Below are 60,948 nucleotides of genomic sequence, written 5' to 3' on the forward strand. Positions count from 1 at the left end.
TGAGAGAATAATAGAGCTGGTAACTACATTGACTCCAATAGAGGTATTCCAATAGGATCTGCTTGATAAGAAAAAAGGATTTGACATTGACAGTCTCCTCAAAGATGGCAGAAATTACAAAGCCATTGCTGCAAGCAGGCAATGTATACAAGCGCTCGGAGAAACAACAACGACAAGTGAGGTAGCCAAAACATCTCAACAGGGCAAGGCATGCAGCAAGTGCAGTCTAATGTATCAAACGCATAACTGTCCTGCATTCGGAGATACTTGCAAGGTGTGTGGTCTAAAGGGATACTGAGCAAGACTGTGCAGAAAATCTAGCAACGAAGAAGTGGTCAGAAACCACAGCATGCTGCAGCTAAATAAAAAACAGACATTGTCTAGTGGCAAGAATAAAAAGAGTTCACCAAGCACCATGTCAAGCATAGGCATGTCCACAAGATAGGCAAAGACCTGGGCAGCAATGGAAACACTGAAAGTGAACAGGCTTTCCATATACTATTATGGACAGGTATTAAGGGGGATGGGTGGTTCCCACTGTTCACCTCCCAACTGATTGCTATCGTGTTTTGTTTAAAATTATGAGTTAGCCCCTGAGTGTTTTACTTTCCAAATAAACAGACCATGACAGGTTTTATTCTATGTTTAAAACACAAGATTAACTATTTATTGAACAATGTTCATTCCCCAAAATGTTCGCAACACCACTCACACATGCATTTACTTGCACATGCACTCTCAAGAGAAGATAGATAGAAAGTAAAGGGTGTGAGTTCAAGGTGTGGTAGGTGTTTGTCGTTTACAGTCAACATGTTGAATCTTCAAAGTAGAACAGTCTCTTTTAAAGATGCAGCCCTGAGTTGTTTGTTGTCTTGAACATGTTAGGGTGCTGTAGATTTCTGTTGGTTAAAATTTCAGATCAGAGGTGGCAGTCACTCTCAGTTCTCTGCTACATCAAGTTGAAGTGTAGAATTAACAGCAGGGATTCTTCTTGTTTTGGCTGGATCTTTCCACAGCAGCTGGACTGCTTTTTTTTGATGTTGCTGTGATCTTTCTCCCTCTCTCTCTCAGTCTTGCTGGAATTCAAGATAGCTTTAGATGTTTACCCTGTGGCTGAGGAGACACCAGGCTGATCTTGATGTCTGAAGTTCTGTACTGGCAAAACCTTCCTTTGTTCCTCAAAAGACTTACATTTTAAGGTGAACATACAAGTGTCAGTTTCACCTATGTGAATCTAGGTTTCAGTTCCTGCTGGGCTACACAATGGCCTTTTGATTACCCCATTTTGAGGAGATGAGGGCTGTTCACACTCCATTGTAATGAAGGCTAGATGGAGATGGAAAGTCTGAGGAAAGTCTTTGTCTTAGTTCGTTTGAGTATAGTTCACATCCATGTGTGATTATCTGGCTTATTTCCATGATGGGTTTGGTTGGTTTTTCAGTCTTAGTAGACTATGGGTATGGAGTACCAGGCAAGAGGTGGTATGAGTCATGAATTGTCCTCCATCTTGTTGACAGGCAATGTCCCAATCTTTTAAAATTGTTCTAAGTTTTATAACTTTTAATTTATTTCTGTGTTTCTATCACTACACTTCTCGTGAGAGTGACAACGGTTTCCATACACAGCAGATGGATGCAATCACACAACTGGAAGCTTTCACCACAGTCAAAATTATATGTCCTAACAAAAGTGGCAAGCACAAGCTACAACGAAAGATAGATGCTGGGGTAAGCGCCAACATTTTACCACTGCGAATACTCAAAGACATGTACCTAGCGAAGTGGGAGTTCATGCTACAGCCAACAAGAGCTAGTTTCACTGCATATATTGGTTCACCAATCTACTGTGTGGGAGAATTAATGTTGAAGTGCAGTTATATAAGTTCTGCATGGTCACCACAAGTCTTCTACATTGTTGACACCAGTAGTCCCGCAGTAGCAGGACTACCAGCATGCAGTAAACTCCGGATCATGACTTAGATGAAGGGACCGAAGGTAGGGTTGCTAAATTTGCTGATGACACAAAGATAGGTAGGAAAGTAACTTGTGAAGAGGGCATAAGGAGGCTATAAAGGGATATACATAGGTTAAGTGAGTGGGCAAAGACCTGGCAAATTGAGTATAATGTGGAAAAATGTGAAATTGTCCATTTTGGCAGGAAGAAAAAAAAAGAAGCATACTATCTAATGGTGAGAGATTGCAGAGCTCTGAGTTGCAGAGGGATCTGGGTGCCCTAGTGCATGAATCATAAAAGGTTAGTATGCAGGTACAGCATGTAATTAGGAAAGCTCATAGAATGTTATCATTTATCGCGAGGGGAATTGAATACAAAAGTAGGGAGGTTATGCTTCAGCTAAACAGGGCATTGGTGAGACCACATCTGGAGTACTGTGTACAGTATTGGTCTCCTAATTTAAGGAAGGATGTAAATGCATTGGAGGCAGTATGGAGAAGGATTACTAGACTAATACCTGGAATGGGTGGGCTGTCTTACGAGGAAAGATTGGATAGGCTAGGCTTGTATCTGCTGGAATTTGGAAGAGTAAGAGGCGACTTGATTGAAACATATAAGATCCTGAGGGGTCTTGACAGGGTGGATGTGGAAAGGATGTTTCCCCTTGTGGGAGAATCTAGAATTAGGGGTCACTGTTTAAAAATAAGGGGTTGCTCATTTAAGACAGAGATGAGGGGAAATTTTTTCTCTCAGAAGGTCGTGAGTCTATGGAATTCTCTTCCTCAAAAGGTGGTGGAAGCAGAGTCTTTGAATATTTTTAAGGCAGAGGTAGATAGATTCTTGATAAGCAAGCAGGGATGAAAGGTTATTGGGGGTAGGTGGAAACGTGGAGTAATCAGTTCAGCTACAAACTTATTGAATGGCGGAGCAGGCTCGAGGGTCCGAGCATCCTACTCCCGCTCCTGATTCGTATGTTCATATATTCAAATGACGATTCACGAGATCAGTAAAGCACCAATGCTAGATAATCAAGGCAAGGGTGACCCCACTGAGTCTATTCAAGATCGGCAACAGAAGTACTCTGATAGATTTGGGCAGTTTTATAGGAGAGACTTCTTCATTTGAGAGACGACACAGTTCCCACTATCGATCCACCATGGAAGTGCACTGCCCACATAAAGGATAAGCTAAAGGCTGAGCATGACATGATGGAATGACAAGGGATTATTCGTCTTGTTTAGCAACACACAGATTGGTGTAGCTCTATGACCACTGCAATTAAGAAAGATGGTACTATTAAAGTATGCCTGGATTGAATCAAGCACTTAAAAGATGTCCTCATAAGATTCCTACTTCAGAAGAGCTCAATCCAAGGTTTGTTGGAGCCAAGTTCTTCTCAAAATTTGATGCAAAATCTGGATACTGGTCAGTGCACCTCTCCGAAGATTCACAGGGACTAACAATGTTTAGAACACCATTTGGGAGGTATTGCTTTCTAAAGTTACCATTCAGTGTGTCAGTGAGTCAAGATCTGTTCTAACAACATATGGATTGCATTACTGAGAGTGTTCCTGGCTGTGCTTGCATTGCGGATGACATAGTGGTCATGGGAGGTACCAAGGAAGAGCATGACGAGAATCTTCGCATTCTAATGGAGATGGCTAGAAGAGAAGGTCTCATGTTTTACAGCAAAACATGTGTTATCAATGTGAGTTCTATTAATTTTTGCAGTTCAATCTATTCTGATACTGGATATGACCAGATCACAGTGAAGTTCAGGATGTACAATCAATGCCTACCCCTCAAGATAAAGAAGATTTACAGAGGCATTTGGACCTGTTTAACTTTTTAGCACCATATATCTCAGAAGATCATCAGTATGTGTTTAATTCGTTAAAAGTCACTTTCTGCTGAAGTATGTTTACAATACTACAACACAAGGAAAGAAACTACACTCGAAGTAGATGCTTCACAAAAGGGTCTCAGAGCATGACTGTTACAGGAAGGTACACCAATTGTGTTCGGTTCTAAAAACTCAGGTGAACTATTCGAATGTAGAATGAGAAACATTGGCATTAGTGTTCGGTATTACTAGATTCCACAGGTACCTTTTTGGCAAACGCAATGTTGTCAAGACTGATCACAAGCCATTGGCAATTATTTGGCAAAAACCATTCACCAGTGTGCCACCTTGACTCCACCTTGACTTCACCTTGACTTCAAAATACAGGGGTACAATTGTGAGGTCTGATACAAATTCGGAAACCTTATGGTTACGTCTGACGCATTGAGCAGGCTACCCAACCCCAAGATCACAGATATACCATTAGATATCCAAGTGGGCGAAGTAAATGTGGAACTAGAAGATGTGTTTAACATTGACCTAATGAGATTGGACAGAAAATATGCAAAGAGCTCCAAAGAGAGACTTCCAGAGATCCTATCCTCGCAGCAATATGGCAGCTCATCAGTGGATGGCCAGATACAATACAAGAGTTTCCCACAGACCTCAGAACCTTTTGGCCATATCGTGATAGATTAGGGATATCATGTGGAGTCATTTTCAAGGGCAGACAGGTACTTATACCAGAACTGTTTTGTCAAGATATCCTTACCCAATTACATCAAGGTCACATCGATATTGAAAGGTCAAGATGAATTCCATGTGAGACAGTTTATTGGCCGGGGATCAATAATGACCTAGAGACAAGCAATGAGGATTTGCAATGCATGTCAAGAGCATCAGCTGAGCCAGTGCAAAGAGCGACTCCATCCTCATGATGTTCCATCACATCTATGGTCAAGAATAAATACTGGCCTATTTACTGTCAGAGGTGATGACTCCATTTCTTATCAACTACTTCTCCAAATTTGCTATCATTCACCAACTGAGGCATACTTCATCAGTACCAAATATAATGAGTGCAATTTTCAGTCTCTTTGGTTCCCCGGAGGAGATAGTGTTGGATAACGATCCACAGTACGTCAGGAAGCCATTTCAAGACTTGTGCGCAAAGTGGGCTGTAAATCACATTATGTCATCTCCACACTATCCAACGTCAAATGGACTAGCAGAAAGGATGCTACGGATGGTAAAGTCACTAATCTTGAAATGTAAGCAGACTATTCAAGATGTTCAAGTAGCAATGTTGCACCTATGAGTAACACCACTAGATATGGTGCAGTGGTTAGCACCGCAGCCTCACAGCTCCAGCGACCTGGGTTCAATTCTGGGTACTGCCTGTGTGGAGTTTGCAAGTTCTCCCTGTGTCTGCGTGGGTTTCCTCCAGGTGCTCCGGTTTCCTCCCACAGCCAAAAGACTTGCAGGTTGATAGGTAAATTGGCCATTATAAATTGCCCCTAGTATAGGTAGGTGGTAGGGGAATATAAAGACAGGTGAGGATGTGGTAGGAATAGGGGATTAGTGTAGGATTAGTATAAATGGGTGGTTAATGGTTGGCACAGACCCGGTGGGCCGAAGAGCCTGTTTCAGTGCTGTATCTCTAAAACTAAAATATGGGATTACCATCCCCAGCACAGATCATGTTCAAAAGGCAAGTCAGAAAACGCTTCAGAGTGATCATCTGATCACAACCTCGTCAGCCCAAGATGAACTATTGGCAAGACAAGAGAAAATGAAAATCACATACGACAAACGTGCAGGCATGGAGTTACCGCCTTTACATATCAAACAGAAGGTCAGAGTGATCCACCCACAAGAGAAGACATGGATCCCTGCAGAAGTGTCAAAGATATGTAATGAACCACAGTCATATGAGGTAACCACCCCAAATGGAGAGATGTTGAGAAGGAATAGATGTCAGCTGGGAGAGTCATCCAACAGCATTGTCCCTAAGACTCCCCTGTTAGGTCAAGAAGACATTCACATTCCAGTCCTGAGAATGGAGTTAAGGAAGATGATGTGTACAACACTCAAGTACAAGATAATTGTCAGTCTAGACCTACAAGTCAATAGAAACCAATTGACAATTCCAGATCTCAGCAATATTTCACTGTTACCAGATCAGGTCGAGTCAACAGACCACCTGTGAATTTCAGAGACACTTGAACAATTAATGTGAGAGTCCATACATGTGTAGATATTGTTCACAATTATCCTATTTCGTTATTTATATAGCTTATGTAACATTTTTATTTAAGGAAAGGAGATATTGTGATATTGCTTTAATTGCTTTAATACTGATTAATATCCCACTGAATATGTAAATTGTTTAGTATACATCATCATAGGGAGTGATGTAAGCTAGCATGTATCACAGTAGTTGGAGCAGTGTTCATCAGCAGGTAGCACACGTATTGAAGAGCTCTCCTGCAATTCTGTAATAAAGAACTTTTCTTTTAGCTTGCCAATCATTGTCAGTGTTTGGTATGTTTGTATTAAAAACCAATAACACAACAGTACATACTGCTGTCCCTGTACACTACTGATGGAGGGAGTGAATGGTTAAGGTGGTAAATGGGGTGCCAATCCAGCAAGCTACTTGTCTTGGATGGTGTTGAGCTTCTTGTTGGAGTAGCACTCATCCAGGCAAATGGAGAGTATTCGATCACACTCCTGATTTGTGCCTTGTAGATGGTGTACAGGCTTTGGGGAGTCAGGTGGTGAGGTTCTTGGCACAGAATTTCCAGCCTCTGACCTGCTCTGTAGCCACAGTATTTATATAGCTGCTCCAGTTCAGTTTCTGGTCAATGGTAACCCCGCAGGATGTTGATGGCGGGGGTCTCAGTGGTGGTAATGCCATTGAATGCCAAGGGGAGATGGTTATATTCTCTCTAGTTGGGGATGGTCATTGTCTGGCACTTGTGTGGTGAGAATGTGACTTGCCATTTATCAGCCCAAGCCTGAATGTCGTCCAGGTCCTGCTGCATGCAGGCAGAGACTGCTTCAGTATCTGAGAAGTTGTGAATGGTACTGAATACTGTGCAATCATCAGCAAACATCTCACTTCTGACCTTATGTTGGAGGGAAGGTTGTTGTTGAAGCAGTTGAAGCTGGTCGGATCTAAGACACTACCCTGAGGAACTCCCGCAGTGATGTCCTGGGGTTAAGGTGCTTGGCCTCCAACAACTATAACCATCTTCCTTTGTGCGAGGTATGACTCCGACTACTGGAGAGTTTTTCCCCAATTCCCATTGACTTCAAATTTGCTAGGGCTCCTTGAAGCCACATTCGGTCAAATGCTGTCTGATGTTGAGGGTAATCAGTCTCACCTCACCTGTGGAATTCAGCTGTTTAGCCCACATTTGGATCAGGGCTGTAATAAGATCTGGAGCCTTAAGGTACGTTAGCAGAACCCAACATGAGCTTTGGTGAGCAGATAGATGCTGAGTAAGTCTCTCTATCTGTCTCTTAGGCAGTCCCTCAGGAACAAGGATGACTTTCTTCCGCTTCAGGGTTGTGGGTCCTTAGGTGACTGAATAGTCCAATTCTGGATCCACACACTCTACCACAAGTGGGACAGGTGGTGTTTGATGAGGCGATTGGATGGGATGCTCGTATTTCTGAATGCTCCTTCTGCTGTTTGCACTTGGTCGCTGCCTGGACATGTCGTCGTTGTTCGAACTGGCTGGCACCATCGCAGATGCTTCTTCTCTATTTTGGGCAGTCTCGGGCAAGAGGCTCCCATGAATCAGTGGAGATGTCACATTTTTTCAGGTAAGTTTTAAGGACAACCTTGTAGCGTTTCCTCTGCCCTCCTGGTTGCCTCTTGCTGTGACGGAGCTCGGAGTAGAAAGCTTGCTTTTGGGAGTCTTGTGTCAGGCCTGTGGACGATGTGGCCTGCCCAACCTAACTGACTAGCCATGACCAGTGTCTCTATACAGGAAATGTTGGCCTGAGAGAGGACACTGATATTGGAGTACCTGTCCTGTCACTGAAGTTGCAGGATCTTCGCAGGCACTGCTGGTGATATCTCTCCAGGGCTTTGAGATTTCTGCTGTACAGTGTCCATGTTTCCAACACATATAGGAGGGCAGGTAACACTGCGGTCCTGTAGGCCAAGAACTTGGTGCCAGGTTTGAGGTCTTTGTTGTCAAACACTCTTTTCCTCAGAGGACCGTAGGCTGTGCTGGCACAGTGGAGGCGATGCTGAGTTTCATGGTTGATATCTGCCCTTGCTGAGAGGAGGTTCCCAAGGCTCAGTACCACTTGATAGCACTGTCAACGACACCTTCCATCACTTTGCTGATGACTGAAAATAGGTTTACCAGCAACATCCTGCCCTTGAGCCATTTTTGGGAAGGTTAAATTGGACTTGGAATGGCTACCCACCCGCAAGTGGCAGGTAACTTAAGTTAATTAAAAGACCAATTAAGGCCATTGATCAAAGACAGACTGGAAACATTCCAGTCAGCCTGGAGGCCCCCCCACGGCATTGAGAGCATGACAGCTACCTGGCTGCCCCACCACAATGGTAGTCCAGCAGAGGTATCCATTTTTTTATTTCAAATGTTTCAAAAGTGCTGAAAGAGCCCCCTCACGATGGAGGCACCCTCTTTCTCCCTTACCTGTAACAGGCCACAGCTCCTTCAGTTCTGGAGGGCTTCCTATTGGCTCTCCACCTTTGAGAGCCCACCTGCTGTCCTGAATTGGACTGCGAGTGAGGCTGCTGGCTATTAATTGGCCAATTCAGCAAAAATCAATGTTGGGTTGCTGCCGCTAATATGGTGTGGGGTTGGGATGTCAGGCTCCCAACTCAAAACAGCAAATCCTGTTCAGTGTCAATGCAGCAGTATAACTGGTTCACAAATCTATTTCTGAAGGTACTGAAAACCTATTGATATTGGCATCATCATCATTGTTGTCATTTGTTTAGGTAGCCAATTTACATTGCGAGGTACAATGTTTCTTTGAACTGATTTCATGCTTAGGCAACTGAACAAATGAGAGCTATTATTATCAGTTGTACATTTTGCTGTGACATCTGTAAGAATGTATGAAGATAGTATGTACTCCACCCCCAAAACAGTATTTTTGCCTTACAGGAACATAATGATTTTGCACTCTTATGCATCTCGTATTTGAAGAGTTTTCATTGTTGATCCACTGTTTGCTGAAACAAATGCTGTCTGCATATCTGTCCAATTAATTTGGATGCACTTCCTTTTTTATTTATTCATGGAATATGGGCTCTGCCGACAAGGCCAGCATTTATTGCCCAACCCTAACTGCCTCAAGCCACCACCTTGAACTGCTTCAGTTCATGTGGTGAAGGTACGCCCACAGTACCTTGCCAAATGTTGCCTTTATCTAGGTAAGAATTCTATTATTTGATTCTTTATTATCCTTTGCTATTCATACATTGAACCATTCAATACTGTGCTCATTTTCTCAACTGACTCACCTATTAATGTCCACATTTTGGCTGGGATTTTGTGTGGCCCCCTGAAGCAGGGTCGGAGGCAGGGGATACAGTGTCTTGAAGGGTGGCAGGAGGTCAGAGGGCCAATCCCCAAGCAACCTTCCCAGAGGCCAATTGAGGCCCTTAAATGGCCTATTTAACAGCCAATTAAGGGCTTCTTCCTGAGGAGATCACACCACCAGCAGGGGGTGCCTCCGCTGCATGGGGAGGATTCATTGCAACACTCCCTGCAGGCATGAGGCGGGGTGGTAGTGGTGGCGGAGGTCTCTCTGTGTGCAATTTGTGGCCCATGGACCCCCACCGGGAACAACTTTAACCCCACCCCCAGGATCTCCCTCCCCCAGATTGTACAACCCACCCCACCCACCTCGCTGGGGCATTCCGGACTGGCCCCGGTGACTCCTCTGGTCCGGGGTTCCAACGCTGGACCTGGGTCTAAGCTCTCTGCAGAACTGGCAGTGGCCACTGCTCCCAGTGGTACTGCTGAGCTGTCGGCCCTCTGATTATCTTCAAAGGGAGAGGAATCCCGGCGCCTGAAACATTGATTTAAAATGATTGTAAGATTTGGTGGTGGGGCGGGGGGGGGGGGGGGGTAAGAGAGAGAGGCACAAAAGGTGGAGGCGGGGTTCCCCCGCCTTTTCAACTCTGTGTCAGGAGCCCCACCTCCAGCACAAAATCCAGACCCTTGGTATAGAATAGATGGCAGGAATGAGAAACAATAGTTATGCAGGGAGATTTGAAATACTGGCACAAATTCCACAGAAGCAGAGAAAGCTAAAAGGAAGTTGGATAGAAATTTTAATATCTGGAAATTTGTGATAGGGAATAGGGGAAGACTATTTCCTCCGGTTAAAGATTCAGTGGTGCTCAATTTAAAATTGTCATTAAGATAGTGAGAGGTTAGTCGAAATTTCTTTGCTCAGTGGAAGCAATGCTTAGCCACAGAGAATAGTTGGAGTGGAGAGCATTGCAACTTTTATTCAAATACTAGCAGAGACCTGTAAAACATTTATAGTCAAATTAGTATCTTCATTGCAACTGTACTTCTTTAAATACAAGATTTTTAGTTATTCTTTCACCAAAGACTACAGACTACAGAAAGGTATCCATGTGTAAAAACTGGCCCAGGAATATAAATGCAAATTTTGTAAAGAGTCTGGGCTTGTGACCTGTTTATAGCCATAGAATATGACAGTCTAATTGGGAACTGTTTTCTGAGTTGAAAAGGCAGGTTTATATCTGATGGACTCAATATTATTCGAGGAATAAACAATCTATTTCCTTGAAATCTGCCGGTTGTAATTTCAGCATTTATCACTGAAGTAAACAACTACCTAACTACCAACCTTGTTCCATGACAAAGTCCTTGTTTAGGGTTTAGGTTTTGTAGCAACACTATAACTGTTCCTTCCTTGAGTCTAGGTTTGTGTGGTGGCATGCCCATTGGAGTTAGAAAGTGTCGAAACATTGGAGTGTACAGACTGTTATCATCTTCTTCGACTATAGAATCAACATTGGTGTATTCTTTTAATTCACCTGACAGCTTTTCATAAAACCCTTTTCGTTCAAAGCTAGTTAATCTTCATTTTTGAGAATAGCTTTTGAATAATAAATTGTATCAAATAATTATCCCGCCATTTTGCCACACTTAACCAATTCCATCATTTCAGCCACCTCTCCCATGCTTCCCCTCCTATGCCATCCACATTCCATCCCTTCTATCCCTCTCATTCCTCAAGGAAACAATCTCCCAGCCAGGACAACTTTGTTGTTGGGCTCTCCTTACCTTCCACTATTTTTGTTCTCCACCAACTCTCCCACCCCGCTGCCGCCAACTGTTGTCAGCCATATGCGCAACACGTGCTCCAGTCCTCCCCAAACTCTGGCCGGAATTTTACGCCACCCGAGAGCTGGATGGTGGCGTAAACTTGAGCGGGACGCTCCTGGAGGCCTTCCCGACGCGCTCCCGCCTCCGCCTCACTTTACGTAGGGCGGTGGTGAGGGGGGGGGGAGGCAAAAATACGGGCCGCCCACCCCAGGCCAGTCAACGCCCTTAAGTGGCCACTTAAGGGTCTTCACCTGCCTCCACAGGGATTTTACCCGTGGCAAGCGGGTGTCCTGGAGACGTGAAAGGCTGCCCAGTGAAATCTGGCGGCCTCTCAGTGCAGCGGGTGGTGGCGGGGGGGACCCTGATGCCCCCCTTCCACCCAAACGACCACCCTTGCCTCGCCCGGGCACAATTGATTACCCCCGCTGAGGCAAACCAAACTTACCTGAACTCCTGGCTCTATGTCCTCAGCTAGGCTGCGGTCGCAGCAGTGGCCACCACTCCAGGTGGCACTGCTAGGACTAAGAGCTGCTGGACTGATGATTGGCCAGCAGCTTTAATGAGGCGGGACTTTCTCCCTCAAGCAGGTGGAAGTCCTGCCTCAGAACAATTAAAGACCGGGGACCCATAAAATGAGGGACAGATCCTTGGGCTAGGCAGAAGCAGGTTCGCCACCGATTGTTCCATCCACCCGACATAAAATCCAGCCCTCCATGTTCCCCATGCACCGCCCACCAAATAAATCCATCGACAGATGTGCCCCTTAATCTGACCAATCAAAATGGTCCAGACAGACAAAAACTTAGTATTATAATAGATTTAGCTATCTTTTCTCAGAATAAGACATGAGTCCACGAGGAGTGAGCAATGCAGTGGATCATAGTATGGGCTCATGTAGCAAAGAGACAGCAGAGACACAACAGACATTAGAGTTTAATAGCACTTCACCACAATAAATTTGCTTTAATTCAATAATTAATGCTTATGGCAACTAGGTAGAAGAATAAGTGTGCTTAGCACTGGAATGTTAATTGCAACTCTATTTTCACATCCATATTTAAACCATAAGATAGAAGTACATTATATACAAATATCATGGTTAAATTTGTCATAGTTTCTTTTTAAAAATTTGACCTTAAACACATTTTTCCAGTTTATGATTGGAGAACTTACATCTTTTAACTTAAAGCAAAGCTTTTGAGAATTTGCAACAGGACAGTTACAAACATTTTTAGAAAAATTCATATAATTGGTTGTTTCTTTTATTGGCAAATTGCTAAAATGAAATCATTAAAAATGGAGATTTTGGTATTCATCAGGGAAACTATATGTTAAAAAAAAACTTGATAAAGTTAAATAATCGATTATTAATCTTAGCTGGATGTGATGTCAACACAGAAATGGCTTGTAGAGAATGCAATGCTGCTGAAAAAACCACGAAGTGCAACTAAACACATTACAACTTGTTAATCTAAGAATAATAAATAAGACAGTGAAACTTTTTATCATTTGCATTGGGCTCATACTGTAGTTTCTGCATGGATGGATAACTTTATTCTGTATTTCAGCATTTGACCAAGTATGGCATCAAGGAGCTCCAGCAAAGCTGAAGTCAATGGGAATCAGGGTGAAAACTCTCTGCTAGTTGGAGTCATATGTAGCACAAAGGAAGATAATTGTGGTTGGGGGTCAATCATCTCAACTCCAGGATATCACTGCAGGAGTTCCTCAGGGTAGTGTCCTAGGCCCAACCATCTTCAGCTGCTTCATCAATGACCTTCCTTCAATCATAAGGTCAGAAGTGGGAATGTTCACTGATGATTGCAATGTTCAGCATCATTGTCTACTCCTCAGATACTGAAGCAGTCTATGTAGAAATGCAGCAAAACCTAGACAACATCCAGGCTTGGGCTGATAAGTGGCAAGTAACATTCGTGCCACACAAGTGCCAGGAAATGACCATCTCCAACTGGAGAATCTAACCATCTCCCCTTGACATTCAATGGCATTACAATCATTGAATCCCCCACTATCAACATCCTGGGTGGTTACCATTGACCAGAAACTGAACTGGAGTAGCCATATAAATACCGTGGCTACAAGAGCAGGTCAGAGGCTAGGAATCCTGTGGCAAGTAACTCACCTCCTGACTCCCCAAAGCCTGTCCACCATCTATAAGGCACAAGTCAGGAGTGTGATAGAATACTCTCCACTTGCCTGGTTGGGTGCAGCTCCAACAACACTCAAGAAGCTCAACACCATCCAGGAGCCCGCTTGATCGGCACCCCGTCCACAAACATTCACTCCCTCTACCACCGATGCACAGTGGCAGCAGTGTGTACCATCTACAAGATGCATTGCAGCAATGCCCCTGAGACAGCACTTGCCAAACCCGCAAACTCTACCACCTAGAAGGACAAGGGCAGCAAATGCATGGGAACACCACCACCTGCAAGTTCCCCTCCAAGCCACACACTATCCCAATTTGGATACTTCACTGTCGCTGGGTCAAAATCCTGGAATTCATTTCCTAACAGCACTGTGGGTGTACCTACCCCACATGGACTGCAGTGGTTCAAGAAGACAGCTCACCACCACCTTCTCAAGGCCAGTTAGGGATGGGCAATAAATGCTGGCCTAGTCTGCGACGCCCACATCCCAGTGAATGAATTTTTAAAAAATTCCAACAGATGTTGGATTTTTTTGGTTATCTGTAGCCAGGTTCTCCTATTGAGCAGTGGGAAAAGTTAGCTGCCAGGCACTTTACACTGGTTCATGTTTCAAACCACAATCTCAAATGGACCTCAGGGTTCAGAAGGGACCAGCATCCTAAACAGATATCAGATTTGGCTACAAGAGAATGAAAACAACAATTTCAATTTTGTAATGAAGTAAATGACCAATCTGTTTTTGGAAATATTGGCTAAAGCACACCGAGAGAACTTCCTTGCTCTTCTTCAAATAATGCTATGAATCTTTTACATCCATCTGAACAAGCAGGTGGAACCCAAGTTCAAAAAATGCAGTTCTCCCTCTGTAGTGTTAGCCTACACTACATGTACAATGCTTTAAGTTCTTTATAGCTTCAACCTATTTAAAACATTTTGAAGTAACATTCTTTCATCTTGAAAGATTATCTAAAAAGATAAAAGCTTAATGAAGGTGATATTTTAAGAATAATTTGCCATTAGATTAATTGACAACTCCAAAACCCTACCTGAATTTTGGATATCACACATTCCAGGATTGATGCTTTATTAACTATAATGATTAGAAACATATTTTGCAGATTTGATGGGTTTTTATATAAATACAATATTTTGAATTACAACAGAAGAGCTATAATATAAGCTAGTTAGGAGATTTGTAAGGAATGCACTATTTTTTTAAAAGTAGTGAAGCACCAGACCTCCTGCTTAACAGCAAAGGAAAGCTTAGGATAAACAGTACATTGACAGCTATACATACCAAAACATTATAAACAATCTATGCCTGAACATTGCACAGTGCTAATTTGCTAATTGCATTTTGGGTGACATTCTTCTACTTTCTTCTGTCATGTGATGCAGCAGCAAAATGCATCCACCTAAATTTTAATCCACTGTAGGTCTATGTGCACGCTTTAGAAATTATGCTCAACTTCCAGTTCTTCAGAAGCCCAAGTTAGAATGTTGGCTTAGCCATATATTCTTCCATGGTCTGGAACAAATATGGTACAGAATTAGTTAATCAACTGAACTCAACATTAAGGTTGTTTCATGAAAATTTGTTAATAAATTTATGTGACACATGTCCTATGGCACTGTAATCAGATCAATAATTCCTCAAAAGTGATTTCATAGCGAAGCAAATTACCAATATGAAATGAGTGAATGTGACTAATCAAGGGATCAAAACAGAGTTCAGAAACATTTAAATGTTGAGAGCGAGTAACACAAGTGGAAGGAATGACTTCAGAGTACTGGTTTAGACTTTCAGAGATATAAAGACCATAGGCCTGGAATTTCCAGTGTCTTTGTACCTAGAGATATGTGCTTACTATAATGGTGAGTCAGCCACTAGACTCTGTGGATCTTCCTAACCAATAAACAAGGTTTGGATGATACAAAATTCTTTGAAAATACAAAAAAAGGTGTAACAATCTAAGTGGAATATATTTAAGAGAATGTACAGTTTTATAGCAATAGTAAAGAGATTTATTTGGCAGAAAAATGGAATGCTGGCAAGTGCTAAATGAAAACAAGATTTAAAAATTGAATCTGCAACAACATTTAAAAAAAAACTCATTTAATAACTGTGTAATATTTTTAACCCAAGGTAAGAATATATAAAGCAAATTTTTCAGGATTCTGGCAGTTAAAATATCCAGTTCCCACAATGGCTCAAACACACTTTAAAATTATGTTGCAAACAACCTTTTCTTCCATTCCCCTCCCCCCAACTAATTCCCTTCCCCTGAAAGGCCATTGCTTCTTTGCTAGGATACAGTTTTACAGCACCAGCCAACTCCCATTCTTCATGTATGAATCTGAACAGTGAGTGTTGGCAGGCTGTTTGATTACAAAGTGACACCACAGCTGAGCAAAATCCTGTCTTCGCCAACATCCATGCACAGTTTATGAAAAGTACAACCAACCAGTCTGCTGAACATGTTAAAAAGAAACCAACAGAAATGGTCAAATTTGTGAACTAGATGACTAGAACTGTCACAGTTTATCTGGCACCCTAGCTCATCAAAATCTGTGAAATCGAACCTATAAACAATCCAGTCTTTATAGTTCATTATCTGCTGCCTTTATCAACTGAACCATTATGAGAGTTAAATAAAATACCTTGTGCAAGGAACAAGAATTGAAAGAACTATAGTCCACATTTAACATGTTGTAGAGTAATACACAAACATTTAAAGATATAAACAATAGTTTTCTGCTCCAGCTATCTGAAAGTCTATGCTTTACCTCTTGAAGCATATCTGCTTCTTCTATTGCTTTTGGTATACTTTGCTTTGAGGTGTCCTGCAACTCTCCTCCAATGAGAAATTCATCCAGTATGAAATAGGCTTTCTCAAAATTAAAGATGATGTCTAGTTCACAGACCTAAAAAAAACAAAAAGGGTTTTACATTGCCAGTTACAATTTGCTGAATCCACATGGGATGCGTGATGTAATTTAATATAAATAAATAAATAATTGTGTAGATGTGTAGTCTTAAATATTCTAATTACATATTCAGTGGAGTTAAAAGCCAAATCTTCTGGTTGCTATTGTCCTTCAGATATAATATTTATGCCAAGTGATTTTTCTTTGTGAGTATTATACCCTCAGTTCTTTGAAGCACAACAGAACCAGGAGTAATGTTCAGTTTACAAGTTTTCCATATTCCATTTTATTATTCTAGAAAGAGCCCGAGGGCTAATTGGCAAAGCACTTAATATCTTTCCCTTCTAGGATACAAGTATCATATCATTTTGGATAGATTTAAAAAGTCTGTTCCCTCTCTCTGATTCTTAAGTGAAATTAATTCAATCCCATCCTTGCAGTTGAGGTACAGACCAAACCAGCATTTATCTCTGACTGGGTATTGTCCAGCGCAGTAGGAGATGTTCTTTTGAATTTACACTTGAGGGGCATTGCTGGGATGTTTACCTTGTCCTTATTTCTCATATGTAAGCTGTATATTCATGCAAAATTGAGAAAAATTCTAGCAATCATCTTGATGACCACAAAATTCAGTAAAAAAATACAATCCCTAACTCTGAAATTAGAATTTTATCTGTTCGAGGAAACTAAAAGTCCAATGCCTGGAAGATTCCCAAACTTTTCCTTTTATAGTTGCTGACTGGCCTGCTGGGTTTTTTCAAATAAATCTAATGTAACTTTGTGCAAAATGATTCCTGGATGGCACAGATAGCAGCTCCACATAAAGCAGCAATGGGTTTTAGAGTCTGTTCCACAAATTAAGCTTAACTAATGTGGCTATGTAGCAATTTAGGAATATTAACCTTCATGCACTTTCTTATTTCACAGAAAAGAAAATAACTAGTACTATATTACATTAGAACACAATTATTAAATATTTGAGTACATGAGCATCTTAAAGCTGTTATATTAAATATGCTATTTTCAACAATTTAAACTAGATGGATTCAATAAAAGTTACTATTCTACAGTGGAACAACAAACTCTTATACAGAATCATCTTAAATATTTTCCCAAATCTTTTGCAGTACTCTACACCTATTATTTAGTTCACTGAGAGGAAGATAGGCCTTTTACACAAACCCAATCAGCATCCCCTGTCTAAACAGGCTGTGATTCACAATCACTTCTGATCCTCTCCCACGCTCTCCTGAGAGTCTCCTCTCAACACTACTACTGCTGCCCCAGATGTTTAAAGCGGAGATCTGAAAGTCACTAAGTAGGAAATGTAACTCATCACTTAAGTTTCACTACCTCTGTGAAACTTACCAGTTCCCTAACCCACTGCACCAAAAGAAATTATATTTAATTTACATACTATTCTATGACCCAGACTCAAATTTCCAATAATTTTAACTGAGAATTCATATCTCCATAAGGAGTCCATTTGGCTCTGCCTTAGAGTGTGGTGGAGGCAGGCTGAGTTGAAGCATTCAAAAGGGAATTAGACTGTTATCTGAAAAGGAAGGTGGTGCAGGGTTACAGGGAGAAGGCGGGGGACTGGTATTAGTTGAATTGCTCATTCGGAGAGCTGGAGCAGACACGATGGATCGAACGGCCTCCTTCTGCGCTGTAACAATTCTGTGATTCTGTAATCCAATGTTCCCATTGATGGCAATGTAGTGCAGGAATTGTGGAATGAGGATTTAAATTCGAAAGCTATTTATGTAGTTCTTGGTATAGTTGTTGCACTTTACAACCATTTGACCTTCCCATTAAAGGAGGATTGACTTCCATCTTTGACTCCTCACTTAGACAATAGTACTACAACTGCATGCGACAAAATTATTGATTAGAAAAGAGATATAACCTAACTATGTGGTAGCTTGTTTATCATATCATTGGCAGAAACCTATGTTGAATTTTGCTGTTTTCTAACTTTGTGGAAAAAAATTAAAATAGCAAACAATATTTAAGCTAATGTGACTCAGAACCTGAAGACTGAATGGTGCAGTTGGTTAAACACTGGGCTTTTATTTCTAGATCTTGTGTTCAAAGCTATTGTCTTTTTATGCTGGCTGTAAAAGGAGTTTAGGCAGCCTTAATCCAACTCCTAGAACTGAACACTTTCCCCTAGACTGCTATGAAAAATATCACTGATTCAGTTGGAGTGTCCTTATAAGGTTGGGATTGAGACAGAGCTAAATGAGCTATACTCATTTAGCAGCTAACCATGTTATACTTAACCAAGGAGGTTTTGTTCCATTCCAAAGCACTAAAGAGCCTGATCTTGAGCTGAAATCTCTATTTTTTATTTTTTAAAAAAAGCAAAATTTAAACAGAAACATTTTAACCAGCACAATGGGGCCATGGAGTGATACATTAAGCAAGTCTTACTTCAAATTTTAAATGTATTTACCACAGAAAACATACATTTCCAAAATACTTATCCAGCAGTTCCACATAGCGATGGATGATTTCTAGAGTCAGAAGCTCATTGTCTTGTTCCTCTATTGCACAACAGAAATATAAACTAGCAAACCTAAGAAACAAAAAAATCCCAGAAATATGAACTTATATGCAGCACCTGAGTTATTGACAGTGCAGTTCCACAAGCTTTATAATATTCTTCATTTATGTAACAGTGTTTGGGATATCCCAATGCAAACTGCCAATGTTTTCATTGTGAATATTTAGTGATCAGTGAATTAGGGGCCTTTGTTAATAAAAAGGAAATAATAGAATCATCCCACAATGAAAAGTTACCGACTCCGTGAAATAACTTTACAATAACTAAGGAAACCCCATCAACCAACAACTGTACTGAATTGTGCAATAAAATATATTGTATATAAAAATCACACGTTAAGTATCAGAAATTCACTTGGATTTTTTAATAAAGTTCTCAAAGTTGTAGAATTATGGATTAAAAGAACTCTAGAAGCCATTACTACAGATGTAAACATGACATAGTGGTTACTACATACATGGATAAATTATTCAAGCGGTGCCAGCAGTACAGGTCTCATCTGAGTAGTTCATTTATACTACTCGTATGTACCTCTTTTTGATGAACGTGATCCAATACAATTTTGTGTGAAGTTGTCTGAATTCTTTCTGTTCAGCAGGTTAACATTTCTGCTGATCCAAAGCAGAGTTATGCAATTCTAGTGCAAAAGCACACCTGATCAAATTACTGGTAATGGTAAAATGCTTGTCATACAATTACAAAAACTTTTATATGTTTTGGATTATATTTTGGCACAGAATAATAGTGTTGCTGATTCTTGGATACAAGAATGATTTGGGCACTACATCACTATTATTTTGACATCAGCATGCAAAATTTCTCCTGTGCACCTGTAAATGCTATTGCACTTACAACCTTACTAGAAATAAAGGAAATTTCCCCCATAAGCAGTGGAGAGGGTATACATCCCATGAATAAACACTTTGTCTCATCTTTGGTGAGGGAGGGAGAAAAAAAATCAGCAATTAAAAAAAGAGGTGTATCCCTATTTTCCCTGTGGGAAAAGATTTCATTCTTCAAATCTCATTGCTTCCTATACAGGAGAACATCCTTTCCTTCTGATTACGGTGACACATTCTGGGCTGATGTCTGAGTGTTCTCTCAGGCTGAAGTTACAGCTCATTATCTTTGTCAAGTCATTCGAAAATTAATTCCGCCACCCACAGAATACTTACATTTTATGGTTCTTTCATCAAATGTGAAGCATTTAGCAAAGCTATATGCTGAATTGAGACAGTACACAATTTTTTTTAAAAAATGAACCCGATGAATTATTGCCAGAATCTGCAGAAAACTTTGATGAAATATGTAAAATTGCTGCTTAGTATTGCATCCATAGTATCAATAAGAATCTCTTAAATATACATGTTCCAGAATATAAATAGAAAACGTAAATCAGATGTGTGAAACTTTTACTAAGCACCATTATAGAGAACTATTTTCATTAATTATTTAAATATAGTGATCAGATTCACGGATGATAATTCTGAGGAGGCACCTGGAGACAACACATAAATGGGCAGAACAGTGGGGAATTAAATTTAAAGACGACAAGTGTGAAGGAAAAATGGTTAGTACGTGAAAGTTGTTAAAATAGCTAACAGCGAGGCTGAACGAGATCGAGGGGTGATGGGTAACGGACCAGGTCCTGAAATGTATCCAATCACCACATGGTGGCGATAAACAGTAGAATGGTGAACAATTCAGCTAAAACAGCTGAGTGCAAGTCTGAGAAATTTATGCCTAAACTGTACAGGGCTCTGGGCAGACCACAATTTCAGTAACATGCCCATTCAGGTCACTGAGACCCAAAAGAGATGTGTTATGCATTAAACAGCATGGTAAAGTTAAATCTGCAACACTATAGGACAAAAAGACATTGGTGGTCATTTTGACTTTTTTGTGCAATAATGTAAAACGGGCAATAGCCAATCAGTAGCCTGTTTTACATCTTATTCAATTTTTATTTCCACCGAAGTCATAAAATTTGGGTGCTAATTAACACCTAATGACTGAAAAAAGGGATGACATCACTCCAAACGAACAAATTAATTACATTTTTTATACCAGTAAATGGACGAATACTTACTGAAAACTGAAATCACACATAAATTGGAGGGGGCACAGTGGAGCTGATCCAGAATCATTTCCTGTCATCCCTCACCTGAAGTTATACTGAAGAATTGGCAAAGGATGCAAAAAGATCAAGCTACTAATTCTGCCTATATAAATAATATTGCCAGCATGGATTGGTTGGGCCAAATGGCCTCTTTCTGCGCTGTATATTCTACGTAATACAGCATTTGCAGAACATGGATGTATTTTCTAACAATGTGTCAGCTGTGGCTCAGTTGCTCGGAACTCTTGACTCTGAGTCACAAGGTTCTGGGTTCAAGTTCCACTCCTGGGTTTGTGCACAAAAATCAAGGCCGACACACCAGTACAATACTGAGGGAGCGCTGCACTTATGGAGGTGCCTTCTTTCGAATGAGACGTTAAACTAAGGTTCATCAGCCTGCTCAGGTGGATGTAAAAGATCCCAAGACACTATTTTGAAGAGCAGGGGAGTTATCCTTGTGTGCCCTGGTCAATATTTATCCTTCAAATCAACATCACAAAAACAGATTATCTGGTCATTATCACAGTGTCGATTGTGGGAGCTTGCTGTGTGCAAATTGAATGCCATGTTTCCTACATTTCAACAGTGACTATACTTCAAAAGCACTTCATTGGCAATAAAGCACTTTGCTCATGAAAAGCACTATATAAATGCAAGTTTTTCTTTTTGTTACAATGGGATGTGGTCTTTATGATTTAGTAGATTAGGGAATTAAAGTTTGATTTTAGCATTTGAGGGCGCAGGGAGAAATTGATCATCTTTGGTTTGGGCTGCTGATAATCGTAATCATGATTTGTACTGGAATAGGCTATGGTTTAATTGATTCTTTTTTGGATTCAATGAATGAAGAGTAGTTAAGACAATGTTACGCCAATGTTGAATGATAATTTTCTTTAATCCACTGACTGGAGATCTGAATTTATATGTTTTAAAGAAATTTTAAAAATTAACAGCTAACAGATGAATTTGCTAGCAGCTTAAGATGGCCACCTAATTTGCAGCACTGTACCCAAATTGCAAGGCCTGAGAGGTGGAGTCAAAGTGTCTGCCTATCCCATCAAGAACCAAGACCCAGGAAGTTTAAGGGAACTGCCTGTTCTTTTTGGCAAGAAGAAATGCACTGCTAACTACCATGCTTGAATCACTGGGCGACTGTCATGTGAGAAGCCCCCCCCCTCCCCTCCCACCCCCAGTTTTAAGCTGGTGTTTCTCTGCAGCAGCAAGGAGAAGCATCTGGACTCTGACACGTGTAGACTCAAGTGGGGGTCCCTTCTCTCTCTCTCTATTCCAGCTTACAAGCTTCAAACCTTGCCTGTTGACTGACCACCTCTTCTTACACAGGCTTCAATCAGAAACGCCTTTGGAGGAAATCATTCAGGAAAAAAGAGGGAAGCCCTTCAACCCCTCCTCACTCGACCATAACAGCAGCATAAATTAAAACCCATCTTTCAACTGAAATACTGGCATCAAATAACAATAGATGGAATGGCACAGATTAAGAGTTCAATAAGATGGCACAGAAAATTACTAAAGGGAAGAGAGGAACACCTGCCGTTTGCTTCCATTGTGTCTTGCATTTGCAGCTTTTTGGTTTTTATTTCCATTTTTAATCCTTGCTTTTGTCACACTGAGCTACTTTGCACATTATTTTCATCCACATTAATTGGAATAGTGGTTCTAAACTAAAAGTGGCTGCTAGTAAAATTCAATTCAAACAAACATGGAAGCTTCTTCTTGTCCTTTAAAGAATCAACAGCTCTGGGAATGAGGTGTCAGAGACAGCTGGTGCCAGCTCTTGAACAATCATCTGCTTTGTAAATATCTGGCAGTTGTTTTCTATAATGCCTCAGAAGCCACAACTATAATAAAGTTCAATATATAATCTATACCCCGTTACTAATTTGAGTAAAAATAAGTGAAAAGGTTGCATAAATCTGTAATATTAAAAGATGATAATTCAAACCTTCTATAAATAATCTTGAGATCTCGCCATTCCACAAAGCTACACATTTTAGATTGTCGACTCAGCACAATCTGAACAAGTTCCCGCGTGATCTTTTTCTTCTCCTTATCAAGCATTGTGATATACCACTTCTGGAGCCTCAATTTGCCTTGACGGCTGAAAAGCAGCATAAAACGCATCTGTGAAAACAAATATTTATCCTTAAGTACTCAATATAGCTCCTTGGTTTGTTCCCAACCCCACCTTGCTAGTGCGTTTCACTGGGGGTGGAGGCAGGAGAGTCGCCAGCTAATTAATGTGGATGAAAATACTGTACAAAGTAGCTCAGTGTGACAAAAAGCAAGGATTCAAAAGGAAATAAAAAACAAAAATCTGCAAATGCAGGAAGCATTGGAAGCAAATGTCAGGTTAGTTAGATTCTGCGGAGAGAACAGATAAATTAACACGTCAGTATTCAGTTCTGCTGAAGGACTGTAATCTGAAGGCCTCGTGCTTAGTTGTGATCTATACTGGAGCCTGAAAACATAGAAAATATTTCAGATCAAAGACCTTTCATAAACATAAACCTGAAGCCACAGAATCTGGGATGAGGTTTTTAACATGCTACAGGCATTGTTTTGACTTGAAAATGGCATCCACGCATACTTTTGTGCTAGCCATGCCGGATGCCATTTTGGTCATGCTGTTAGCACAAGTGCAGGGAGTCTCCACCAGAAGCATGCAGAATAGGCTGATGTAACACTGATTTGATGCCAGCGCTGCTATTTTGGAGCTCAGCGCTCCAGCTAATGCCCTTGTATAGCTGAACATGGTTTCAACAACAGGAAAGAACCCCCAAAAGCACTATTTAAAAGGAATCATCAGCTACTTTTAGTTTAGTTGCTGATTGATTTGTAGTTTGCAGAAGTTTTTGGTGGTTTTGAGAGTTGTTTAAAGTTGTTGATGTCTATAGGGAGTGGTGTGGCACATGCTGTAGGACACTGTCCTGACTTCAAGGATTCTGCACAACCCACTTACTCCCAGATATGGGTGCAATAGTACGTTTCCCCCTTGAACTACATGATAGGGAAAATGAACAAAGGTGACACAGAGCAAGACAAGCTGCTGGAAGAGGGAGGAGATGCAGAAAGGGTAGATAGGCTCTTAGCCAGAGGCCATATCAACCCAAGTGTTCAGAGAGCAATTGTCCTCCCTGAACCTCAGTGTGCAACAATGGGCTGAAATCTACTAGCACTCCGACGTTGGGGGTTGTGACGGGGGGCCCGGAAAATTTTTCTGGGAGAGGCCCACCACAACCCTTGATGCCGGGAAGGCCCTGCTGCATTTTATCAGTGACGGCGAGGCCTCAGTGTGGCCCCCCTGCCTTCATTTTAATATGTAAATGATATAACAAATAAAGGATAATTACCTACCTGGTAGCGACAGCCATTCCACACCGATATTCCAGCCATTGACCGGAACATCCACACCTTTGAAACTCCATTTGGAGTCCGAGGCATGACACAGGTGGGGAGGGGAGGGGAGGGGGGTGGGGAAGGAGTGAAAATTTCAGGGCGGGAGTGGGGCAAACTGCTCCGATTGGGTGTGGGAATGGTGGTAAGGGTTAAAGGTTAAAAGGTGCTGATGTTGGGGGGGGTGGGGGGCGGGGTGAAAGGTCTTCATTTTTAAAAATTGGTTTTCCGGGGTTTGCGATATTTTATTTATTGATAACTCACTGTGGGGTGTTGGAAATGGGATTGAAAGTATTAGTAAAATTTTATTTCTTCTTTCAGGGTGCAGCACCTTTAAAAATTGACATCTAGCTGAAGGGCTTGAAGCCCTTTACAAATGGCGCCGGTGCCTGCTTGGTGGCGCCAAACGCCGTTGCCAGGGATGGAGCAGCCGCACCCCCACATCATCGAGGGTGGTCACTCCGCCCCCTCCTTTTAAATGAGCCGCTGTGCGAAATATTGCGGGGCCTCAGCAGCGGTGCATCCGCGTGGGAAGATAGCCAAGATCAGAGCACACCGCCGTGTTTTGCGGCACGCTCATAAAATTCAGCCCAATGTCTCCACTTCAGGGCTCACTGAAATCTGCTGTCCACTGCAGACACAACTGGAGCCTTAGAGCAGGGCGTGGATTACATTTAAAATGACTGTGAAGGTGACGGTGGCCATGAACTTTAATGCAGCTGGCTCCTTCTACGCTGGAACAGGCAATATTTGCAACATCTCCTAGTTTGCAGTCCACTGTTGCCTAAGCGAGGTCACCGAGGCGCTGTATTGGGAGAGAGCGGAATACATTTTACTCTCTCGCCAGAGAGAAGCAGTTAAAGCAAGCATGTGGCTTTACGAGGATTGCCGGCTTGGCCATGATGGCAGTATGACATTGCACACGTCACTATGCAGGCATTGCAAGTCAACTTTGAGATGTATCGCAACCAAAAGGAATTCCACTCCCTTGATGTCCAGCTGGTGTACAACCAAAGAACAAAGAAAATTACAGCACAGGAACAGGCCCTTCGGCCCTCCAAGCCTGCGCAGATCCAGATCCTCTATCTAAACATGTCGCCTACTTTCTAAAGGTCTGTATCTCTTTGCTTCCTGCCCATTCATGTATCTGTCTAGATACATCTTAAAAGACGCTATCGTGCCCGCGTCTACCACCTCCGCTGGCAACGCGTTCCAGGCACCCACCACCCTCTGCGTAAAGAATTTTCCACGCATATCCCCCCTAAACTTTTCCCCTCTCACTTTGAACTCGTGACCCCTAGTAATTGAATCCCCCACTCTGGGAAAAAGCTTCTTGCTATCCACCCTGTCTATACCTCTCATGATTTTGTACACCTCAATCAGGTCCCCCCTCAACCTCCGTCTTTCTAATGAAAATAATCCTAATCTACTCAACCTCTCTTCATAGCTAGCGCCCTCCATACCAGGCAACATCCTGGTGAACCTCCTCTGCACCCTCTCCAAAGCATCTACATCCTTTTGGTAATGTGGCGACCAGAACTGCACACAGTATTCCAAATGTGGCCGAATCAAAGTCTTATACAACTGTAACATGACCTGCCAACTCTTGTACTCAATACCCCATCCGATGAAGGAAAGCATGCCGTATGCCTTCTTGACCACTCTATTGACCTGCGTTGCCACCTTCAGGGAACAATGGACCTGAACACCCAAATCTCTCTGTACATCAATTTTCCCCAGGACTTTTCCATTTACTGTATAGTTCACTCTTGAATTGGATCTTCCAAAATGCATCACCTCGCATTTGCCCTGATTGAACTCCATCTGCCATTTCTCTGCCCAACTCTCCAATCTATCTATATTCTGCTGTATTCTCTGACAGTCCCCTTCACTATCTGCTACTCCACCAATCTTAGTGTCGTCTGCAAACTTGCTAATCAGACCACCTATACTTTCCTCCAAATCATTTATGTATATCACAAACAACAGTGGTCCCAGCACGGATCCCTGTGGAACACCACTGGTCACACGTCTCCATTTTGAGAAACTCCCTTCCACTGCTACTCTCTGTCTCCTGTTGCCCAGCCAGTTCTTTATCCATCTAGCTAGTACACCCTGGACCCCATGCGACTTCACTTTCTCCATCAGCCTACCATGGGGAACCTTATGCAGCATATCACGTAAGTCAATGCCTGGTATCCTGGCAGCCGTCATGTTGCCTTCTTTCTGCGCCAGTCTGCTGCGCCATCTGCATTTCAGCCACTACGCTAAACCAGAGGGTGGCTGCAGGGTGACAAGGGTTATCTGCATGACTCTAGTATGCAACCCATGGACATATAACCAAAGCCATGCTGCTATACGAAACAGGAGAGCAAACCATTGGGGTACTTAAACAATGCAGCATCTGCCTGAATGAGTCTTGCAGTAGTAGGAGGAGGGGGGAAGGGGAAGGATGGAAGTGGGAAGGAAGGAAAGGAGGCAACCTACACAGCCCCTTTTTGGCCGAGGTGTCCTTGAATGACTCATCTGACTAAATGCAATCATAATTCCCCGTTCGCCAGCAGTCCCACACCTTGCCTTCTCTCTGCCACTGACCATCACAGCATCTGCTTGGCCACAATGCAAAAATAAAAGCCACCACAAAATAAACATTGCAAACCAAATGTATAAATCAAACCATGCCATATTACATATAAATGTCAACTAATCACCCTTGTGCATTCCCTTAGTGCCTGTCTTCCCTGTGCCTTTGCTGGTCCTAGTGCTCCTATGCAGTGTTACCCCAGTGACTGCACCTTGGCTAGTGAAAGGCTGCTGAATTTCAGTGGGGGAGACTACAAATGGCTTTAGAGGATGACCTGGAGCAACTCTGGTCCTAGTTGGCCCAGCTTTAGACTGCACCATCTTGACAAGAGCAACAGTCTGGGCTGGCTGGCTGACAGGAAACAGCAAGAGCACTAGTGGAGTGGCAGTGGTGGGAGGATGAATGCTGTCATCCTGAGAGAGAAAAACAATAGGTTCATGCTCCACGGTGCCACAGCCATTGCCACTCTCCTGGGGCACTGCACTGTGATACCCACACCTGTTTTCGGGCCTTGTTCAATTTTGCGACTGTAAACTAGTGCGATACTAAGGGACTTCTGCACTGTCAGAGGCACCGTCTTTCAGATGAAATGTTAAACTGAGGCCCCATCTGCTCTCTCAAGTGGATGTGAAGATCCCATGGCTATTTCGAAGAAGAGCAGGGAACATCAAGGCAGCTTTTGATTCAGGAATGGCAGTGAAGAATATGGGGCATAAAATATACAGACCGGGTGCTCCTGAATGAAACCAGAGTATTTTCAAAACATGTGGTTTTTCTAGGTGCCACAAATTGGTAACTTACCTTAGAACAGTGGGCTGGATTTTCATTATGGAAACGGGAAACAGGAACCGGGTCTGATTTTGGGACAGAAAGCTGCCTCCTCTGGGAAGCTGATTGAGATTGCAATTTTCAAATGGGTAAGCCCTTAATTGATATGGAGACGGATTTCCTGTCCTCTTAGAGCCAGTGGGATTGAAAATGGCAGTGGGTCAGATCAAGTGTGGACTTCATGTAGACTTGCATGGCAGCCATCACTGAGACGGCTAGTTGTCCTGAGGGAGAGATCTGCCTTATACAGCACCAGAGGGAGGCAAGATGTTACAGGGGATCTGGAGGCCTGGTACTAGGGGCAGGACAGATCCTTGCTTCATTGATGCCCACCAGGATCGAACGCTGAAGGCCGTAAGGGAAAGGAGGGTGGTCCTCTTCCCGGAGGGTGACAGGAGAAGGCCACCTCGTCGTGCAGCAAGGGCACCTCTATCTTCATTATTATCGCACTTCACCCCGTCTTCCTCCTCCCCTGATGAGCTGTCTCCTTCCAGAGACCCACTATCCTCAAGGTCCACACCTCTCTGGAGGGCCATATTATGAAGAGTGCAGCAGGCCACCACAATGGCCGAGACCCTTAGAGGAGGGTATTGGAGGATGCCATCCGACCAATCCAGGCACCATATTTGCATCTTCAGAAATCTGATGTCCTGCTCCAATGGTTGGTCTGCTGAGCAGATGGCTTTGGTTGTTTTGCCTCGGTGCCTCTTTCTGGGTCACCTGTACGGGGGTCAGTAGCCATCTCTTCAAGGGATTTCCCTTATCGCTTGGATCCATCCATGCACTTTGGGGGATGGAGTGAAGTACCGAGGCAGCCTGGACTGGCGGTGGATGAAGGAGTCATGGAAGCTGCCAGGAAAGCAAGTGCACACATAGAGGAAGCTCGTTGTGGTCACAGACCAGTTTGATGTTGAGGGAGTCTATGCCCTTCCTGTTGATGGATCTTACTGGCAGGACACTGAGTGCCTTGATGGCCATATGGGTGCAATAGATGATGCCCTGCACCTGGGGAAATCCGAGTGATGGAGGCTGAACCCAATGCCCTCTGTGCCTGTGCAGGCCCATCTGTGTCAAAGTGGGTGAAGTCTACTGCCCTCCTGAAAATGACATCTGTGAATTGCCTAATGGCTGGCTGCAAGATGCAGCCTTGGTCCACAGCTGATCCCTGGAACTACCCAGTTGCTTGGAAATGTAGGGCAATGGAGACAATGACAGTTGCAAATAGGGGACTGCCATGGGGGCCATGAGGCCTGAGGTCATTGTGAATCAGAGCACACAGGTCCGGATAAGTGCAGGCTCTGCCATTTGCAGGTAGATGACTCTTGGGCTGTGGAACCGATATCTTGGGTAGTGCCTTCCTCCCCTTGCAGCCCCCATGCTGTGTTCCTCTGGCCTCCTGCTGCCCCGAAGATTACATCTGCCACAGCTCATCCTGGCTGCTCTGTCCAATGTCAGAATAGCCTGTTCCCATATCAACTCCCTCAGCTGGGGTTTGTTCATTCACCAGGCCTTCCCCTGCCAAGCCCAGCTGCTCAAGTGATGCCAGTGGCCTCACATCCCTCTCCAGATTCCTGCCACTCACTATTGAGAAAAGCAAGTCTTACAGTTCCTGAAATGGCCACTCTGTGGAACTTTTGAAGCAGCTGAGCTTTTTCTTTGGGCCTCTACAGTATTTTAATCAGCCCTTCCCATAGCCCTCATGGCTCCCCTGCTGTGTTCAGTCTCGAGCGCTCTGTCATGTTCCCCCCCACCCTCCATGCGTTCTCCATGTTCCCAGCCCCTGAAAATTGAAAACTGTTCAATGAGCTCAACAGGCAATTAATTAGAGGTATGCACCAAACCCGTTCCCTCGTTGCTGGCGTCCCTTTAAAAGTGGTGTCGCGTTCCAGAGACAGTAGGTCGCAGTGCCGACCTCCATGAACACAATATTCAAACTGCACTTGCCTCCGTACCCACACTCGGCAGGCTTTAAAAATCCAGGCCCATGTTTCTCAAACTCAGGTTCCTGGGTGCACAGTGGTCGTAGGCAGGTTTGGTGCAGGTGGCAGGACAGTGCAGCCATCACATGTGCAGTACAGAGTGGGCTGGCTGTCTGACCTGGGAAGGGAGCGCTTATGGAAGAGCACTGAGAGGGCAGGAAGATCGCCAGGTAAACCCGCCCGCACTTACCAAGGTTGGTGGTTGGTGCCAGGAAAGTCCAGCCTTGTTTGAGGGTGGGGAGTTTCTAAATATTTAAGCACTACCTACTACTAAAACTCAAAAGGCCAGAAATTGGCCCAGGTATTTATGATGATAATTTTGCTGGGTACAGAGGGTGGGGTCTGTGACCACTAATCCATTTGAAAAGGGGTCCTTCAACCTAAAAAAATGTTTGAGGATCACAGCCTTAGAAAAAGACAGTAATAATACATAATACTGATATTTTCATATTTAAAATGAAATTCATGTATAGTATAAATCAGTATATTTATTATGCCACAGTGCATCATATGCATATATTAAGATTATTCGAAACACAGCAAATCAGCTCAGACCATGGAAATACATTTACTTTAGAATAAACTTCACTTCTCTCCCCTATACTAAATATGATTCATTCAAATTAATGGCAATTTCAGTTCTGGAAATTAACTGAAGGCATATATTTAAAGGCATTCATTGCATTTATGAAAATAACAAAGCATTTTACAGCAACATTGCTAAACCTGCTCAGCCTGTTTCCAGGTGTTGCACTATCCTGTGGGGATTCATTTAAAGTATTTTGTAATGTGGAACTGCAAATTACTTGCCAAATATCTTCAAATACACACACCCAGAATCTCTAACACAGAGAGAGAGCGAGAGAGAGAGAGACAGACAGACAGAGCTGTAGTTGAAATACGAGTAAAGCCACCTTTCCAGGTATGTCAGGTGTTTACTTACTCACCTAGCCAGACAAAATTTCATTGATTTTGAGTCACCTTTAAACTAGTATGCAATTTCAATGTACCTACCATCCTGATTGTTGGTTGGAAATACGTTTACATCCTTTACATTCAGGAAACTGTTAATGTTTTCCCAGAATTCCTACCAAGTAAAAGGAAGTATTCCCTATTTGGCAACAATGCCTTCAGAACATAGATGCAAATTAGTTTAATTTGTAATTTCTTCTTCTTTGGCCTCCTTGTCTCGAGAGACAATGGGTAAGCGCCTGGAGGTGGTCAGTGGTTTGTGAAGCAGCGCCTGGAGTGGCTATAAAGGCCAATTCTAGAGTGACAGACTCTTCCACAGGCACTGCAGATAAAATTGGTTGTTGGGGCTGTTACACAGTTGGCTCTCTCCTTGCACTTAAACCTTTGACCAAAATGGCAACATTCATATTTTCTTTCATATTCACTTTTCCCTCTTTCCATTCCTTTTCTTTATCTGCAGTTTTCTTTCTCCACACAGCTTTATTTAATTTGTGGCAGTTGATGATGATTCTACAGCCTGGAATGTGATAAATTAACAATGATGAGAACAATAACTGATTACACCTCATTCACTAAAAATGTGGGTCATTGTACATACGCAAAAGGTGACCTTTATGATATAATTCAAATTATTTTGTTTGTAATTCTACATCGCCATGCAAGAGTGCCATTCATAAAAAAAAATTCAATCCTACAGCTTGACTCACCAGCAAATCCACTGGAACTAAGGCCAAAAAGGTATTGACACAATATCATAGCATTTAGTTTGCCCGTTTTATTCTTGCCCTGGTCTTCCATGCTGCTACATTACAACAATGACTATACTTTAAAAGTACTCCATTGGATGTGAAGCACTTTAACACATCCCGAGGTCATGAAAGACACTAAATGAACCTAAGTTCTTTCTTTTGTCCATCAATTACAGTAATGAGGGAATACAGGTAACCTACTGTCAAATACCTCTCCAACCAGACCTCTGGCCTAAAGGTGACTCTGCTGTTGGTTTTCAAAGTGCCCCTTGGCTCCTTCTTACAGCAACACTGACCAGATCAGGAATTTGGTGAAATGGAAGATCAAACATGGCACTGGAGAAAACAAATGATTCTTCCAGTTGTTGTCTTTTTTCTGTTTTATTCTTTTTATGCCATCCTTTAAATGTCAGTAGTTCTTAAATCATGATCATCATCATAGGGAAAGTTATTTATATTCTGTAAGACTTCACCTCTACAAAGGGAACATACCAGAATACAACTTTGTGCCATTTTGACTTCACACACATACATTATTAAGTGAAAAACCAAGGATAATGACGATGAACTATTACCATTTTGATGTGCACAATAGCAAATTCCCAGACGATTACAGAATATTTTCTGATGTGAAATTCTATCAACAATTACGCAATGACAGAATTTGACATTCATGAAAAACTCTTGCAATGTACTTTGATGGGTGTATTGTCCTTCTCTATGCTAAAGGTAGAATGAGTACTTTCACTAACAGGAGAATAATTAACACCAAAATCGTTCCAACTTTAGAAATAATTAAATATTACATTACACCATTCCCACACCTAATATTTAAATACTCTGAATTGTTCAGACCAGTCATGCATATAATTCTTTAAAAAATGTCAATGTAATGTTTTATAGATAAATTATACAACAATTTTTAAGTTCATTGACTAGGAGCAGGAGGGTGATGGGAGCTGTTTGATGCTTCTAAGTTAGTGGCAGCAGATCTGTCTTCCACAAAACACTGTGCTAATGGAAAGCAAGAGGGAAAATGGCACCCTAGACCTCTAAAATTGATCCATTCCCCAACAACAGTGTTTCATCACATTCATCTTCATTTTTCAACACAATACTGAAGATTGAACACACTGTCAACATGTGACACCTATCAAAGTTCATGCATCATTTGCTACCCAAGAATTCTTGAGCGCTGCGAGATACCTGGATAAATATAATAATAAAGATCATGGCATTAATTGGTATTGTTCAAGCTGAGGCAAAAATGAATGCTTCTATATATACACACATTTTTTTGTGGACTGATTTTTTTTTTTTTTAAGTTTAACGTTATAAAGAACAAGAATGAATATTACCCAAAGATTGTAGAATTTTCTACAGAATACAACACGCATTTGTCAATGGGAGCATTAATGAATCCCATTGGAAATGGAACTAGTCAGAGTTATGAGTGGCACAAGTTTGGATTGATACTCAAGTGCTTGGCTACCTTTACAGGTCAGTGTGAAACTTTGGACACTTGTCTCTCCCAACACACTTTGTAGCATCATGTCTGATAAAAAATCAATGAATATTATGATTTTCTTTAATTCACTGTTGTGTTAGATTATTTTATTTACTACTTTTTAAGAACATAAGAACTAGGAGCAGGATAGATCTTACGGCCTGTCGAGTCTGCTCCGCCATTCAATACAATCGTGGTAGATCCTTGGCTTCAACTCCATTTTCCCACCCGTTCTCCATATCCCTTGATTCCCTGAGAGACCAAGGCCGGAATTTTACGTCGTGCAGACGGCCCCGCCCACTGGCTGAAAAATCAGGGGCGAGTCCGCCTCCGCCAGGCCTGGGGAGCCATGTCAAGATTTTTTGCTCCCCAGGCCCTTAATTGGCCTCGGGCGTGACTTCCACCTCCTTCAGGCCAGCAGCTTTTAGTTTGAGCAACGCCACCGGAGCGGGGGTCACTGTTGGGACTACACCCAGTCAACGGAAGCAAGAGGAAAGACGGTCCTGAAACTAAGGTAAGTTTTTGGGGCCTCGCTGGGAACAATCAATCAGGCCCCGGCGAGGCAACGGAGGGGAATGGTGGGGAGGAGTGTTGTCTAGTGGGGGAGGTTGGGCCATGGTGGGAGACCTCTGTGGGGCACAGGGTGCCTGATCATGAGGGAACCCCCCCCCAACAAAGCCCGCAAGAAGGCCTCAGGTCTTACCTGGCGGTGTTCTTGGAGCCTTTGCTGCCTGGCCACCACGGGTAAAATATCAGCGGCGGCGGTATGAGGCCCTTAAGTGGCAGTTAATTGGCCACTTAATGGCCTTGATTGGCCTGAGGTGGGCCATTTCTCACCGCCACTCCATGAAAAATTGCAGCGGGGGCGGGAAGGTGTCAGGAATGATACCGCCCCACCTCCCACTCAATTTTCAAGCCTGCCCATTGGGGGCCCGTAAATTTCTGGCCCAAAAGTCCATCACAGCCTTAAATATATTTAGCCATGGAAAATCCACAGGCCTCTGGGGTAGAGAATTCTGAAGATTCATAACCCTTTGAGTAATTTAATGTCACATGCCAGGGCAAAGGCATTAAAAAAAAATCTACAAAATTTTATAATTCCCGAACTTTGCTGACAAGCAACAAGAAATCAAAGTACCTGCATTTTATTTCATTCTGTGTCTATTACTATAAATATTTTCTGACAATTTTAAAATCTGCTTTGTTGGTTCCAATTTTTGGGGATTAAAAAAAGAAAAATAGATTGGAAAAAAAATGACCAAAAGAGGCCCATTAAATTCAGAGAAAAATAGTTTAAAAAAATGTTTGACTATCACTAAAACACAACAAAACAAGGAAGGGATTGAAATAAAAGGTGCATTCATACTAAAAGACAGCCTACAATCATATACAGTTCATAAGCTCATCACTAGATCCTCATTTAAAATACAAAAAAAATCTTGGAATTAAAAGTAAAAGAAACAAAAGAACTTACGGTTATTGTTGTAGCACCTGCCACAATGTTGGTATCATAATAATTCTTGGAGATTATGCACAGAGGAAAAGATATGATCATGCTTTTAGTAAATAACGCCTTGGTGTGATCTGAGGCAGTCTTTGATTAATAACAACAGCATTCAGAGAACTTTCAGTGTGATAACTGTCAGTGCATTACCTTCCTTACTCTAAATCTAGGTAGGAATGGAAGATGGGTGTTTGCTGCAGTATGTAAGGAAGAACCAAGTTTTCTTTAAAAAGATAAAACAGACTGCACAGACTTTAGTCTTTTTCTGCCGAAAATACGGTGCAGAGATGCACACACATTGGGCTAAATTTTATTACCCCGCCACTGGGAGCAGCGGCAGGCGACAAAAAACGGCGTCCCACATGCACGGGCCGCGTGCCACCACGGTGCTGCGATCTAGCAGACGGCAGCTCATTTAAATATGCAGGGCAGTCCACCCTCCCCAATCACGTGGCGGGTGTGTGCTCTGCGACACCGTGAACGGCATCAGCTGCCTCTGCCCCGGGCGCAGACGCCTTTTTAAAGAGCTGCCAGATCTGCACAGTTGAACCCTGTACCCCAACCCCCAACAACACAATAAATAAATTTCTGAACTGTACCCCCCAATACAATGAAAATAAATTGCTGCCCTGTTCCCCGCCCACCCCCCCACAGAACACTTATTTTGAAGATTTGACCTCTGCCCCCACAAAAGTAATAAGTGCAGAGGTCCCCCACTCCACACTAGAAATGCAGAGTTGACCCTTCCCCCCGCCCCTGCTTCACTAAAAATCCTAAGTTAGCCCCTTCCCCACCTCGGTGGTGCCAGCTTTCCCCGGACAGAAAAGTGAAGGCGCGTGAGTGCCAGTCGTCGCATGAAAGATCCCGGACAGCCGGTAAGATCATGGTGAATGGTATTTAAACTTATTCATTTCCTTTATTTAAATATTTAAAGGTCGGTCCTGTCGCCGAGTGGCTGGAGGGCCGCACAGAGCCTTGCCGCTCGCAGGAAGATCGCGCCCGGCAGTCCTGGCGCGGGGTCTATGGCGGGCCACGTCCGCTGCAATCTTCCGCCTGCCACTGCCACGGAGCCTGACATCGGGAGCTCAACAAAATTCAGCCCGTTACATAAGTGACATTAGCACGGCACAGACAGTACCTAACATGCAGACTGATATCATGAACGTGATGTGTACAGACTTTTGGACCTGAATTTTAGAAAGAAAATAACAGGAAATTTCAGGGCAGGGAAAGAGGAGGGTCCTAAAATTCAGGACAAGATTGCTATTTCGACTAATTCACCACAAGAAAAAAAAATCCAAATGACTGGAATGTGGAGATTAGTAAAAACTGTTTTTGATAGTCCTTAGTCATAAATCATAACAATCTCCCAAATAAAGAGAAGGGAACAATGCATTGGTTCAAAGCATCATTCACTTCTCATTGGCTTGACACAAAACAATTTTTCTAAGCCATATATTAGCAGCTGAAATTATTTTAACTAAATAAATAAATTAACCACTGATCATAGGAGCCAAACTGGCAGAGTGGAGGGTGGCAAATGTAACCCCATGATTTAAAAAAGGAGAGAAAAAACAGTTAGCCTTACATCAGTAGTGGGGGAAATGCTAGAGTCTATTATAAAGGATGTGATAGCAGAACACCTGGAAAGCATAAACGGGATTGGATAAAGTCAGCATGGGTTTATGAAAGGGAAATCATGCTTAACAAATCTACTGGAGTTTTTTAAGGATGTAACTAATAGAATAGATAAGGGAGAACCATTGGATGTGGTGTATTTGGATTTTCAGAAGGCTTTTGATAAAGTCCCACTTAAGAGGTTAGTGTACAAAATTAAAGCACATGGGATTGGGGGTAATATGCTAGTATGGATTGAGAATTGGTTGACAGCCAAGAAACAGAGAGTGGGAATAAATGGGTCTTTTTCTGGGTGGCAGTTAGTGACTGGTGGGGTACCACAGGGATCAGTGCATGGGCCCCAGCTATTCATAATATATATTAATGACTTGGGTGAGGGAATTAAATGTAACATTTCCAAGTTTGCAGATGACACAAAGCTGGGGGGGAAAGTGAACTGTGAGGATGATGCAAAGAGGCTCCAATGTGATTTGGACAAGTTGGGTGAGTGGGCAAATGCATGGCAGATGCAGTATAACGTGGAAAAATGTGAGGTTATCCACTTTGGTTGTAAAACCAGAAAGGCAGATTATCTGAATGGTTAAAAATTGGGAAAGGGAGGTGCAGCGAGACCTGGGTGTCCTTGTACACCAGTCGCTGAAAGCAAGCATTCAGGTGCAGCAAGCAGTTAGGAAGCCGAATGGTATGTTGGCCTTCATTACAAGAGGATTTGAGTACAGGAGCAAGGATGTCTTACTGCAGTTATACAGGGCATTGGTGAGACCAGATCTGGAGTATTGTGTGCAGTTTTGGTCTCCTTATCTGAGGAAGGATGTTCTTGCTATGGAAGGAGTACAAAGAAGATTTACTAGGCTGATTCCTGGGATGGCAGGATTGATGTATGAGGAAACATTGGGTCGACTAGGCCTATATTCACTAGAGTTTAGAAGAATGAGAGGGGATCTCATAGAAACCTATAAAATTCTAACAGGACCAGACAGGCTAGATGCAGGGAGGATGTTCCCGATGGCTGGGGAGTCCAGAACCAGGGTCACAGTATCAGGATATGGAGTATGCCATTTAGAACCGAGATGAGGAGAAATTTCTTCACTTAGAGGGTGGTGAACCTGTGGAATACTCTACTGCAGAAGGCAGTGAAGGCCAAGTCATTAAATATATTCAAGAAGGAGATAGATATATTTCTTAATGCCGAAGGGATCAAGGGGATATGTGGAGAAAGTGGGAACAGGGTACTGAATTAGATGATCAGCCATGGTCTTTTTTGAATGGTGGAGCAGGTTCAAAGGGCCGAATGGCCTACTCCTGCTCCTGTTTTCTATGTACACTTCCCAGTATAGCAACTGCCAATGAAGAATGAAGCAGAAAATCTATGCGACAGGTGCTATAACATTTTCTCTTGTATCAAAACAAATTAAAGAATAAATTTCAGGAATCGGGCCGATTACACATTTTACCGTGCAGCAAACAGTATTGGTATGTAAATCCACCAATAGCTCTTTTATAATCTTTAAGGGCTTATCAGGTTTACAATGACTAGATAAGTCAAATTTGTTTTGTTGTGGGAATCACATTCTGTAATTCTGTCATTTTTTGTCATGAAAAATATGAGCGTTATTTAGTTTTGTTTATGATTCCTATTGAAACTATTATGAACTTCTGCATGAATTTTATTTTAGTTTGACAAAAAAATGGATTGTTTCTGTATGATTTTAAAATGAGAGATATAATTACTTTGTACTTAGATTTGGAAGTATTGAAAAGTAGAACAAATGCTAGAAAATAGTGTAGATCAAAACTTTTACAGTACTCGTCTGCTGATTAATGTCAGTAGTTTTGCATTAATGTGTCAGTAAGAATATTGTCAAACAACAGCTGAATTAGAACTTGCTGACATTCAGCATATCATGACACCCAACATTGAAAAACTTACCTTCCAATGGAAATATCAGATCAGACTTAATTCTAATAGTTTTGAACAACACTGGTTTATATTCTAGTAGTATTGCTTATGGGCTGCGAGACAAACTGAGGAAGGAGAAGAATCAGAAGAGTATGTGCAATCTTGATCTTGATGACACATCCCTGACACATGTAGCATAATTTATGGTGTTAAACGTTATGTTCGTAAAGAAATGGATAGATGTTTGGCAAACACTTCATAATGCCTGAAGTGGAAAAGCACTCTGTGTCCATTATCAAGAAAGTGCAGGACAGCAAGTGACACAACAGCCTTATTTATCTGGTCTGTCACTTTAACAGAGCTGAAAGAAGCTAACAGCAGGGAAAAAGGTTATTAATGTGTGCTGGGGTACCTTAAAAATGAGTACAGATCGTAAAGTCTCACACACTAGGAAAAATGTAAGGCTACACTAGTTCACCATGGGATACATTGTTAATTCAATTATTTATAAAATGTTCCCAGTTTCACAAGATGTGTACTGCAGAATAGAAGAAAGTACTTCCACTGAGCTCACTAGATGGTGCCACACTATACTATTTAACAGTTCTTACATGACACTCACTGTCAGATCAGTTGCCAATAGTTTGTGATCCTGAAGAGCCAAGCACAGCTTCCTACCACTTCACTGTCTGATTTCTGAATGGCATCCAGGAAAATAGCAGGTACTAATATCTTGACAGAAACTTGCTTATTTTGCAGCAGTGTGCACTTCATTTAGTGAATATCTGTTGGACTCAAAAGTTTGTTAAGCTGATTAAGTGACTGCTAGGGCACCAAGTTTAAGGTTTAAAGTGAACTATATATCTGCTGTCCAGAAATGAAACTGCAGATAGACACCTTTGCAATGCAATAGTCACCCATTATTTTTGGATGACTTAACGCACCAGTTGTAATGCAATATATTTTTTGGATTTTGGCCAAGGAGGGGCTGATTGCAAACTTTCAGCATTAGTCATCATTATCCTTCCGAAACTGACCACAACTTCAGAATGCTGGGCATGCGCAGATGAGCACATAAACCCAGAAGTTGCAGTCTGTCACTCTGTTCCGACACAGGCTGGGTTGCAGACCCACCTAGAGCTGGCATTCACTGAAATCAGTGAGAATTACAACTTCGCCCATAAAAAAGTTACACCTCGTTCAATCAGGTGTAACTGGATCTTTAACAGTGATGTCATAGAGTCAACAGCACAGAAAGAGGCCATTCGGCCCATCGAGTCAATGCCAGACGTGATTAATAACATTTGATGAACAACAAAACAGGCCCTGGAAAAATCTTACAACTGTGGAGTGCGGTTAAATGAACTATATTTTTTAAGCTAATTTTTTAAAAAGAATTTTTAATAGTTTTTTCAGAATATTTTAACTTCTAACTTCACCCACGTACATGTCACAATCTTTCATTTGCTGTATGTAAAGATTTTTACTTCTTTTTGGCTCCTGTTTGTGTGTCTGTGAAAATCCTTTAATGTGATTGGTTGCTCGGATAGCCTGATGACATTAGTCCAGCTCCATGCTGTGAATGCCCAGGAAAGAATCCTGCGATCAGTTGTAGTATACTACACAGCGATAAAGGTGAAATTCTCGCCAGGGAGATCGTCTGATCTCTCGGTGAGTCTGACTTTGAGGTCAGCAGCGAGTGCCCTTGTTTCAGTGCTGGCCACAAACTCTGGGCCTTTACGTCCAGTGCCACCTCATCTATTGTTACATTTGGGGATTGTTTGTTCTTTTTTTCTTTCCAACTAGAAAGGATTTTGGGATTGAGTTATGTTTGAAGGTTTTGTTTCAAAATAAAGTGAAGTTACACATGGTTTAAAAAAGGGTATTGAAGAATGTACATTAAAGTAGAAAGACCAGGGACATTAAACCATTATTTTGTCTTGGGTGGCCAAACAAATTCTCATCATATGGGCACAGCATGAGGCGTCTGCAGAAGTTACAATGCTAGGACTGGTGGTGAGTCCCTGCCTGGGAAGGTGTCGGGCACATTGTCCCTCTGCCTCCTCAAGCCAGAATTAATAGAGTAAAGTAAAGAGAGAGGGAATGAGTTTACGAACAAAGGTCTGTGTGGCAAAATTCCTTGGCCAAAACCTGGATGCTCGAAGCTTAGTTTATAAAGAATAGAATTAAAGAAAGCAAAAACAAGTAAGTCAGCCCATGAAAGGGACTGGGCATGTGGTTTATTATTCCACCCCCACCTCCTACCATATTTTCAAGGAGAGAAGCAAAAGTGAACCAAGAAAAAGAGAAAGAAAGACTTGCAGTTAGTTATATAGCACCTTTGAGGACCTTAGGACATCCCAAAACACTTTACAGCCAATGAAGTTGTCACTGTTGTAATGTCGTAAGTGGAATTTGCTTTGACTGTTACAAATTATCTCTGGTCTCTTCTCACCAAGTGTTTCAGTTCATCTTCACAAATATTGGAGAAATGCATATGAAAGCACCTGTGAACCATAGAAAATAGGAGCAGGAGTAGGCCATTCATCCCTTTGAGCCTGCTCCGCCATTCATTATAATCATGGCTGAACATCCAACTCAGTAACCTGTTCCCGCTTTCGCCTCATACCCTTTGATCCCTTTAGACCCAAGAGCTATATCTAACTCCTTCTTGAAAACATACAATGTTTTGGCCTCAACTGCTTTCAGTGGTAGAAAATTCCACAGGCACACCACTCTCTGGGTGAAGACCTTTCTCCTCATCTCAGTCCTGAAAGGTTTACCCCGTATCCTTAGACTATGACCCCTGGTTCTGGACTCCCTCACCATCGGAAACATCCTTCCTGCATCTACCCTGTCAAGTCCTGTTAGAATTTTATAGGTTTCTATGAGATCCCCCCTCACTCTTCTGAACTCCAGTGAATATAATCCTAACCGACTCAATGTCTCCTCATACATCAGTCCCGTCATTCCAGGAATCAGTTTGGTAAACCTTTGCTGCACTCCCTCTTATAGCAAGAACATTCTTCTTCAGATAAGGAGACCAAAACTGTACACAATATTCCAGGTGTGGCCTCACCAAGGCCCTGTATAATTGCAGCAAGACATCCCTGTTCCGGCACTCAAATCCTCTCGCTATGAAGGCCAACATACCATTTGCCTTCTTTACCGCCTGTTGGACCTGCATGCTTACCTTCAGCGACTGGTGTATGAGAACACCCAGGTCTTGCTGCATATTCCCCTCTCTCGGTTTATAGCCGTTCAGATAATAATCTGCCTTCCTGTTTTTGCTACCAAAGTGGATAACCTCACATTTATCCACATTAAACTGCATCTGCCATGCATTAGCCCACTCATTCAACTTGTCCAAATCACCCTGAAGCCTCTCTGCATCCTCCTCACAACTCTCCCTCCCACCCAGTTTTGTGTCATCTGCAAATTTGGAGATATTACATTTAGTTCCCTTATCTAAATCATTAATGTATATTGTGAATAGCCGGGGTCCTAGCACCAATCCCTGTGGTACCCCACTAGTCACTGCCTGTCATTCGGAAAAAGACCCATTTATCCCTACTTTTTGTTTCCTGTGCGCCAACCAATTTTCTATCCATCGCAATACTCTATCTCCAATCCCATGCGCTTTGATTTTACATGCTAATCTCTTATTTGGGACTTTGTCGAAAGCCTTCTGAAAGTCCAAATAAACCACATCCACTGGCTCCCCCTCATCAACTCTACTAATTACATCCTCGAAGAATTCTAGTAGATTTGTCAAGCATGATTTCCCTTTCGTAAATCCATGCTGACTCTGCCCGATTCTACCACTGTTCTCTAAGTAATCTGCTATAAAATCTTTGATAACGGACTCTAGATTTTTCCCCACTACCAACGTCAGGCTGACTGGTCTATAATTCCCTGCTTTCTCTCTGCCTCCCTTTTTAAATAGTGGGGTTACATTAGCTACCCTCCAATCTGTAGGAACTGTTCCAGAGTCTATAGAATCTTGGAAGATGACCACCAATGCATCCACTATTTCTAGGGCCACTTCCTTAAGTACTCTGGGATGCTTACCATTAGGGCCTGGGGATTTATCGGCCTTCAATCCCATCAATTTCCCCAACACCATTTCTTTACTAATACTGATTTCCTTCAGTTCCTCTCTCGCTCACTAAGCCCTTTGTTCCCCAACATTTCTGGTATGATATTTGTGTCCTCCTTTGTGAAGACAGAACCAAAGTATGCTATTAGTTGGTCAGCCATTTCTTTGTTCCCCATAATAAATTCCCCTGTTTCTGTAAGGGACCTACATTTGTCTTCACCAACCTTTTTCTCTTCACATACCTATAGAAACTTTTAGTCAGTTTTTATGTTCCCCGCAAGCTTGCTCTCATACTCTATTTTCCCCTTCTTAATCAATCCTTTGGTCCTCCTTTGCTGAATTCTAAACTGCTCCTAATCCTCAGGTCTGTTGTTTTTCCTGGCAAATCTATATACCTCTTCCTTGGATCTAATGCTATCTCTAATTTCCCTTGTAAGCCATGGTTTGGCTACCTTTCCCATTTTACTTTTGCACCAGACAGGGATAAACAATTGTTGCAGTTCATCCATGCGCTCTTCAAATGTTTGCCATTGCCTACCACCATCATCCCTTTAAGTAACGTTTCCCAATCCGTCATGGCCAACTCGTGCCTCATACCTTCATAGTTTTGTTTACCAAGATTCAGGATCCTAGTCTCAGAATCAACTACGTCACTCTCTATCTTGATGAAGAATTCTATCATATTATGGTCGCTCGTCCCCAAGGGGTCTCACACCACTAGATTGTCAATTATTCCTCTCTCATTACACAATACCCAGTCTAGGATGGCCCGTTCTCTGGTTGGTTCCTCGATATATTGGTCCAGAGAACCATCCTGCATACACTCCAAGAATTCCTCCTCTTCAGTATTGTGACTAATTTGATTTGCCTAATCTATATGCAGATTAAAGGCACCCATAATTACAGATGTTCCTTTATTGCATGCCTCTCTAATTTCCTGTTTAATGCCATTCCTAACATCACTCCTACAGTTTGGGGGACTATATACAACTCCCACTAATGTTTTTTGCCATTTAGTCTTTCTCAGCTCGACCAATACAGATTCCACATCGTCAGAGCCAATATCCTTCCTCACTATTGCGTTAATTTCCTCTTTAACCAGCAATGCAACTCCACTGCCTTTTGCTTTTTGTCTGTCCTTCCTAAATACTGAATATCCCTGGACGTTCATTTCCCATCCCTGGTCACCTTGCAGCCATGTTTCCGTAATCCCGAATATATCATACCCGTTTACATTTATTTGCACGATTAATTCATCCACTTTATTGCGAAAGACATGCTATCCAGTTTGAATTAAAAGGGGTTCCCCAGATAACTTTAGTTCTCAATTAGAGATTGAATATTACGGACACAACTTTAAATGCAAGACAGTCAGAGTATTCACAGGAGTAACTAGCTCTGCAATACTCAAGAGAATATCTAAGGCATACTTTCAACGTTTAACATTTATAAACAGCACTATTGCTGGAAAATGTTCTGTAATTTAAATGCAGTATGAGGGAACAAGAAACCTAGCTTGAATACAAGGTCTTTATTGGAACTTCAGAAATATGCAGTATTTCAGGATTAAAGTCCACATTAGATCTTCCTGTATGTATAAAGACACTTAAATCACAAGTCGTTTTCTTAAGCTCTGAATAACAACGACTGCTTTCCATTCAGGTTTCAGATTGACATAAAAGAGCAAAGATCCTTTTCATGACTCCATGTATATTTGTAGCAGGTAAATTGTGTGTGACCTTCAGGGTTGTTTGTACAACTGTCACATGATTTGTGGTTTAATTGGGTGCTACAATTTCTGGTGACATGCCATGAATTGATGTCATATCATGTCAATTGAAAACCCAGACTGTATTTGAAGACTGATTTTACAAAACTTTTTTTTAAAAACAAGTAACTCCTGTAAATATAACAGACAGGAACATTTTATTTATCTGAGTTGACCACTTAAAAACTAAGTTAACAATTTAGCCAACATCAAAATCTTGCGTATATATGGTGCATAAAGGAGTGAGAGGGTTGAACAAAGAACAAAGAAAATTACAGCACAGGAACAGGCCCTTCGGCCCTCCAAGCCTGCGCCGATCCAGATCCTCTATCTAAACATGTCGCCTATTTTCTAAGGGTCTGTATCTCTTTTCTTCCTGCCCATTCATGTATCTGTCTAGATACATCTTAAAAGACGCCATCGTGCCCGCATCTACCACCTCCGCTGGCAACGCGTTCCAGGCACCCACCACCCTCTGCGTAAAGAACTTTCCACGCATATCCCCCCTAAACTTTTCCCCTTTCACTTTGAACTCGTGTCCTCTAGTAATTGAATCCCCCACTCTGGGAAAAAGCCTCTTGCTATCCACCCTGTCTATACCTCTCATGATTTTGTACACCTCAATCAGGTCCCCCCTCAACCTCCGTCTTTCTAATGAAAATAATCCTAATCTACTCAACCTCTCTTCATAGCTAGCGCCCTCCATACCAGGCAACATCCTGGTGAACCTCCTCTGCACCCTCTCCAAAGCATCCACATCCTTTTGGTAATGTGGCGACCAGAACTGCACGCAGTATTCCAAATGTGGCCGAACCAAAGTCCTATACAACTGTAACATGACCTGCCAACTCTTGTACTCAATACCCCGTCCGATGAAGGAAAGCATGCCGTATGCCTTCTTGACCACTCTATTGACCTGCGTTGCCACCTTCAGGGAACAGTGGACCTGAACACCCAAATCTGGACATCAATTTTCTCCAGGACTTTTCCATTTACTGTGTAGTTCACTCTTGAATTGGATCTTCCAAAATGCATCACCTCGCATTTGCCCTGATTGAACTCCATCTGCCATTTCTCTGCCCAACTCTCCAATCTATCTATATTCTGCTGTATTCTCTGACAGTTCCCTTCACTATCTGCTACTCCACCAATCTTAGTGTCGTCTGCAAACTTGCTAATCAGTCCACCTATACATTCCTCCAAATCATTAATGTATATCACAAACAACAGTGGTCCCAGCACGGATCCCTGTGGAACACCACTGGTCACACATCTCCATTTTGAGAAACTCCCTTCCACTGCTACTCTCTGTCTCCTGTTGCCCAGTCAGTTCTTTATCCATCTAGCTAGTACACCTTGGATCCCATGCGCCTTCACTTTCTCCATCAGCCTGCCATGGTTGGATAGTACTAGAGAAGGAAGTAGTATCATATTAGATAGGAGCAGCCTAAGAAGGACTATGAGGAATACAAAGACAGGTTTACAGTGCATGTATGTAAACACACAAAGTGTGGTGAATAAGGTTGGTGAGCTACAAGCACAAATAGCTGAGTGGAATATGATGTAGTGGCAATAATGGAAATGTGGCTTAAAAATGGTGAGGACTGGGCATTTAATATTTAAGGATACAAAAAGTTTAGAAAGATAGGAAGAAAATAAGAGGTGGGATGGCAGTACTGATTAGGAAAGACATTGTAGTGTTGGAAAGAGAGGATTTCCTTGAGGGGGTAAAGACAGAATCAATTTGGTTAGAGTTGAGAAGCAAAAAGGGTACGATCATGCTACTGGGGGTATTCGATTGGCCTCCAAATAGCGAGCAGAGCAAATCTGCAGGGAAATAACAGACGTGCAAGAACTATAGAGTGGTGATATTGGAAGACTTTAATTACCCAAATATTGACTGGGATAATTTGAGAGTAAAGGGAAAGGAGGGGAAGGAATTTGTGAAATGTCTTCAGGAGTACCTCCTTGACCAGTATGTTCTTGGTCCAACTAGGAGGGAGGCATTGCTTGGTCTGTTGCTGGGAAATGAGGCAGGCCAAGTGAACCAAATGTCCGTGGGTGAACACTTGCATAAGAGTGATCATCATATCTTAAGGTTTAGATTAGCAATGGAGAACAGCAAGGAACAATTTATTTTAATTTAATTTTTATTTATATATACAGCACTGAAACAGGCCCTTCGGCCCACCAAGTCTGTGCCGACCAACAACCACCCATTTATACTAACCCTACAGTAATCCCATATTCCCTATCACCTACCTATACTAGGGGCAATTTACAACAGCCAATTTACCTATCACCTGCAAGTCTTTCGGATGTGGGAGGAAACCGGAGCACCCGGCAAAAACCCACGCAGACACAGGGAGAACTTGCAAAATCCACACAGGCAGTACCCAGAATCGAACCCGGGTCCCTGGAGCTGTGAGGCTGTGGTGCTAACCACTGTGCTGCCACTATGTAAAGCAGAACTTCTAAATTGGAAGAGGGTTAACCTCAATGAGATGAGAGGGGATCTAGCCAGGGTAAAATGGAACTAAAGATTGACAGGAAAAACTGAAATGGAGCAATAGGTGATCTTTTCAGAGAACATGCTTCAGGTACAGGCTTGGTACATTCCAACAAGGACAAAAGTTAAGGGAACCAAATCCAGGGCTCCTTGGATGATGAGGGAGATAGAAAATATAACGAAACCAAAAAAGATGGTATCTGATGCTTTTCTGGTGAATTGATGTGAAGAGGAAAGTAAAACTGGCAAAGAGAGAATGTGAGAATAGAATGGTAATTAACATAAAAGGGAATCCAAAATTCTTCTACTGGCATGTAAATAGTAAGCTGATAGTAAAAGGTAGGGTGGGTCCTATATGCTTATAGGCACAGGGCAAGGCTAGACTACTTAATGACTACTTTGTATCAGTGTTCATTAAGGAAAAGGATCCAGAAAATATATCGGTAGAAGCAGAGATGGTAGAGGTAATGGATAAGGTGAAAATTGATAGACAGGATGTACTGGAAAGGCTGGCTATGCTTAGAGCGGATAAGTCATCTCATCCGGATAGCTTGTATCCCAGGTTGCTAAAGGAAGTGGGAGTGGAGATAGCAGAGGGGCTTTCCATAATCTTCTGACCTTACCCAGATACGGGTGAAGTGACAGAGGACTGGAAAGTGGCAAATGTGACACTCTTATTTAAGAAAGGGTGTAGGGACATTCCTAGTAACTACAGGCCAGTCAGTTTAACATCTTTGGTGGGTGAGGTTTTTGAAACAATAATCAGGGAAAATATCAACAGGCACTTGGAGATGTTTGAGTTAATCAAGGAGACCCAGCATGGATTTGTAAAATCTAATTGATTTTTTTGATGAAGTAACAGAGAAGGTTGATGAATGGAATACAATGGATGTTATCTATATGGATTTTAAGAAAGGCTTTTGACAAAGTACCACATAAAAGACTGGTTACCAAAATTGAGGTTCATGGAATAGGAGGGTCAGTGTAAGCTTGAATAAAAAAATTTGGTTTAAGGACAGAAAACAAGAAGTCATGGTAAATGGCTGTTTTTCAGACTGGTGGAGGGTAGACAGCAGTGTTCCCCAAGATTCAGCACTAGGACCACTGCTTTTTTGATATACATAAATGACTTGGATCTTGGAATACAGAGCAAAATTTCAAAATTTGCCAATGATACCAAACTTGGAGGTGTGGCAGACAGTGAAGATACCAATCAACTGCAGCAGGACATAGATAGGCTAGCAGAATGGGCAGGTAAGTGGCAGATGGAATTAAATACAGAGAAATGTGAGGTGGAGCATTTTGTCAAAAAAGATAGGGATAAGCAATTAGACTAAATGGTACAGTTCTAAAGTGTGTGCAGAAACAGAGGGACCTGGGGTTTCATGTGCATAGATTTTGAAAGGTATCGGTATATATTGAGAGAGCAGTTAGCAAAGCATATGGGATCTTGGGCTTCATCAATAAAGGTGTTGAATATAAAAGTAGGGGGGGTTATGCTGAACCTTTATAAAGCTCTGGTTAGGCCCCAACTGGAGTACGGCATTCAGAACACCACACTTTAGGAAGGATGTGAGGGTTCTTGAGAGAGTTCAGAGGAGATTTACCAGAATGGTTCCAGGGATGAGGGATTTTAGCTTCAAGGTTAGGTTGAAGAAGCTGGGGTTGTTTTCTTTGAGCAGAGAAGATTGAGGGAAGATTTGATGGAAGTGTACAAGATTCTGACAGGTTTGGATAGGGTAGACAAATAAAAGCTATTGCTATTAGCTGATGATGCAAGGACTCGGGGACACAGATTTATGGTTTTGGGCAAGAGATGCTGTGGGGGAAGTGAGGAAGAACTTTTTTTTTAAAATGCAGCAAGTGGTAATGACCTGGAAGTCACTGACTACAAGGATGGTGGAAGTGGGGACGATGAATGATTTCAAAAGTAAATTGGATGGATACATGAGGGAAAAAAACTTGCTGGGCTACAGGGATAAAGCGGGGGAAATGGGTCTGATTGGATTGTTCTGCAGAGAGCTGACATGGCCTCCTTCTGTGCCATTGTGACTCTCCACGATCACATGTTGAGAAATAATTATAGCTGTGCATTATCTACTAGTTATTAAAATAATGTAAGTTTAGTTTGTCCTGTGATTTTGTTTCATTTTCATCTTGCTTTAATTCTCCCTCCCTTTCTGGCCCAATTATCTTGACCATTTGAGACTGCTAAACCAATATCAAATGAAGAGTTTGGTTATAGTATATTTAAAATTAGGTATTGTATTTTAATTTGTGGATATATTCAAACTGCTCTGTTTATATTAGTGAACAGCTTTGCTCCATTAAATATTCTATATTTTTGTACATTGAGTTATATATTACAAAAATGTTTTTCTTTTACAAACATTATTATTTCTTTACTGTGGCAGGCAATATAGGAGAGACCAACGAGGTAATGAGGGAAGAGGAAGAAAGACTTGAATTTGTATAGCACCTTTCATGACTTCAGGACGTTCCAAAGCACTTTACAGCCACTGAGGTATTTATGAAATGTAGGGCTGGAATTTACCTCGGGCGGACGGGAGCTGGCCACCGATGTAAAAGTCAGTGGCGAACCTGCTTCCGCTTGGCCTGGGGATCCAGGCTTTAATTGTTCTGAGGCAGGACTTCCACCCGCTTGAGGGAGGAAGTCCGGTCTCATTGAGCTGCTGGCCAATCATCGGGTCGGCAGCTCTCAGTCCCAGCAGCGCCACCAGGAGTGGTGGCCACTGCTGGGACTGCAGCCCAGCTGAGGACCTGAAGCTTGGAGTCCAGGTAAGTTGGGGTTTGTCTCGCCGGGCTAATCGATGGCACCCCTTTGAGGCAATGATGGTTGTTTGGGGGGGGGGGGGGGGAAGGGAGCATCTTAGGTCCTGGGGTTGGTTGGGGAAGCGGGGTCAGCCCTCAATCGGGCATCCTCTGCCCATTTGTCCGGACCCCCCCCCGCCCCCCAGGTGCACTGAGAGGCCACCAGGTTTCACTGGGGTAAAATTCCCGTGGAGGCAGGCGAATTGATTGGCCTGGGGCGGGCCACCCGTTCCTCACCGCCCCCACCAGTCCACGTAAAGTGGGGCGGAGGCAGGAGCAGTTCGCAAGGCCTCCCGAAGCCTCCCGCTCAATTTTATGCCTCTCCCCCACCACCATCTGGCTCACTGGGGTGACGTAAAATTCTGGCCATAGTGTCTGTTGTCATGTACGAAATGTGGCAGCTTATTTGTACACAGCAAGCCCCCGCAAAACAGCAATGTGAAATGACCTAGATTTTCCTTTCTCAACAGCAGCGATCACTGAGAAGCCGCTATTGAGGGACGCAATGGCAAGGTAATTTGCGCTGAACCTGACTTACGCTGAAATCTGAAGTTGTGGTGTGCCTCAGTGGGCTCCCCACGCTGATGGTTCTGCTGATCAAATTCTTAAAGTGGCAGAGACCATTAATTCAAGAATTTTGTGTATTTGCCCACAACTTGCACCGATTTTTTAAAAAAGGGCTCATAATCACAGGCGCAAGTCAGCAAAGTTGGTGAAAAATAAATCCGTCAGGCAGGATAGATGAAAATGTCAGCAATAAAATCCAAGGCTCCGTTGATGCTCCTCTTCCCCTGCTCCCCGCCACCCACTTCTCCACCCTCCTCGACTCCTGTACCAATCTCCCCCGCACCGTGGCTCCTCTCCCCACCTCCAGCTCCTCAATTCCACCAATGTTAGAGACAGCTGTGCTTTTCACCTCCACCACTGACATCGGTGAGAGTGAAGAGCTGGGGGATGGTGGGGTCAAAAGAAGAAGCCAGGGTGGTGGAGAAGAGCAGCCAGCAGAGCTGGTGCGGGGTTGTGGGGGGGGGGGGGGGGGGGGGGGGGGTGGGTGGCGGGGGAAGAGGAGAGGAGCCAGGTGGTGATGGACAGATGGACAGACCCTGGGAGACTTTTTAAACTGTTATAAAAGTGTTAAAAGTATTTAAAAGTTTATAACAGTTTTTAAAAGGGTCTTAAGAGTTTTAAAATCATTATAAAAAAACCTTACCTGTCATTGAGCTGAAGACTTACCTCAAAGGGCATATATTCCGCTTGTGACAGCACTAGGGGGTTTGGCTTCACCTGCAATATGCCATGCTGGAAGCCCTCGCTGTTTCTCCCAAAGCTAGGCCCTGCTCCAGCCCAAGAACCAGATAAGTAAGGATTTCTTTGTGTAGTCAGCAGTGAATGCCACCACTTCATCAGGGAAATCTGGGCCAATCTGTTTTATCGATGTTGATGGAGGAATAAATATTGGCCAGAACACTGGGGACATCATCAAAATAGTGTCATGGGATCTTTTGCATCCACCTGAGAGATCAGATGGGGCCTTAGTTTAACATCTCATCTGGAAGACAGCACCTCTGGCTGTGCAGCATGCCCTCAGGACTGAATTGGAGTGTCAGCATAGATTTTTGTGCTCAAGTCCCTTGACTGTGACTTGAACCCACAACCTCCTGACTCAGAGGTAAAAGTTGTATCAACTGAGGCACAGCTGAGCCTTGAAGTAGGAAATGGTGGCAAACACTAAAGATGATGGAAGTGTTGGAGATTTAGATTATAAGCCTGGCTGACCTGGTGTGTAAAACCACCTAAGTATCAGGCCTGTTCCTTAGATGGTTCTTTCTAATTTTGGTTGAAGTTCTACAAGATAATTTCAAATTGAATCTGTTTTCCACACAGCATCACAAATATACAACAATTTTACATTATAATTCAAAAATTGTATAAAGGTGTGCCATTTGGAAGATAAATAGTTTTATTGATTTATGTTTGGGTATTTTTATGCATTTAATATATTTATAGAGTTCTAAAATGTTCTGTATTTGATACAAAATTCACTCTTACACCTACAGCTGGTTTCTAAAAAACTTCCCTTCCCCCCACCCCCCCCATTTTGATCCTGGGCTTGCATTTGAGATCATCTACTTTCAGGTGCTAACAGACCTGCTGTGTATTTTCTGTTTTAGTTTCAGATTTCCAACAGTTGCTGTTTTTTTTTAAAAAGATGAAATACCTGGATCATGGGTTATTTGCAATTAGTACAAAGCACAAAATTAGCCATGAATTTTATCAGTAATAGTCTTTTTGTAAGACATTACATTGTTCAATACCAGTAGGAATTCTTTTTAAGTAATGATTTTGATTCAAATAAATTCAGAGACATCTGCATCCTTAATCTCAGCAATGCCATCAAACCTGTTTAGCTAGGCATCAGGTGCAGGGTACTATAGTACTCCCTGTACAATTAATATTAACATTTTATGCTTGTGGCTTTTAACAGCAGCTATAGTAAAATTCCTAACTTGTCTCTTTAAAACACACTAACCACTCATACACACAGTAACAGTGTTTTAATCTAATTAAAAGCAAACTCTTCCTTTTAACGCAGGCTAGATGTGTACTTGTATTTTCACCTGCACAACCAGGTAAAGGAACTGAAAACTTCACCTGACATTATAACTCTTGTACGTAAAACTTTCAGACACACCCAAAGAATGAAATATACTGAAAGAAAAAAACTTACCATTTTCTTTAAAGTAAAAGGTGAAGGGTTTTAACCTCTCTCAAAACCTGAACACAAAACATTTCCTGTGAAACTTACATTCAGGAACCCATGGCAGTTATCCCAGAATTCTTTGAGTTTAAAGCTCCTCCCTGCCAGGGGTTTACACATTAACCTGCAGTAAAGCAGCAGAGTAGGGAAAACCTTAATACCTTCTCTTTGTTACATTAGCCTCATCCTCGGGCTTTATTATCCTGATCCTTCAAATTCCCTGTGTTATACTGGTAGGATCTACAAAAGCTCCCTAACATTTCATGTGTTGTACAGGTAGTAGAGACAAAAGCTTATCAACCTTGTAAATAAATTATAAAGTACACATTAAGGTTTGATTTAATGCTATTTGTGGTTGTGAGAGTGACAAATGTTGGATTGAAAATATTTTTGAATTCTATTTTTCATTCATAATTTTGGGTCAATTAATGCAAGGCAAGTGAAAGTAAATTATTCTGTATTTAAATTTATTATATATGTATTTATTTATATTTATATTATATATAATGACATTTATATATATATATTTGAATTATTCTAGTTGAGAAACACCTCAATCTTAAAATCTCATCCTTGTTTTCAAATATCTCCATGACCTCACCCCTGTTTATCTCTGTGATCTCTTCCAGTCTTATAGCCCCCAAGATCTCTGCACTCCACCAATTCTGGCCTCTTGAGCCTTCCTGATGTTAATTGGTTCACCATTGGCGGCTGTGCCTTCAGCTGTCAAGGACCTAAGCTCAGGAATTCCCTTCCTAAATCTCTTCAGCTCGCTACCTCTCTTTCCTCCTTTTAGACACTCCTTAAAACACATCTTTTTGACCCAGCTTTTGGTCATCTGGTCAAATATCACCTTATGTGGCTTGGTGTCATTTTTTTGGGTAATACTTGTAAAGTGCCTTGGGATGTTTTAATACGTTAAAGGCACTAATACAAATGCAAGTTGTTGTTCTTGTAGCTGATCATTAGGGTGAGTATTAATTGGAAATTATGTTGGCAAATGGAGATTTTTTTCTACATATTAATTTACATTCAGCTTCTCTAAGCAATTCAACCTTTAGTAATTGTTAAAGTGTTTTTTGATTAAACTAAAATACCGTAAGGCAACTGACCAACATTTTAAGATACTTGTCAATATCTACTCTTAAAATTATGGAGGAGACTTTTGTAAAGTTGATTAAGCTTGTTCAGGTTAATTATGTCAGAAGCAGGATGAAAAATATTGACTACTTTCCAGATGTCACATGTTGCGGCGAATTGTGAATTCCATTAGGATAAAAACTCGAGTGGTTAGACAGCAGAATGCGATTCCCACCCACTGAATAGAAGTGGCTGGCTCTGCCCAGTTTTCTGTGGTCAACTTAATTTTAATATTGCAGCTGAGCTCTTGGCAATAGTACTACCTCTGATTGGAGGTTTGCCGTTTGGGAACTTGTGCACTACATCGGGATTTAGAAACCTGTAACTGCTTAAGAGAGCCACAACATCAAAAATTGTTTTGGCAGCACATCTAATTTCCTTTATTAAAAGTGTCTTTATATTCTGCAGGAGAGCCAAAAGTCCCACAGTTAAGTGAAGAAGCAGTCGACAAGCTTTTTCACAAATTAAGGCAAAGAGGGATCACACTGTTTGGGTTAAAAAGATGTGGGCCCCATAGCTAAGCAGCATGGTAGCAGTGGCAGGATATGGCCAGGCAAGTGAACAGATACGATACTAGACCATGCTTAGCAGCTCAGTGCAGCAAAAATGTTAATGACATTACAAGGGTAGGCAAGGCAAGGCAAGAGACATCAGAAGTATCTTGCAAGGATGCATTGTACAAAGCATGTCAACCACTTATAGTGACCTCCCCTCATTCTGTATTGTGCTTATCCATTAAAGGCCAGGAAGTAGCAGGGTTCCTATTAGTTCTCCCTGCACCCTCCCCACCCCCACACTCCAACACGGATTTTCAAAATGGGGTCAGGAAGCCAATGCCCAGATAATTTCCAGGTCCCGAACCTGTACCTCAGCTACTTTGCTCATGAGATACTTTTTTGAAATACAAATGCCCTAATTAGGCAAGAGGTGAGCTCGATGCCCAATTAATGGTGGCGAATGTCTCCAGGAGGCAGGAGCTGCCTGCAGAGTATGAGTGGCAAAGGCAGATGGCAGCTATGCCTGCTGCTGCCTTGCAGAAGAGAGCAGACAGCTCCTTAGAGGGCCAGCAGCATGAAACAATAAGACGCAATTCAGCCATCAGAACTAAGGTGATGCACATGATCTGGCACAACATTCCCAAGCACCCCATAATTTCCATGCTCAAAAAAAGTTTTCGTTCCTTCCCCAGTGTGAACCTGACAACTGTGCACTAACATGCATCAGACTGTTCAGGGTTAGTGGAATCTGAATTGAAAATGGCAGTCCTGACCTTCCCGGCCCCTTAATAAAACCTTCTAAGAGCTTAATGGGCTGTGAATTGGAGGCGAGCAGTTTCCCCATTCCCTCCCCCTCCCCCACCCCCAACCTCACTTTAAAGCGCACCCTCCACCAGCGCAGATACACTCACATCAGTGGGTCTGTGCGCACAATTAGAAAGGGTGGCACTATTTGATGAGCACATCACGAGTGAGCAGGAGCAGGTGACAGAGGCAGAGGCAGCTGTGGGCAGTCCTCATTGGAGGATAGAGGACAGAAACAGCCAAGCTCAGCTAGGCACAGATGCACAACCTGGGGAGTTACAAGCAAGGTGGCTCCACTTTGACCAGTAGCATGAGATGTGTGCCCACATGTCAGAGTTCCCTGCGACAGTGCAGAGTCATGGGCTCTGAATGGAGGAGTCCATTCAGCTCGTGTACCACCATGGCTCAAGGCTTTGAGTGCATGAGCCCCTCCATTGACAGAGTGACCAACCTTATGGAGACCCTTTTGTGGCATCACTCTGAGTGGATGCAGAAACAGCGCACTGATATGCATGCAATGCTCTGTAGCATTGACTGGTAAGTGGCGCTGATGGCGCAAAGATGCATGGAGTGCATGCCAGTTACACCCCAGCTGATGGTCACCTCCAGTGATCCAGAGTGCCATCAAAAAGCTGGGGCAGTCACCGAAGAGCATGAGAGTGCCACCCCTCACAGGGCACCATCATCATCATCGGCCTTCTTGGCCCCCCTGACTGAGGCACCACCAATGCAGCAGAGCCCTGTGACGGAGGCTGCCTCTGCATTGACGCAGATGCAGCAGCCTCTAGATGTGTCACCACTGGCATCTCCACAATGAAAATGACTGCCACAGGCATCTCAGCCCCAAGCAGAAACATGCAAGTGGGCTGCCTTAACTTATACAAGGCGACAAGAGGAGCACTCCGTAGAAATGGCCAAGAACAAAGGCCACTGCATTGGTCATAGCACAGAGTAGTTCACTTGGGTTAATTTTACTTGTGATTGTACACCTTTTAATTTGTTAATAACATTGGATGTATTGAGCTATGATGCCAGACATGTGAGCTTCCATTCTTTATTGGCAAGACTGGAAAACAGAGAAGAAGTGGTGATGTGAAGCCGTGGTCTTTGAACGGGGACAGTGAGACCACTGGAGAGTGCATTGCCGGTAAGACTGATGAATGTGTTTTCACAAGCTGATCAACCAGAGCATACAGTCCTACTGGTTAAGAAGCACTCAGTTGAAATGTACCTGGATCAGATGTGCTGGCGTTCATGCTATCCTGGTGAGAGCTTTGGCTCCTGAGCCAGCACCGGCCGCCACCCTGCATAACATGGGCACCATTCTGCTTTGCATCTTCCTCCTCCTCTTCCACCTCCTCCTCTTCTTCAGTTGAACTGTGTTGATCTAGCATTTCACCCTCTTCAAGGTCCACACCTCTCTGGAAGGCTATGTTATGGAGAGCACAGTAGACCACCACAATGCATGAGAACCTTGCAGGTGCACACTGCAGGGCACTATCTGATCAGTCCAGGCACTGGAACCTCTTCAGCGGTTCAATGGCTTGCTCGATGGTGGTCCTTGTGAACAGAAGGCTTTAGTTGTAGCACCTATTTGTATCTGTCTCGGGGTCATGTAAAGGAGTGAGCCATCTCTTTAAGGGATATCCCTTGTTTCCTAGAATCCATCCACGGAGTTTCGGTGGTGACATGTGAGCTGCGGCACCCTGAACTGCTGGAGGGTGAGGACATCATGGCAGCCTCCAGGGTAATGAGCACGCACATGCAGGAAGCTGTTGTTGTGGTTGCAGACCAGCTGAGCATTTGGGAAGTAGCAGCCCTTCCTGTTGATAAATCTCATTGGCCACCCACTTGGCGCCTTGATGGCCACATGGGTGCAATCAATGATTCCCTGCACCTGCGAGAATCCAGGGATGGAGATGAATCCCACTGCCCTTTGTGCCTGTGAGGCCCCATCGGTTTGAAATGCTGCACAGTTCTCGCAAATAGGGCATTCGCGACCTGCGAGATGCAATGGTGTCCTGCCGCTAATGAAATCCTTGGAACGAGCCAGAGGTGTAGAAGTTCAAAGCCACAGTGACTTTAACAGCTACTGGCAAAGCATGGCAAGCAGTATTGCAAAGTCTGAGGTCTTCCACAATGTGGGCACAAATCTCAGATACCATCTGCCTAGATTGGCACAGTATCTTGTAGCACTGATTCTCCGACTTATCCAGGTAGCTTCTTCTTCCGCAGTACACTCGATGCTATGATATGACCTTCGTTGCCTTCCTACCCCTCATTCCTCTCTTAGGCCCTCCTCGTGCCCAGGGCTCTGCATCTGCTCCTGAGGATGTGGATCCTCATTGCTACTCGACCCTATCTCCAAGTACCTTAATCCCACATCCAGCTGTTGCTTTGCTTTTGGTCAGCTGAAATCACAATGCTTACTGGACCACCACCATCCACCACCTCCACCCCCCCGCACCCCCGTCTCACAACTACCCCTCCTCTGATGGCCTCACAATCCCGGGAGATCATGACTCCCTTCATTGATCAAGTACGAATAGACCACTTGCTCTGCTAACTTTGCTCATCTGATGGCATCTGTATGCCAATGGCTGAGTGCTCTTCTCAGCCGCGCACCTTTTATGGGTCCACATAATTAAATGGTACAGCCATGACTGGCGCGCTGCCACCTCTTTCTACTTGGATTGTTCATCATGTAACCCATGCCTCCCCACCAAAGTAGCAAACTGGCCCTTGATAAGCTGACAACAAGGTTGTTAACAAGCTTAATTGGTAATTGGCCTTTGAACCAAGTCAGGCGGCTTGTTGGATCCCACCTGAGCAAAATTGCTGAGTGTCAGAACTGCATTGGCAAACTGGCATGATGGCTGGTGGCACAAAATTACATGCCCGCTCACCTCTGTTCCTACCCCCATATCAAGGCAAAAATTCAGCCCTTGAAGTTTGCAGATTCTTACAGTATCCAAAAATGTAATAGTTTTTTTCCATTCTTCTTAAAAAAAGAAGGCATCCCATAATAACAGGGTGAGAAATACCACAGATCCCATCGATCTGCACCTGGTTAACGACAACATGGAGGAAGCCCTGGCAGTCCTGGGAGGGGAAGCAGCACAGTGGAAGTTGAAGATAGTAAAATAGAGCAGCTGCCATGAGTGCAAGCTTTCGTCATTTGCATGTTACAGTTCTGGTAGTTGTAAACATGCTGGATATCGAAAGAGTGGAATCTTTTCCTGTTTCATAGGTGGTGGCATTGATGAAGGGAACATATGTAGCAACATGGGTATAACCTGTGAATCCTTGGACCTTGTGGAACCCTACTTTGTAAATGGACCAAAAAATACTCCCCTAGTTTGCACTACAATCAGTGTTCCCATTAGGATGCTGACAGGTTCAGTACCAGCATTAACATAGGCCCTAAAAACTTAGGTAACTTGTTCTACATTCTATATAATTTTAATGGAAATCTTGGCATCAATATAGAACTAAATGTTGGAAGGACATTTCCTCAGTGATTAGGCAAACAATCTGAATTTTACCAATCCGGTATGGCTCCCACTTGAAATGTTAACCTGTTCTTCCTATTTTCAGACACTGATGGTCTTGCTGTGTATTTCGATCTGTTTTTATTTCAGATTTCAAGAATTTGCATTTTTCACTGATCAAATTCCAGATTTCCTTTTTGAAAACTGGCCCAATAATTTATAATTCTTTGACCAAATTAGACAAATGTCATGTTATCCTTAGTCTCTGGTTCTCTTTCGAAAATGGGCATTCTGAGAACAATTTGTCTAGCAATGAAGACAGCCAGTTAATGATGGAGAATATAAGACTGATAGATATTCTGGAGTTTTGTTAAGTTTAACTGTCTATTGTTCTTTTCACCACTCACTCTCAAGTAACTTTGACTAATCCATATGATCTCCTTAAGACAGATTCTGCAGAGTCCATTTCAAGTGGATTTTAAGTCTGTAAAAGGATCGGGCTTACTGGACTGTTTGATCATCTTTTAGGAACCATCTATGTGACTGTCAGATCTCATATATATGTTTCTTCTTTCCAAAAGATGCTTAAAAAAACCTTTGTGGAAATCTTATAATCTGTATAGATGATAATATCTTATTTCCTCTTAATCCCTTAATTATAATCTCTTATAATCTGCCTGTTCTTTTCTTTTGATTACTGTAGGACTGCTTTATGAATAACGTCAAACCACTTTCTACATTCTGTTGTTTCTGGAAGGTACTTGTTTATGTCGTTCTCTTCTGATTGATGAAGACTTTCTTACACAATTAGTGTGGCTTCGGCAAATACCTGTATATCCCACAAATATTCTTGCATGTTATTACAGCAGAGTATTCTAGCAACTGAGTTAGTAATCATATAATGCTGCTCTCGCATTTTTAAATGGTAGATTTGGCAAATTAATCTGGAGTCCCTAGTCCCAGATTTGAAGTCATTGGTGACGCTTCCTGTGACTGTTACAGTGGAAGGGATTTTTATTTAAATGAGAGGTGTGGGAAAGTCATATAAATATTTGATTTTTAAATGTTGGATTTTAAGCTCTGGATGAACTTTTTGACTGCAAACTGTATATGTACCTGAAAATGCTCATGTTGACTTAGAAGAATGACTCATGTAACTGCAAGGACAGAGCAAACTGGTTTTGGTCCATAACTGATAAAATGTGCTTTAATGTATAAATCACATCAAATACGAATCGCATCACATCACCCCCGGAAGGGAGCAGGACTAACTTAATCACATCAAGTACAAATCAGACCAAGGAGACCCAGGCATTGGAAATTGTCTAAAAGGAGCCAGCCAAAAACCCTCAACGGACAAGGAGACCATCACAAAGGACAGCCTCACGGCAGCACGAAAAATGAATCTACAAGCAAGTGAAGACCATGTGACGAGTCCCAGCGTGCTCCACCATACATGGTTAAAACAGGAAGTAAAACCTGTTTGAACCTGTAAATGATTGCCTAGTTTTGTTAAGTTTTATACTTAATAAATCTTTCCGATTTATTACAAGTAGACTAGTCTCGCTTTCGATTCCTTTGACAAGTCTGAGCCCGAGTTCCTTACAGAGGACGGGAACAGGGATAGGCGTTCACTTAAACCAATCCCTTGGATCAGCGTGCCAGTTTCCCAATGCGAAACCAACACGCTCAAAGTTTAAAATGTTCTGCCGAGAACTGGAAGAGGCAACTGGCCCGTGATCAATAAGTGACAAGTTAAGCTACTTAACGAGCTTGTTGTCAGTTCCTTAAGGGCCAGTTTTGAATTTTCTTTTTAAGGCACCGGATCCATGCTGGGTCTCAACTACAACAGGGAGGAGGAGGTGCAAACACAGTGGGGAGCAAGTCAGAATGGCAGGACAGCAGCAAGTGGCACCATTAAAGAGGGAAGGCTCAGAAAAGGCCCTCATTCACAAGTAACCAATGTGCAGTCAGGAGAATTATCTGTTATATCTCTTCACAAGTGACAAGGGCATTTTGGAGGGTGGGGAGCGGCTTTGGGTCTTTCTGCTTATGGACATCATGGATTCATGAGAGGGGGCGTTCAGGAAGATTTTCCACATTCCAGTTGAAAGGAAGGGCATAACAGGAAATGGGATTAAGCTACTCCAAGATAGGATAGGCTCGCAATGAGGAGCGGCATCTCCAGGAGCCGAGGCAGACCTCTGGGCAACAGGGGGACATGGCTGAGGAACGAGGGGCAGGAAGGCAATAAAGGTGATACCCTCAGCAGAAGGTCTATGCCAAAGGAGAAGCTTCCTGGATGTGTTGGAGCGTCAGTGCCACAGATGGCTGCGCCTCTCCATGCAGATGGTTGCTGATTTGTGTGCCCTCGTTGAGGACATCCGAGGGTTCACAGGAATGGTTGCCATGGCCTTCCCATGGCTCTAAAATTCACAGTGGCCTTGCACTGTTTTGCAACCAGGTTCTTACAAGGAATGGCAGCAAGCATTGGTATCTCGCAGGCAGCAGCACATCATTGGATCACGGAGGTAACGGATTATATTGAATTCCAGGTGGATTGCGACACTCAAGCTCAAAGGGCAGTGGGATTTGCCTCCATCACTGGATTCCCTCAGGTGCAGGGGACCATCGATTTCACCGATGTGGCCATTGTTATGAACCCTGGACTTTGTAGTATGATTATGTTTCTAATAATTGTGATTTTATTTTTAATATAGTGTAAGCAGGATTTGGAGGAAACATGCGACCTTGTGCCAACTCTACCTAGAGACAAGCCAGGGATCTTGGTTACCATGTGAACAAAGAACCCAGATCAAAGACCCCTTTGAAAGTAGAAGGCAAGGTTGTAACATCTGAAGAACAATGGATTTCACTCTCTGACTCTCAGATTGTAAACAGGAAGCCAGGGGCTCTGAAGCTGCAGACTTGAGTTTAAATTTTTAACACCTGGAATCAAAGGAAGGCCTGGGTGGTTTTGGGATGGCCAGACTTATGGACTCTGCAAAATTGAAAAAGACAGATG

The 60,948-nt window shown here is 42.6% G+C and overlaps 1 protein-coding gene across 1 annotated transcript; it reads right to left on the minus strand.

Annotated features, from left to right (window-relative positions):
• Positions 1–12,094: 12,094 nt before the first annotated feature.
• On the minus strand, positions 12,095–52,060 carry ap1s3a (adaptor related protein complex 1 subunit sigma 3a). The gene is made up of 5 exons (XM_068041436.1): positions 51,962–52,060; positions 22,914–23,092; positions 18,735–18,843; positions 16,122–16,259; positions 12,095–14,862 (listed from the first exon to the last, which is right to left on the minus strand). Exons 1-5 carry the CDS (start codon positions 51,962–51,964, stop codon positions 14,827–14,829), a joined length of 465 nt encoding a protein of 154 aa, XP_067897537.1. The 5' UTR covers positions 51,965–52,060; the 3' UTR covers positions 12,095–14,826.
• Between the last annotated feature and the right edge of the window lie 8,888 nt (positions 52,061–60,948).

Source organism: Heterodontus francisci, chromosome 11 (assembly GCF_036365525.1).
Source record: "Heterodontus francisci isolate sHetFra1 chromosome 11, sHetFra1.hap1, whole genome shotgun sequence".
In the NCBI taxonomy this organism is placed as follows: domain Eukaryota; kingdom Metazoa; phylum Chordata; class Chondrichthyes; order Heterodontiformes; family Heterodontidae; genus Heterodontus; species Heterodontus francisci.

What these genes read in the sequence shown, in the direction of transcription:
- ap1s3a (XM_068041436.1), bottom strand. An exon ending in TGGATAAGTATTTTGGAAAT is followed by an intron (nt 16,260 to 18,734) that starts GTATGTTTTCTG and finishes TGTTTTTTTTAG; the next exon opens with GTCTGTGAACTAGACATCAT. An exon ending in AAGCAGATATGCTTCAAGAG is followed by an intron (nt 14,863 to 16,121) that starts GTAAAGCATAGA and finishes TATTTGTTCCAG; the next exon opens with ACCATGGAAGAATATATGGC.